Source organism: Balaenoptera physalus (genome assembly GCF_965194825.1).
Source record: "Balaenoptera physalus genome assembly, chromosome: 1".
Lineage (NCBI taxonomy): Eukaryota > Metazoa > Chordata > Mammalia > Artiodactyla > Balaenopteridae > Balaenoptera > Balaenoptera physalus.
In genome coordinates this window covers 163812002-163872369 of record NC_138882.1, presented here as the reverse complement: position 1 = coordinate 163872369, position 60368 = coordinate 163812002, and the positions used below count along the sequence as shown (strand labels likewise).

At 42.7% G+C, this 60368-nt stretch overlaps 2 protein-coding genes across 9 annotated transcripts; one reads left to right on the top strand and one right to left on the bottom strand.

Moving 5' to 3' along the window:
* Positions 1-19214: 19214 nt before the first annotated feature.
* On the top strand, positions 19215-43852 carry CAP1 (cyclase associated actin cytoskeleton regulatory protein 1). Of its 8 annotated transcripts, none has more exons than XM_082443277.1 (13): positions 19215-19363; positions 31236-31357; positions 31986-32086; positions 33762-33839; positions 35596-35739; positions 35841-35926; positions 37674-37779; positions 38956-39133; positions 40865-41049; positions 41231-41354; positions 41510-41592; positions 41910-42053; positions 42674-43852. In XM_082443277.1, exons 2-13 carry the CDS (start codon positions 31246-31248, stop codon positions 42755-42757), a joined length of 1425 nt encoding a protein of 474 aa, XP_082299403.1. In that variant the 5' UTR covers positions 19215-19363; positions 31236-31245; the 3' UTR covers positions 42758-43852. The 8 variants fall into 8 exon arrangements, with proteins under 8 accessions (XP_082299403.1, XP_082299399.1, XP_082299401.1 ...); XM_082443273.1 differs by having other exon boundaries at positions 31983-32086; XM_082443275.1 differs by having other exon boundaries at positions 19228-19381.
* Positions 43853-43919: 67 nt separating this feature from the next.
* Positions 43920-59992, bottom strand: PPT1 (palmitoyl-protein thioesterase 1). Its single transcript, XM_082447752.1, has 9 exons — positions 59832-59992; positions 56193-56302; positions 55841-55968; positions 55446-55516; positions 53425-53527; positions 49609-49699; positions 48673-48771; positions 46694-46765; positions 43920-45399 (listed from the first exon to the last, which is right to left on the bottom strand). The coding sequence occupies exons 1-9, from the start codon at positions 59953-59955 to the stop codon at positions 45277-45279; spliced, it is 921 nt and encodes a 306-aa protein (XP_082303878.1). The 5' UTR covers positions 59956-59992; the 3' UTR covers positions 43920-45276.
* Positions 59993-60368: the final 376 nt, after the last annotated feature.

Here is a 60368-nt window from a genome sequence, read left to right as displayed (position 1 = left end):
AAGCCCGCATGCCTAGAGCCCGTGCTCTGCAACAAGAGAAGCCACTGCAATGAGAAGCCGTTGCACCGCAATGAGGAGTAGTCCCCGCTCGCTGCAACTAGAGGAAAGCCTGCACGCAGCAATGAGGACACAACACAGCCAAAAATAAATAAATAAATTTATTAAAAAAAAAAAAAAGAATTATGTGCAAACCAGTCATAGTGTCTATGTTCTGATCATCAAACAAAAATAATAAAAAATTGGTTATAAAAAAGTATACGGTAGCATAGAAATAGACTGAATTCAGATATACATTTCAGTGTACATGGGAATTTTAGAAATCACAAAATGGTCATCCTTCCTCAGGGAGGAAGGTATAGTTTATTTAATAAATGGCACTGGCACAATTAGCCATCCATCAGAAAAAAAATATAATCGGACTCCCAAACTCACTACATTCAGAAATAAATTCTGGATACATGAAACAAAGGTAAGAGAAAAACATTTTTAAATAATATTTTGGAGTTTAACATATAATTTAAGATTTAGAAAGACCTTTTATTTATTTATTTTTTATTTTATTGAAGTATAGTTGATTTAAAATGTGTTAATTTCTGCTGTACAGCAAAGTGATTCAGTTATACATATATATATACTTTTTCATATTCTTTTCCATTGTGGTTTATCACAGGATATTGCGTATAGTTCCCTGTGCTATACAGTAGGACCTTGTTGCTTATCCATCCTATATGTAATAGTTTGCATCTGCTAATCCCAAACTCCCAATCCTTCCCTCCCTCCACCTCTTTGGCAACCAAGGTCTGTTCTCTATGTCTGTGAGTAGAAAGACCTTTTAAGCAAGAGAAAAATTCAGAAGATCAAGAAAAATTTAGGTTTATTTGAACTCATAAAAATTCTTTTTTTTTTTTTAATGGGAAAAGATAACAAAGCCAAAAGATAGATTGGAAAAATGTTTGCAATGCATGGAATTGAAAAGGGATGAATACCTGCAATATACAATGAGAGTCTATAAATTACTTTTTTTTAAAAAAAGGCAAGTCAACCCTCTGCAGCAATGGGGGTTACATTTCATCCCATTAACCTCCCTCTTCTAAGTCTGCCCTCAGGAAGAGGAGCCTGTGAGAACCACAGAGATGGAGCTGCTTTCCAAAGCTGTGTGGAAGAGTGGATCCCCGAACCGTGCAAGGAATGGACTATGTCAGTAAGGGGTGGACTGTGTGCCTGACCTCTCAGATCTACATTCAGAAAGAGAAGTGCAGTGAGGAGTGTAGGTGGTTGACGGCTTCCAGCTCATATACTGCTGGGATGTGCCACGATGCTCATGCCAAGGCACACTCTCCCTGGATTTGTCCCAGGCCATGACTGAGTCCAGGGGGCCTGGAGCTGGGCCATTTGCGCCTCATGTAGGGCTCCTCTAATGGGAAATCAGCCTGGCCAAGGCTTTCTCAGAGCTGTCTGCACGGCCTCCTGAGGCTCTTCTTACTCATTCCTCCTTTCATGGGTGCCAGTCCTGTGTCACGGTCTGCAGATTCTCCCTGTCTACTCCTGCCTCCTCTCATTTTTATCTTTCACTGGCATTTACCCTGAACTTCTAATTCCATCTTCGGCATCTGCTTGCTAGAGGACTCAGATTTAGTTTGGGGTGATTCACTGTACAACAATAGATAATGAAACAGCTTGGTGTGGGTGCTGCCGTAACAAAAGCCTAAAATACTGGCTTTGGAACTGCCCGGCAGAGAGGCTGGAAGGGCCTTGAGGGAAAAGGCTTTCAAAGAGCTTCAGTAAGAGTGTGAGCTGAAACCTAAAGGGCCTGAAGGGGGTTGTTGGGGGACACAAAGGAAAGAGAAGAAAGGGGGTCCTTTCCCAGAATGTCTGGCAATACTGTCACATGCAGTAATACAGAAAATAAGAAATGTCCCTGTTGAACTCAAGGAGTCAATCAAGGAGATTTCTAGGCAGAATACTGAAGGTGCTACCTGCCTTCTACATGTTGCCTATGATAAAACATGAAAGGAGAGAGATAAACTAAAAAAATAAACTTAGCTATAAAGCAGACCACATATTGTATGATTCCATTAATATGAAATGCCCAGAATAAGCAAATTACAGAAACAGAAAGCAGATTAATGGTTGCTACAGCTGGGCAGTGAGACTGGGGGGATATGGGGAGTGACTGCTAATGGGTACCGGGTTCCTTTGTGGGTGATGAATATGTTCTAAAATTGATTGTGGTGGGACTTCTCTGGTGGCGCAGTGGTTAAAAATCCACCTGCCAATGCAGGGGACACAGGTTCGAGTCCTGGTCCGGGAAGATCCCACATGCTGCAGAGCAACTAAACCCGTGCGCCACAACTACTGAGCCTGCGCTCTAGAGCCCATGAGCCACAACTACTGAGCCCGCGTGCCATAACTACTGAAGCCCACACGCCTAGAGCCCGTGCTCCACAAGAGACGCCACCGCAGTGAGAAGCCCGCACACCGCAACGAAGAGTAGCCCCCACTCACGGCAACTAGAGAAAGCCCGTGCACAACAACGAAGACCCAATGCAGCCAAAAAAATAAAATAAAAAATAAGTAAAATTGATTGTGGTGATGGTTGTACAGCTCTGTGAATATACTAAAAACCACCAAACTGTGTGTTTTAAATGGGTGAATTGTATGCTATGTAAAGCCTCCCTGTATATCCAGGACCAGGACTTACTGGGCTTGAACAAAGATCCAGCAAGCCATGCAGCATGCCCGCCACTCCCCCCAAAAAAGTGTCCCTTGGCAAAAATAAAATCCAAGACACAGTTCGGAAAACATTATCTAAAAATGAAGTTAAGGATTAAGACTTCAAAAAGATCTAAGGAGGGGCCCCATAGAACCTGTCAGAGAGAAGTCTCTCTGAAGAGCTTAAGGATGTTCACTCACAGCAGTCTCTCAGGGAGCCCAGGGTAGAGATGAGCTGATCTCAAAGACAGTTGTGGGTGTGGCTTTTGTTGAATGGAGTGGGTTAAAAATCGATGCATAAAAACCCCACAAATCCTTTAAGGGAATTGTCCTGGCAGAAGCATAATCAGCTCAGACTAACAGGGACATAGTACAGAATGAAAAGAGGCCTTTGCATCCCTTTTATAGGCAAGAAGGAGACTGAGAAGGCTACTCAGTTGCAAACTCAATTTTCTTTTGGAAAAGTAAGGATGATTCAGAGGGTGGAACCAAGAGCCCAGACACTGGAGCCAAAAACCACAGGGAACAAGAACGACTCTCAAGCAATCAGGCAAAGCTCTAATCCAACAAGCATTTCAGAGTTGGCTCTGTTGTGTACCTCCCGCTTTCCCTCCTTTTGAGGTTATCCTTTGCCTTTCCCACTATGGTATGTACGATGTGTGTAGGGGAGAGATAACTTGCCCCTTTAGTTTACAGATCTGCTATATAGGGAAGGGGTGCGAGGGAGAGACCAATTAGGAGATAAATTCAGAAGCTTATAAGATAGCCCAGGCAAGAGATAGTGCTGGTTTTGAGTAGGGAACAGTGGAAAAAATGATAAGTGGTGAGATTCAGAATGTATTTTGAAATTAGAGCCAACAGGCTTTGTTGATATATTGGATTAGGACATGAGAAAAAAAGGAAAGTTGAACATGGCTTCATAATCTCTATCTGGAAGAACAGGGTGAATGAATGTCCCCCTTCAACCTCTTTTGTCTGCCTCTTTTCAGAGCAGAATTTTCCAGAATGACCTACACTGTTGTCTCCATTTTCTCACCTCCCACTTGTCATCCCACTCCTAGCTAGGCTCTGCCTACTACCTCTGTAAAATTGCTATTGACAATATCATCAATGACCACCGTGTTTCTAAATCCAATGGACACTTTCCCGTCCTCTTTTTATTTGATCACTCTATTGCTTTTAGTACAGGTAGCCACTGCTTTTTTGAAACATTTTCTTCTCTTGGCTTTCTTGAACCATGTATTTTTCTGATTTTCTGCTACCCCTCTGGTTGCCCCTTCTGATCCTCCTTTTCTGGCTTCTCTTCTAATTCACTGTTAACGTAGATCAGTAGCTCTGAATGACCTTTTTCTGGTCTCACTTGATACTCCATCAATCCTAGCATTCCTAAACCAACACCTCCTGGCCAGACTTGTCTTCTGAGCTCCAGTTCTATATGTCTGCTTGCATATTCGGGAAATCCCACAGGTACCTCGAACTGAACTTGTCAAAACAGAAGTTATCACTTTCCCCAACAAACTACTCTTCCTCCAGGTCCCCAGTCTCGTAAGGAAATACCATCTACCCAACCACTCAAGCCAGAAAGCTAATAGTCTTGGCTACTCACCCTCTCTTACATGTACCCCCACAGATAATCAATCAAGAGCTCCTGTAATTTCTACCTCTTCTATCACTCACTCTCAAATCTGTACATTTCTTTTCATCTACTGCTGCCACTGTAGTCCAAGCCATTATCCCTTGCCTGGACTTTTGCATCAGCCCCATACCTCTATCCACTGGCCTCCTTGTATCCACTCTGGCCCTCCATGCTATGTTCTTGCTCAAACAAACACAAATAGGACCGTGCACTCCCTCGGTTTAAAGTCTTTCAGTGATCTCCTATATCCTTGGAATTTACTACAAATTGCTTAATATAGTTCATAAGACTTTGCATGATCTGGACCTTGCTGTCTCTTCCACCTCAGTCTCATATCACTGCCCTTTTTTTCTGTGGCCAGTCACACCAATCTGATCTCAGTCTCTTGAACCTGCCAAGGTTTTCTCACCTTTGGGCCTTCACACTTTCCCTCTGCTTAAACAGCTCTTCTCCATTCTCTTTGTCTGGCTCTCACTCATCCTTCAAGTCTCGGATTAAGTGGCACTTCCTCAGGGCAGCCTACCTTAACACCCCAGATTAACTCAGTTCACTCTGTTGTGTGCTTTCTTAACCTTCTGAACTTCTTCTGGGCAGCACTTTGCTTGTGGTTCTTGTAATCATTGTAGAGTATCTGTTTCGTGTCCGTTTTCCCCACCAGAGCGTTAGCTCCATTATGACAGACCATGCTTATTTTACTCACCATTGTAGAAGAGCATATAGTTAGATGCTCACTAAGTATTTCTGGGCTGGCTGACAACTGGGGAGGGCCCAAGTCGCACTGTCCTTTGGGCACAGGCTAGAATTGCCTGAGGCTATAACCCCCTCACCCTTTCCTCCCTTAAGGGCAGTTATAAGGGCCAGGGGAAATGGAAGTACTGCATGACTTCATGCACTGTCTAGTACAATATGAAAGAATATTCATCACAATTTTACTTATTAGAGTGAAAAATCGGAAAAAGCCAATAGCCCCTAAATATCCAACAATGTGGGAATGGCTTCATATATTACACCAGTGGTTTAAAATAATTGTCTAATAGATCTAATCCCTATTTTTCAAATAGAACCTGGAATAGGACACCAATGTAAGATGCACTAAAATAGGGCTATTCTAGTTGAATGTGGGATGGGGCAGATCTTCATCTCTTAAGCCTCCCTAGCTTTCCCTTTCTTTTCCCCTCTCTCACTTTTCATCCTTTCTCCCCCAGGTCTTGAAGACTTTCCAGTTCCTGGCTCTATTCGCTCTTTTAAAGCCAGGACATCATTTCTGTTTAGGTTTCCATGAGACACTCCCAAATGCTTTGTTGTGTTGTTGTTATGCTGGCTCAAGTTGGTTTTCTGTTACTTGTAATTTTTAAAAAACAAAACCAAAAAACCTTAAATAATACTGTTGCAGCTTGAGATTCATTTATGTAATGAAAAGAGAATTGGGTTTGGAGTCAGAAAACTGGCTTCAAATCTAGGTCTTGACTTCAGGCAAATTAATCATTTTCAACTCAGTTTTCTCATCTGCAAACGGGACTATACTTTTGCAAATATTAAAAACAAACAATACTAATATATTAAAAGGATCTGTATCGAGCAGGCTCTCAACAAATGTTAAATAAATAAGATTAAAGTCTTATTAGAAGTCCCTTCTACCCCCTCCAACTGGAAGGAGTGCATACAGTGTGGCCAAAGTTAGCAAGGTTGCCATCTTGTGGAGATTTACTGACACACTGTCCAATGTCACTAAGCACATCTGAAGTAAAATGTTCAAGAACCTAGAGCTACCTAAAAGGATGGCAAACACACCAGAGAGACATTGGAATGAAGCTGATAATAAAAGACACGAGACAAGGGTAATTCACCATTGGAAAGAGCAGGGAATGAAGAACCTAGGACTGAACTTTCAGGAACTGTCATATGCGCAGAGAAGTCAGGGCAAGGGGCAGAAAGGAGTGACTGATAGAGGAGGACAAGTGCACAAGTATAGCCTGGTGTAACACTCAAGCCAGGGTTGACATACCTATCTTCAATGATAGCTAACCTGATCCTATCTTGTTTTTTTTCCAAGATCTCAAAAGGCATTAAGAAAAGCCAGCTGGGGACTTCCCTGGCAGTCCAATAGTTAAGACCCTATGCTTCCACCACAGGGTGCACGGGTTCGATCCCTGGGCGGGGAACTAAGATCCCACATGCTGTGCAACGCGGCCAAAAAATAAATAAATTAATTTTAAAAATTAAAAAAAAAAAAAAAAAGAAAAGCCATTTGGGGCTTCCCTGGTGGCACAGTGGTTAAGAATCCGCCTGCCAATGCAGGGGACACAGGTTTGAGCCCTGGTCTGGGAAGACCCCACATGCCGCGGAGCAACTAAGCCTGTGTGCCACGACTACTGAGTCTGTGCTCTAGAGCCCGCGAGCCACAATTACTGAGCCCGTGTGCCACAACTACTGAAGACCACGCGCCTAGAGTCTGTGCTCCGCAACGAGAGAAGCCACCGCAGTGAGAAGTCTGTGCACCGTAATCAAGAGTAGCCCCCGCTCGCCACAACTAGAGAAAGCCCGCGCGCAGCAAAGAAGACCCAATGCAGACAAAAATAAATAAATAAATTAAATAAAAAAAAAAAAAAAAAAAAAAGAAAAGCCAGCTGACACCATAATCCTTATAATACCATTGCTCCGGGCCATTCAAATGCTACCTTAGTCTCTTAAATCAACGCTTCACCCTCCTTTTACACCTTATTACAAGATACCACTGGTAAGGATTTTAGTAATTATGAGGATACTACATGTCAAGGGTTACCACCACTGCACCAGGAATGGGGTACTCATTAGGGTCTGATCTTGTTCCAGAATCCCATCCTGAGAATCTGCTTTCTAGGGTCACTTCTACCACCAAAACTTTTAGACTTGATTTAAAGCAGAGCCTGAACAAGGGCTTGCAAACAGGTACGTAGTTTATTCTCAGAAGTGATCCCAAAGGACAAGAGTCAGAGATTGACTAGGAAGAATAAAATGGGCAAACCAGGAAAGCCAATCCAAGGAGGAGTGCTCCAGAAGGTCACTGCTTTGGGCACGTAGGGCTCGATTTCCCTGAAGAGGCAGTGTAGAATGTGACTCTCATTTGTCCAACCAAGGGAAGGAAGAGGCAAGTATTTATTCACCAGCTCCTGTTCTTTACTGGTCAAGGGTTTCCTGAATGCTGGTAAACTCCCTTGTACTCTCTCAAGTTGGCACTTTCAGGCTGACATATGAATCAAAATGACTGTGCAAGTTCTCCCTGGCAACTCCTGAGATGAGTTCCATGAGAGAAGCCCAAGGGCAGAAAGCGAGATATTTGGAGAAAGCAGATGAAGATTTGGACTGTCAGGTCACACCTGCACCCACCTGGTTGCCATAGCCATAGCTGGAGTAGAAGGTGCGCCCAGAGGCAAAAAAGTGCCCAATACATGGCCATAAGTAAGAGACAACATCTTGCCAGATTGAAGTTCTAGCCTACATAGGATGCACTATTTGTTCTGAACCAGCAACCAATGTGCGGTAGCGCTTCACTCATAGCCAAAATAGATGGATCCCAGAAGAAAAGGGTATATGTGGAGTGACACTTCTATTATACCTAAATGATTACGTTTAAATGTTTATCTTCATGTCTCTGTGAGTCTGACTATGGCTATTGACAAGTTTTATTACCCAAGGGAAGAATGCCTCTACCAGAGGACATGAAAATAGTTCCACTGGATTGGAAGCGAAGGCTGCCATTTGCCAATTTTGGGCAAATTTGTCATGCCAGTAGGTGAACAGACCAAAAAAAAAAAAAAGAAAAGATTAATTCAGTGGTCTGCTAGAGCCAGCTCATACAGACTTACATGAGTTGACTGTGTATATGTATTAGTTTCCTATTGTTGCTATAACAAATGACCACAGATTTACTGGACTAAAACAAAACAAATTTGAGAGGACAGACAGCAGAAGCAAGAAGAACTACAATTCTGCAGCCTGTGGAATGAAAACCGTATTCACAGAAAGATAGACAAAATGAAAAGGCAGAGGACTATGCACCAGATGAAGGAACAAGTTAAAACCCCAGAAAAACAACTAAATGAAGCAGAGATAGGCAACCTTCCAGAAAAAGAATTCAGAATAATGATAGTGAAGATGATCCAGGACCTCGGAAAAAGAATGGAGGCAAAGATCAAGAAGATGCAAGAAATGTTTAACAAAGACCTAGAAGAATTAAAGAACAAACACCTAGAAGAATTAAAGAACAAACAAACAGAGATTAACAATACAATAACTGAAATGAAAAATACACTAGAAGGAATCAACAGCAGAATAACTGAGGCAGAAGAACGGATAAGTGACCTGGAAGACAGAATGGTGGAATTCACTGCCAAGGAACAGAATAAAGAAAAAAGAATGAAAAGAAATGAAGACAGCCCAAGAGACCTCTGGGACAACATTAAACGCAGCAACATTCACATTATAGGGGTCCCAGAAGGAGAAGTGAGAGAGAAAGGACCTGAGAAAATATTTGAAGAGATTATAGTCGAAAACTTCCTGAACACAGGAAAGGAACTAGCCACCCAAGTCCAGAAAGCGCAGAGAGTCCCAGGCAGGATAAACCCAAGGAGAAACATACTGAGACACATGGTAATCAAGTTGACAGAAATTAAAGACCAAGAAAAATTATTGAAAGCAACCAGGGAAAAAAGACAAATAACATACAAGGGAACTCCCATAAGGTTAACAGCTGATTTCTCAGCAGAAACTCTACAAGCCAGAACGCAGTGGTACAATATATTTAAAGTGATGAAAGGGAAGACCCTACAACCGAGATTACTCTACCCAGCAAGGATCTCATTCAAGCTTTACAGACAAGCAAAAGCTAAGAGAATTCAGCACCACCAAACCAGCTCTAAACAAATGCTAAAGGAACTTCTCTAAGTGGGAAACACAAGAGAAGAAAAGGACCTACACAAACAAACCCATAACAATTAAGAAAATGGTAATAGGAACATACATATCGATAATTACCTTAAACATGAATGGATTAAATGCTCCAACCGAAAGACACAGGCTTGCTGAATGGATACAAAAACAAGACCCATACATATGCTGTCTACAAGAGACCCACTTCAGACCTAGGGACACATACAGACTGAAAGTGAGGGGATGGAAAAAGATATTCCATGCAAATAGAAATCAAAAGAAAGCTGGAGTTGCAATATTCATATCAGATAAAATAGACTTTAAAATAAAGAATGTTACAAGGGACAAGGAAGGACACTAGACAATGATTAAGGGATCAATCCAAGAAGAAGATATAACAATTATAAATATATATGCACCCAGCATAGGAGCACCTCAATACATAAGGCAACTGCTAACAGCTATAAAAGAGGAAATCAACAGTAACACAATAATAGTGGGGGACTTCAACACCTCACTTAAACCGATGGACAGATCATCCAGACAGAAAATTAATAATGAAACACAAGCTTTAAATGACACAATAGACCAGATAGATTTAATTGATATTTATAGGACATTCTATCCAAAAACAGCAGATTACACTTTCTTCTCAAGTGCACACAGAACATTCTCCAGGATAGATCACATCTTGGGTCACAAATCAAGCCTCGATAAATTTAAGAAAATTGAAATCATGTCAAGCATCTTTTCCAATCACAATGCTATGACATTAGAAATCAATTACAGGGGGAAAAAATGTAAAAAACACAAACACATGGAGGCTAAATAACTCAGTAAACTCAAATCAGTAAAATTAGAAATAAAAAAGGAGAAGTCACAACGGACACCGCAGAAATACAAAGCATCCTAAGAGACTACTACAAGCAACTCTATGCCAATAAAATGGACAACCTGGAAGAAATGGATTAATTCTTAGAAAGGTATAATCTTCAAAGACTGAACCAGAAGAGACAGAAAATATGAACAGACCAATCACAAGCACTGAAATTGAAACTGTGATTAAAAATCTTCCAACAAACAAAAGTCCAGGACCAGATGGCTTCACAGGTGAATTCTATCAAACATTTAGAGAAGAGCTAACACCTATCCTTCTCAAACTCTTCCAAAAAATTGCAGAGGAAGGAACACTCCCAAACTCATTCTAGGAGGCCACCATCACCCTGATACCAAAACCAGACAAAGATACTACAAAAAAAGAAAATTACAGACCAACATCACAGATGAATATAGATGCAAAAATCCTCAACAAAATACTAGCAAACAGAATTCAGCAACACATTAAAAGGATCATACACCATGTCAAGTGGGATTTATCCCAGAGATGCAAGGACTCTTCAATATATGCAAATCAATCAATGTGAAACACCATATTAACAAATTGAAGAATAAAAACCATATGATCATCTCAATAAATGCAGAAAAAGCTTTTGACAAAATTCAACACCAATTTATGATAAAACTCTCCAGAAAGTGGGCAGAGAGGGAACCTACCTCAACATAATAAAGGTCATATACAACAAACCCACAGCAAACATCATTCTCAATGGTGAAAACTGAAAGCATTTCCTCTAAGATCAGGAAGAAGACAAGGATGTCCACTCTCGCCAATATTATTCAACATAGTTTTGGAAGTCTTAGCCACAGCAATCAGAGAAGTAAAAGAAATAAAAGAAATCCAAACTGGTAAAGAAGAAGTAAAACTGTCACTGTTTGCAGATGACATGATACTATGTAGAGAGAATCCTAAAGATGCCACCAGGAAACTATTAGAGATAATCAATGAATTTGGTAAAGTTGCAGGATACAAAATTAATGCACACAAATCTCTTGCGTTCCTATACACTAACAATGAAAGATCAGAAAGAGAAATTAAGGAAACAATCCCATTCACCATTGCAACAAAAAGAATAAAATACCTAGGAAGAAACCTACCTAAGGAGGTAAAAGACTTGTACTCAGAAAACTATAAGACACTGATGAAAGAAATCAAAGATGACACAAACAGATGGAGAGATATACCATGTTCTTGGATTGGAAGAATCAATATTGTGAAAATGACTATAGTACCCAAAGCAATCTACAGATTCAATGCAATCCCTATCAAATTACCAGTGGCATTTTTTTTTTACAGAACTAGAACAAAAAATCTTAAAATTTGTATGGGGACACAAAAGACTCCAAATAGCCAAAGCATTCTTGAGGGAAAAAAACGGAGCTGGAGGAATCAGGCTCCCTGACTTCAGACTATACTAGAAAGCTACAGTAATCAAGACAATATGGTACTGGCACAAAAACAGAAATATAGATCAATGGAACAGGATAGAAAGCGCAGAGATAAACCCAACCACCTGTGGTCAACTAATCTATGACAAAGGAGGCAATGATATACAGTGGAGAAAAGACAGTCTCTTCAGTAGTGGTGCTGGGAAAACTGGACAGCTGCATGTAAAAGAATGAAATTAGAACACTTCCTAACACCACACACAAAAATAAACTCAAAATGGATTAGAGACCTAAATGTAAGACCGGACACTATAAAACTCTTAGAGGAAAACATAGGAAGAACACTCTTTGACATAAATCACAGCAAGATCTTTTTTGATCCACCTCCTAGAGTAATGGAAATAAAAACAAAAATAAACAAATGGGACCTAATGAAACTTAAAAGCTTTTGCAAAGCAAAGGAAACTACAAACAAGATGAAAAGACAACCCTCAGAATGGGAAAAAATATTTGCAAAGGAATCAATGCACAAAGGATTAATCTCCAAAATATATAAACAGCTCATGCAGCTCAATATTAAAAAAACAAACAACCCAATAAAAAAATGGGCAGAAGACCTAAACAGACATTTCTCCAAAGAAGAGGTACAGATGGCCAAGAAGCACATGAAAAGCTGTTCAACATCACTAATTATTAGGGAAATGCAAATCAAAACTACAATGGGGGGCTTCCCTGGTGGTGCAGTGGTTAAGAATCTGCCTGCCATTGCAGGGGACACGGGTTCAAGCCCTGGCCCGGGAAGATCCCACATGCCGCGGAGCAACTAAGCCCGTGCACCATAACTACTGAGTCTGTGCTCTACAGCTTACGTGCCACAACTGAGCCCGTGTGCCACAACTACTGAACCCTACGTGCCTAGAGCCCATGTTCCACAACAAGAGAAGTCACTGCAATGAGAAGCCCGCACACCTCAATGAAGAGTAGCCCACGCTCGCCACAACCAGAGAAAGCCTGCACACAGCAATGAAGACCCAACGCAGCCAAAAATAAAAATTAATTAATTAATTAATTAATTAATTAAAATTAACTACAATGAGGTATCACCTCACACCAGTTAGAATGCGCATCATCAGAAAATCTACAAACAACAAATGCTGGAGAGTGTGTGGAGAAAAGGGAAACCTCTTGCACTGTTGGTGGGAATGTAAATTGATACAGCCACTATGGAGAACAGTATGGAGGTTCCTTAAAAAACTAAAAATAGAATTACCATATGACCCAGCAATCCCACTACTGGGCATATACCCAGAGAAAACCATTATTCAAAAAGACACATGCACCCCTATGTTCATTGCAGCACTATTTACAATAGCCAGGTCATGGAAGCAAAGTAAATGCCCATTGACAGATGAATGGATAAAGAAGATGTGGTACATATATACAATGGAATATTACTCAGCCATAAAAAGGAATGAAACTGGGTCATTTGTAGAGATGTGGATAGATCTAGAGACTGTCATACAGAGTGAAGTAAGTCAGAAAGAGAAAAAAAACACATATCATATATTAATGCATATATGTGGAACCTAGAAAAATGGTATAGATGAACTGGTTTGCAGGGCAGAAATAGAGACCTAGATGTAGAGAACAAATGTATGGACACCAAGGGGGGAAAGTGGCGGGTGGTGGTGGTGGTGGGATGAATTGGGAGATTGGGATTGACATATATACACTAATACGTATACAATAGATAACTAATAAGAACTTGCTGTATAAAAAATAAATAAAATAAAATTCAAAAATTCAAAAAAAAAACCCAAAAGAAACAAATTTATTATCTTACATATCTGGAGATCAGAAATCCAAAATGCAGCTTACAGGGCTGAAATCAAGGTGTCAGCCCAGCTGTGTTCCTTCAAGAGGCTCTAAGAGAAAATCTGTTTCTTGCTTTTTCCAGCCCCTAGAGGCCACCTACATTCCTTGGTCATATCACTAGGACTTCTGCTTTCATTGTCACATCTCTTTTTCTGATTGACTCTCCTGTTTCCTTCCTTCTCTTATAAGGGTCCATGTGATTGTATTTGGCCTACCTGGATAATCCAGGATAATCCCCCCATCTGAAGATCCTTAATTTAATCACATCTTCAAAATCCCTTTTGCCATGTAAGGTACCACATTCACAGGTTCCAAAGATTAGGACGTGGACATCTTTGGAGGGCCACTATTCCACATACCACAGTGCATTTTTCTTCAGTAATATAACATTGGTAGCTTAAAGTTGGCCATGGTGGGAGTATTTACAATACAGAAATCGGCAAATGATACAAATCCGGTATTTTACCCATGGAGGGCATATTGTTAAAGTTTACCTGCATACCTCTGATTATGATGGTTGGTTAGGTGAATGAGCCATTATTAAGGCAAAAGAGAATTGTCACTATGCAATAGAGGGAGGGAGGATTATGATAAAATCCAGAGGATACCTAGGGCACCTCCTAGTTCTGCCATGTTTAGTGCAAAAAATTATGGAAATATTATACAGGCAGGACCACCAAGGTTTTCAATCCCTCAAGAAAAAAGGTTTGGGTGACCTACAGAAAATCAGTTGTAGCCCCAACTAAGTTATGTGATTAAGTTCTAGTTAATGAAGTATAAGTGGAAGTGATACATGCCACTTCTGGGTCAGGAACTTCAAGATAGTAGCATGCTTCCTTCATGTCCTCTTTCTTTTCCCATCGCTATGACCCTAATGAACCTAGGTGTTGGTTGAAGACAAAGAGAATATGGAATGGGTAGTGGATATGTGAAGTCACAACTATCAACTAAAGCCTTGTGGTCAGTTACAGAAAGGTTTCGTGTCACGTTAACTCAGCACCGCAATGAGAAGCCTGTGCACTGCAACAAAGAGTAGCCCCCGCTTGCCGCAACTAGAGAAAGCCTGAGCACAGCAATGAAGACCAGACGCAGTCAAAAAAAAAAAAAGTTAGTGATATAAAGGGAATTCCCTGGTCCAGTGGTTAGGACTTGGTGCTTTCACTGCTGAGGGCCCGGGTTCAATCCCTGGTTGGGGAACTAAGATCCCACAAGCCGAGTGGCCAAAAAAAAAAGTTAGAGATATAAAGAAGCAGATATTTTTGGAGATGGGGCAGTAGTGGTGGTGCCTCTGGTGGCACCATCCAGTGTGTTGACCCTTCAGACCTTATTTTGCTTCCTGGTGGCCTTTACCAGGGACACAGACAATAGACTCTCTGTATCGAATAATAATTGTTACTACTCATTGCATATTTACTGTGAGCCAAATGTTTTATAAATTTTCTCTCCTAATTGTCATCTCAACCATTCAAGATGCATTTTTTTAAAATTTATTTATTATTTATTTATTTTATTTATTTTTTGGCTGCATTCGGTCTTCGTTGCTGCGCGTGGACTTTCTCTAGTTGCGGCGAGCGGGGGCTACTCTTCATTGCAGTGCGTAGGCTTCTCATTGTGGTGGCTTCTCTTGCTGCGGAGCACAGGCTCTAGGTGCATGGGCTTCAGTAGTTGTGGCGCACGGGCTTAGTTGCTCTGCAGCATGTGGGATCTTCCCGGACCAGGGCTCGAACCCATGTCCCCTGCATTGGCAGGCAGATTCTTAACCACTGTGCCACCAGGGAAGTCCCTGAAGATGGATTTTAATATCTTTTTCTAAGGCTAACTGACTTGACCAAGATCACACATTAAGTGGAAGAGCTGGGGTTCAGGTTCAGGTCAGAGTGATGCCAAAGCCAGATCTTAACCACTACATTATTATATTGCCAATATCTCTTTTGCCTACTTGTAATTTTTGGACCTGAGACCTTAACTCAGGCTGGAGCCAGGGACTCTATCCTGGGAGGAAAAGAAAGATGGGCTCACATAGATCGTTGTCTGTCATCAGCCCCTCTGGCAGGGGGATACAGGATCTGCCCAAATGCAGAGAGGCTCTGGGCCAGGCAGCACAGATGCAGGCGCTCCTCTGAGCCAGGCTGGGAAACACTCCAGATGAACCACCAGACTTCTGTGTCTGAAACTCTGAGCGATAAGGAAGAATCTTGGGTGGCACCCTCAGAGACAATGCGATTCTGCAGGTTTAGAATGTTGCTGAAATCCAGGCAAAATACATGAAGAGGGGGCATGTGTGAGAATCAATCAACTCTCTGCTGACAATTCTTGTTTGAAAAATGATTAACTGCACTCTTTTCCCCCTTTCTCTCCCCAGGCTGGATTTTGAAGATCTGAGGCTGAAAACCCCAAAATCCAGTCTTCCACCCATCTCTCATTCACCCATCTCCAAGTCTCAGAGCCACCCAGGCCCTTCCCACCCTTTTCACTTAGTCACAACTTTCCATAACTATCCATTGAGACAGATTTTTGTGCTAGAGAGGCAAGGACTCTAACTTCAAGGTACTTAGAGAGAAAGAAGATATTAAAAAATAATTGCACAAATAATTATTTAATTAAGATTGTGATATCTGCCAAGAAGGAAAAGTAATATTCAATGGGAGTGTATCCCTGGGGAACTAGATCTAGTCTGAAGGTTCATATTCAAATCATCCCCTTTCCATCTGTCTTCCTCCTCCTCCCTAGCCCCTTTATAAGAATGCTATCTCCTGCATTGTCCCCTTTGCTGCATCCCCGATACCATAGCTTTGATTCAGACATCACTACATCTTTGCATCTGTTTTCTGACGGGTCTCCCTGCTTCTTTTCTTACTCACTCAAGCCCATGCTCTACACCACAGCTAGAATTGTATTTCTAAAATGCGATCTGACCAGCTCCCTCTCGTTTTCACACGAGGGTTTCACCTCTCCTGCCTGGCACAGCTTGCTCAACCTCTTTTTGTTTTTTCAGCCTTATCTCCTATTCCTCTCCTACAGGAACCTCTCACCTCATCTAGACACAGATTCCCATCTCCACTACTGTTTACTCACGTTTGCCCTGCAATGTTCCACCCATCCATCTCAGTCCAGGAAATGACTGTTCTGAATTCAAGAGGCTCACTGAACATGAGCCTGATGAGAGCCCACCATGGATGAGGCACTGAGTATTGGGCACTGGGCAAGATCAGTGCGGAGGAAAAAAACTGGAAGCCAGTAGTCAGCACATCTACTGATGACCTCCCCAGATGGTGATACTGGTTTCTACAATAGACTGTGGAAGGTCTACGAGGGCAGTGACACGGTCTGACTTGTCTACTGCTATACTCCTAGTTGTGCCTGGTACAAAGTAGCACCGTGCTTAGCACAGAAGAACTCAGTAATTTTTTTTCCGTGTATAAATAAATGAATAAATAAAAGTCATGGACTTCCCTGGTGGCGCAGTGGTTAAGAATCTGCCTGCCAATGCAGGGGACACGGGTTCAAGCCCTGGTCTGGGAAGATCCCACATGCTGCGGAGCAACTAAGCCCATGCGCCACAACTACTTGAGCCTGTGCTCTAGAGTCCATGACCCACAACTACTGAGACCGCGTGCCGCAACTACTGAAGCCCGCGTGCCAAGAACCCGTGCTCCGCAACAAGAGAAGCCACCGCAATGAGAAGCCCACGCATCACAACGAAGAGTAGCACCCACTCGCTGCAACTAGAGAAAGCCCGCGTGCAGCAATGAAGACCCAATGCAGCCAAAAATAAAATAAATAAAATAAATTTATTAAAAAAAAGTCACAGATACTGTTCTTAAACTGCCTCCCATTGGAGTTACAAGTACCTGTGTTCAGACTTCTTAAAAGATTAGAAGTTCCTGAAGGGCAGGCATTGTGAACATTGCTTCTGTTTCTCATTACAACCCCATGAATTATTATCCCCAATTTATGCATGGGGAAACTTTCTTCCTTATTTTCTTCCTTCTCCTTCCTGTTTCCCACTTTCTCTCCCCTTCCTCTAGGAGGCACGTATGGTTTTGGTATTTCCTGTCTCTAATCCGGAAAGAGATTTAGAAGGGCTAAATGTAGAGCTGATTACGATAAGGGCCAGGGAGGCTATTTGCTCTAGGTTACACACACATGAATCACTCAAATATAACCTTTTAATTTTATGTCTGAATAGAGTTGGTGTGCATGTGTGACAGTGTTTTTGTTAAATGTAAATATTTAAAAGGTACTGCAGTTTTTGTTCCATATTTTGTCATGTGGTCATTTACTTGTAAATATTCTGCGAGTCATAAAATTGAGAAGAGGCCCAGGTTCAGAGAAGTCAGGTAACCTGACCCAAGTCTGACCCCTGGTAAGCGCCTAAGCCATGACTGGAACCCAGGATGTCTCCCCACCAGGGGCATCACTGCCTCCAAATTGCAGCAAATGATTCCAGTACGGTCTATCACAGGGGTTAAGTTCTGGGATTTAGTTAGATAGATGTGTCCCCTTCAAAATTCCGACACTTTATGAACTTGGCAAGTAATTCAGCCTCCTCATTTGAAAACTGTAGGCCGTAATGGTACCTACCGCAGAGAGTTCGTTAGAATTAAATGAAAATGCGCTTGAAGCACTCAGCACAGGCCTGGCATGTACTCAGCGCGCAGTAAATGGTAGCTGTTATTATAAGAATTGTATTTGTTGAATGAGTGATTCTGGCATATAACGCTTGCATTCATCTTGAAGCTTGCAGCCGTCACAGCCGTTCAACTGAAGGGGTGGGAACTTGACACTTTTTTCTGTAAATAAAATCTTTGTAGGAGGATAATCACTGGTTGGAAAGTGTGAGCCTTGAGGGAACAAAGCTCTGATCCCCAGGCCCAAGAAGCACCGAAGAGAAGTCTTCCCCGCGCGCCGCGGCCACCGTGCAGAGCCTCCCCCGGTCTGAGTGGCAGCCGGCTGGCCACGCCCAGCCCGGGCAAGGTGCCTCAGAAGCCGGGTTTTAGCCGAGTGGAGCCGGATCCCTTCTAATTCCGCTCATCTTTTTTCTCTTTTTTTACCCCGCTCATCTTATTCTCGGGGACAACACCCTGCGCGCGGAGAGGAAGGACTCCCAAACCGCCAGACGGAGGCTTCCGCGCGGCCCCAGACCTGACCATCTATGGTCACAGAGCGCACCGAACAAACAGGAAGTGGGGCGAGCTTCCACCTTCTCAGCCCGGGGCAGAGCGAGCGGGGCGGCGGCGGGCATGCCCAGAAACGCGGGGTTGGGCCCGAGCGCCCCCGTCGACCCCTCCCCACACCCAGCCTCCGCAGGTCCTCCCGAAACACTGTCCAGAGCAATGGCCTCCCCACGTCACAAACGGGGAAACCGAGGTTTGAACGCCCAGAGGGAGGCGGAGCTTAGCCTTGATCCCCCTCGGAGAGTAGACAGCCGCCCGTGATACCCGCCCTCAGAGAATCCTCCGGCTATGACCCTAATAGGGACTGAAGGATTGAACCCCTTCCTGACTACTGTGAAAAGGAACCGGCCTTTGCCAATGAGGCCAAACTGACAGGAGAATTAACCACTCATCTGTCCTCCTTCTCCGGGGGTGGAGCTTAGCCAGTAACTTCGGCCCTTCATTGGTCCGGGTGATTCCGGCAGCAGCAGTTGATAGAAGGGCGTGGCCTAGCCTTAGGCACGCCCCCCGTCGATCCCGCCTTGGGGGCGGGACTCTTTTCCCAGGCTAGTGGGGATTCTCTCTCCCGGGCGTGGCGAATAGGGGGCGGAGTCAAGAGCGGAGCTGCCAGACTTCCTCCCCGATCCCTCCTCTGGGCCGGCGTTTCGGCCGGCGGTTCATTTCCGGTGGGGGTGCCGCGCCCAGTGAGGGCCCGGAAGTGGGTCGCGCGAAGATTGCTGGGCGGTTCTTGCCGGAAGTGGAGAGCGGCAGGGCTGATCGCAGTCCCGAGGTGAGGCAGATCTCTGAGGTGAGTGTGCGCGGCGGGGTAGGGACTATGGTCCCCTCCGCGGCCCACTGGCCCCTGGCGTTGTTAATGACCCTTCTGGCCTAGGCGCGTGCGGTGAGCCCCCCTGAGGCGGCCGGCTCCGGGGCCCTCAGGCCGACCCGGGATCCTGGGCGCGGTCTCTTAAGGTGGGGCCGCGGTGACCAACTGAGCCAGGCTCTCCTGGGGAGGCCCCTTCCGCTGGACTTCGCGGTTCTGGCCATCAGCCTCAGCGGAGGCCTGATTCCTAAGGTGCTCTAACTGAAAGGAACCTCCGAGACCTTAGAATCTTCTCTATCCCTGGTCTCGCCCCCATTGCTTGGATGGGTAAATTGATCCCCGGAGAGAGGAGGCTGGTCCAAGATCTTACAGCGAGCGAGGGAAACAATCGGAATCTAGATCTCAGTTCCTTAGATTACCAGCCCCAGATCCTTCCCCCGTTCATTTCCCAGGAACCTCTCTCTACCTTGGGGTGGTCTTCCAGTAGGTATCGTCTCGCGGGCAGTTGCAGGTTAAAGGCTACACGCTGCTTGGAACTTTTTAAAAATGCAGCCTGTTTGGAACGCCTGGGCAGTTTTTTTAAAAAGAGAGGATCGGGTTTTTGTGTTTGCAATCAGAGAGCCTCCCCTTTCTCCTAGTCTATAGCTCTGATCCTGAAAAGCCAAGTTAACTTTGTTGAAGGTGTTGCATACTTCTGGACGTGAAACCAGTTGGCTCAGTTTTGGTCTGGTCCCACTGTCAAGCATCGGTAGCCATAGGCGCTTTGTTTAACTTGTTTGAGCCTGATTTTTCTCATCTTTTAAGTGGAGATCTCTGCTCACATCACAAGATTAAATTCAGTGTAACAAATTGTGTTTATTCTTTGTTAGGCACTCTGCCACATCCAGGGAAGGCAGAAACAAAACAAGGTAGCCCCTGCCCTCACGGAGCTGACAGTGTTTGCAGGGAATTTAACAAATAATTATAAATGTGATTAGTGTTAGGAAAGAAGAGCAGGGTGCTTTGGCAGTATGTAACGAGGGGCTCAGGAAAATCCCTTCTGCAGAAGCAGGATTTAAGATGAGTTTCGAAGCATGAAGAGCTCAATGAAGAGAGCATGAGAAACTTAAGGCAGAAGTTAGTATCAGAACTGTCAGTTGAAGCTCTTTGTAGGGATCCCTGTTCAAGTGAAAACCGGGGCAGCCCAGCACATTAATCATTCACCAGCCATTTATTGAGCCCTTGATACGTGTGAGGCACATGTTCAATGAGGCACCTAGCCCTGGTGACTAAGGATACAGTAGCTCTCATGGAGTGGAGGAGGAGGCAGACAAGTAAATCGGGGGTGGCTTACAGTGTCATAGTGTGTGAGCACGGGGCTCTGAGAGGAGGAATACCTGAGCCAGCTTTCCAGGCTTTGGGGAGAAAGTGGGAGGCTAAGTCCTGCAGGATTTGTTTAGCCGTATGGTGAATCTGGAAAAGGGATTTCCAGCCAAAGGGTCCAGTGCTAGGACATGGAATCTGGACATGTGAAAGACCATGACTGAAATTCCAGTAATGCTCAGAGAAGTGGAGGAAGTGGGTGGGGTGGGGGTGGATCACATATGAAGGCCCTTGTAAACCATGCTAAGGAATTTGGAGCTTACCCTGAAAGCCGTGGGGAGGCTTTGCAGGCTCTTATTTAGGAAAATGATGTGGTCAGATTGATGTTTTAGTTCGGCCTGGCACAGGGGAAGGAACATAATGGGGAAGTAGACCAGTGTTTGGAAGCTTGAACATGGCTTGAACCATGAAGACAATGAGAATGAGAAGGAGAGGAGGGATCAAATTTGAGCAATATTAAAAAGATGGAATCCATAGAGTTGAAGGCTGATTGTTTATGGAAATGAAAATGTAGCAGTAGCCTAGGGTGATTGTCTGGTTTTCTGGTTTAGGGAAGTGGGTAGCATCATTCACCGTTATAGGTACTGTGAGAGGAGGGTTAAGTTGGAGAGGTGACATGGAAAGAAAATGAATTTTGGACATATTTAGTTTGAGGTATTTGCAGCACATCTAAGCAAAGATGTCTAATAAGGTATCTCAACTAGAAGAAAGAGCAAGAGAAAGATGTGGAGGCAGGAGAGGGTTTATATTGTTCAGGGAAGTACTGGAGCCTAGGGTTTGTAGGAGAAGATAAGACCAGAAAAAAAAGGTAGGTGCTGCCAGGTTGTGAAGGGCTTTTGATGCCTTGTATGAATGCGTTTGCATTTATTCTATGGTTGGTATTTTGCTAATTGTTTGACTTGCTGCTGTCCAGTATAAAGAAATTTCTGTTGGAATTTCCCCCCTTTTTCTTCCCCAGAAATACTTCATCAATCAGATGGACATAATTTATGTTTCAGAGGAGTTTAAATAAAATGGTAACTGTGAAAGTACTTTCTCAAGTATAACCTGTCATGCAAACCAAAAGTGGTGGTATTGTTAAGATTCAGTGAGTGTATTTTTGCTTTGAGGAGGTTAGCTGTTTAGTTTGTAAAATGTTTTGTTTCCAACCTGAAGGATGAACTTTTTTTTCACCCCTTTTCTTGCTTATATATACCTTTGTTTAGTTGCAGTTATTTTTTTAACTAGGGACTGAGCCTTTAAAAAGTGACTTCCTCCTTTCAGTTTTCTGTGAAGTATGGTGAGTCAAAGATTCATTTTACTTAAACAAGCAAATGCAGTGTCATTGAAAGTTGAACCCTCTGGTTTGAAATTTAATCCTGAGATTTGAAATCTGAGTATCCTCAAGCTGTATCTTAGCCAGTCCTAGTGATTATTCCTTTGACTTGTCCTCATCAGTTTCTTTCTTTACTTTCTACTAAACTGGCTTTCGTATCTATACTTCAGCTTCTCTACCATAACCAGACTACTCTTTTAAAAAGAACCATTTTCATCTTGTGAACCCTTCACTGGCTTCATTTTCCCAAAGCATCAAGTCTGAACTCTATTGTCCAATTTACAGAGTTCTCCACAGTCAGACCCTCATCTTAGTTTTTACTGGGTGGTACAGAGTGACATTCTAATTTAGAAAGTCCTGAACTATTACATCAGCATTTTATTTGTACCTCTTGCACTTAACCTTTTGCTCATTATTACATTAGAACAGGGTTTCTCAACCTCAGCATAATTGACATTTTGGGCCAGGTGATTCTTCATTTCGTGGGGTTGTCCTGTGCATTGTAGGATTTCAGCAGTATCCCTGGCCTCTACCCATTAGATGCCAGGGGCACTCCCTCAACTGTGACAACCAAAAATGTCTTCAGACATTGCCAAATGTCTCCTGGAGGACAAAATTGCCCCTGATTGAGAACAGTGCATGAGAAAATATCATAGCTCTGATTGTGTGGTGTCTTATCTCTCCAACTCAGTTCTCTGAGGGCAGGCTCCATGGCCGTGGTTAGCACAGTGTATGGCACATGATAAACGCTGGGTACCTTGCAAGGAATAAATCATGGGTTTCACTGAGGCATCAAGAATTATTGTTCATTCCAGGAATTTCTGGGTGGGCCTTGAAGAACTTGCCTTTTTGTGTTTTTTTTCCCTCAGAGGATATGATCTTAATAGAGAAAGGCCATTGTTTAGGCCCTCACTAGAAATGAGGTTGGTGTTAGTTGACAGCGCAAGTCAGCAGATTTATATTTCCCCTATACTGGGGCTATATAAATTCCTGTTTTCTTTGCCTGCATTTAGACAGCTTGGTTTAGTGGACAGGGATTATCATTTATTTTACATTGGATGTAGTTTATGATGTTGCTACTCAAGATTTATTTTGACTGATAAAGTTATTGTACAGTTGACCCTTGAACAACATGGATTTGAACTGCGCAGGTCCACTTGTACAGGCAGATATGGAGGGCTGGCTGTAAAGTTATTGGAGGATTTCCCACTGCACTGAGGGCCAGTGCCCATACCCCCATGTTGTTCAAGGGTCGACTGTAGTTTCATCATCCTTAAATTAATGCAGCTCAAGCATTCACCATGAAACTATTTGTTCTTGATATACCATCATGTAAACCTAATAAAAACCATCAACTCTAAAAATACTCCTCAGCTACAGTGCAGCTTTGTTTGCCTTGTATTACCAGACCTGTTGTATCAAATTTTTCTATTCTACTGGAAAGTAGTTATAGTTGAAATGTTTAATGGAAGAAGTGAGCTTGCTTTTTTGTTTATTTATTTATTTTTTTCCCTCCAGAGGTCATTAAAATTCCTACACTTAAGTTAATTATAGATTTACAGTCGCAGATCTTTTCGTATCTCTAGCTGTAGCTGAATCATGGCTAGGGACAAATGGCATCCTTGAATCTATCTTTATGCATGAGAATGGGAAATGCTGTTCTGTTTACAGCAACTACCAGTTGAAATCAACCAATGCAGTTTTTCCTTATACAATATAAAAGATTCCTGCTGAATGCTTTTATGGTGTTAGTCTTCGTAATATTCCTTGAATGTGAGAGAGAGGGGAACCCTTGACCACACAAGGTTATCTGTTTGCCCCAGAGCATTGAAACAGCTAGTTCTCAAGTCTGACTTCAGCTTGTACACTATTACTAACTTTACTCACTCCTGGAATTTTAGATAGAGGAACATGTTTAATGGTCAGGAGACAAGTGCTGATATTGGGTAGAATTCTTTCCCTCCGCAGGAGACAGGCCTTTCTTTCTGTTTTAATCTAAACCTCAGGTGGCAGTGACTCAGGCACTAAATGTCATTGGTTTCATCAGAGAAACCAAATGCTTGGGGAAGAACAGTGGCTCCTGATTTGGGTTAGATTTAGATGGCATCTTACTGGGGCAAAGTGGTGTCTGTTCTTTGGTTTCTGGGTTAAATCAGCCAACTTGTAAGTATCCTATTAGCATGTGTAGATTTTGCTCTGTAACATGTTAGAGCCTAGTGATGAGAATTTCTATATTGTTAGGAGTAGAACTAACTAATGCCTTATAGTTTAGTGGTAGCTTAGGAGAGCTATCCAAGTGGAGCTGTTTTGTTTTGTTGTCTTCTATTATAAAGAAATTATATTACTATGTTAAAAAAATTTTGGAAAACGGGGAAATTGTCTAAAACTCCATCACTCGAATGTGACAAATACTGTAAATTTTGTGTTCTTTTTCAGGTCTTTTTCCACAGTGCATTTAGCTCTTCCCCTGTAATTAGAAGTCTAAGCTAACACGGCATTGAACATCGTCGTGCCTATCAGTTTTCCCATGTTAGTATTATTTTCTTAGGATAACATCTAGGGAACAGAATTACAAAGCAAAGGCCAACAGAAGCATTTTGAAGCAGATCAGTTGGGCTACCATAGCATACAGGATGACTTGTATAGTTGCTTTCTTTTCAATTTTACTTAAGGGTATGACTTAGAGGAACAACTACCTGACAAAGTAGAAAACATTTTAAGCATAGCAACTTCTTATGAGTAGAAGTTCATTCCACTGCCTTAATTGCCTGGTGAGAAGAGGCAAGAACTGCAGGAGTAACCTGGTTCCATTTGCTTCTGAGTGACAGGCAGAAGGAACTGGGTTGCTTGAATTGTTAGAATGATGAGAATATGAAGCAGCTTTGGCAGGAATCACTGACCATTTCTGATTTTGCTTGGTTTCAGACTACAGAAGAAATTGCTGGAGAATCAAGCTCCTGGTTTCTTTTCACTCTTCATGATATCCCTCCAAAAGCCTATGCAGTCTCATGACTTTATGACGTTTCCTTGCTGATGACTTTGTAAACATTGATCTCTAGCCTTGATCCTTCCCCCAAGCTCATTTCTAACTATTTACTGGACATTCCCACTTGGAAGCTTCATCTTCTGTTCAAACTGTGTATCCAAAACTGACCTCATCTTCTTGCCTTAGCTAGAACGTGCCAGAAACCTGTTTTTTCCTATAGTGTCATCATTCTCTTACTCCCCTGGATTTGCAACTCTGGAGTCATCTTTGACTCCCTTCTTTGAATGCTACTGTAATTCAGTAGTCAGTACCACAGAGTTAATACTTGTTCTGTGTTTAATGCTCAGTTGTTTTGTGTGACCTCCAAGGGCAGAACCAAGATCAGTGGGTGGAAGTTGCAGGGAGACTGGTTTTGCCTCCATATAAGGAAGAACTTTTAAATACTTTGAGCTGTGTGAATGGAATGGGCTGCCTCCAGAAGTCTTGGGTTCTCCACACTGAAGGTGTTTGAATAGAGGCTATCTGACTAATTGCTGAGAATGTTGAAAGGTCTGTTCTGTCATCAGATGGTGCTTTCTAGACTCCCTCCTGATCCTGAGAGCCAGTGATTCAGTGGAAGGTAGCTTTGTCACTCCTGCTAGACTCCCTCAGGGTAGAAAAACTATTTTACTGTTAATTCAGGTGCTGGTCACTTAGCGGCCTAAAAGTGATTATTTTTTTCCTTTGCAATACCAAAAATATTTTTTACAGTACCACTTTTTTATTTTGCAGCTAGTTGAACAGCTTTCAACCTAACCTAGACCTTAATATCTTCCTTTTTTTTCCCCAAAACCCATTCTATCAGACAGTACTTGTAAAAATTTTGCTTTCATCACATTATTCCTTCTCTCAAAACCCTTGAATGGCTTCACATTTATCACAACATCAAATTCAAATATTGCCCAGGTTTCAGTGTCCTCCATAACCTAGCCCAGCTTGCTTATTTCCCATGAGACTATGTGGGCTAACCTTCTCACACTTTCTGTACATAGCCTTCTTGGTCTCTCTTTGCTTTTGATTGCTCTGGAATGTCTTCCCTTTTTTCTTTTACTTTTTCTGTCAAAATGCCCCACTTCCCTCCTGAAACCTCCTGAGACTACCTTTAGTCCTCATTGATTTCTTCTCCCAGCATGTAGTCATCTATACTATATAATTCAGGACCATACAACATTCTGCAAAGAAAAAGCTCCACTGTATTAGCTGATAACTTTAACTTTTCCCAATCCAAATGAAATTAGTTAATCTCTAACAGAACTTTAAAAAATACAGTCTTCAGTATTTAGTCGATTGGCATTTCATTTGCGTTGCCCTTCCTAATAAGAATGAAAGCTTCTAGAGGGCAGAGACCGTGAGTCTTCTGTTTCTTCAGTAGCTGTCACAATGCTAAGCACTTTCATGTTATGAGTGTCTTCTGTGTGCCAGGTTGTTCTAGGTGCTGCAGATTTGGGGGGTGGGGGCAGCTGGGGGAGCAGGGGTGGGGAGAATGGATAAATTGCCATGTTTCTGGAGCTTGTATTCTAGTACATGGTATGCAGCGATAACATTTTACATTTGAACTGCATTTTAAGGCTCCCAAAGTAACTACTCATCTGTAAAACCAACTCCTTTGATCCTTACATCTCTGTGTGCTAGGTGAGGGTCCATTAAATGACTATCCTAAACTTACACAGTTAATACGTGGCAGAATTGGGACTCAAACCTTGGTCTCCTGAATCCAAGTTTTATTTAGACTTGGGTAATTAGGACTGCCTCTCCTTCTGAAGCTTTTATGATGAATGCTTAAATAGTTGGGAATCTGTACCTTCATTTACGGAGGCTTACATATAGTTCTTGGCTACTGTCAGTCAGAAATGGCAGGGAGCAAGATTAGGCAAAGCTATAGTTTTCTGCTCTGGCAATTCTGTATTGTTGGGAAAAACCTTATTTTAAATATTTGCTTTCCAAACGTGTCATCTGTACTGAATGTGAAAAAATATTGGCCTCCGTAGAGGAAATTGAGAGCAGAGGAATTGAAAGCTGCTAATAATGTGCCTAAAGACACCATAAAGAGACCTTAAACCCACAGTGCTGTGCTCAGCAAACAGCTGGGGCTGGATGCTGTGAAGAACCTGTTAGTCACTTAATTGCTTAAAAGAGCCTCAGAAAATTTGTGCTCAAGGCTAGGTTCTCTCCCCACCGGTTGTTTGATATCTAGCAAGCTTTTTAACTTCTGTCAGTTTCTTCATTCTAAAGATGGGGATCAGTATCTTTATAACATATGTCACAGAATTATTTTAAGTCTCAAAAGAAGCAGCAGTTTGATGATATAAAGCACCTACAACTCTAAAGGAGTTCTGTTTTTAATTAATATTATATCGTCTAATAAACAAGGTTATCTACCTTATGGCACTTGGTTTGAAGATCTCTATATCAATTTAATTTGTGCCCAAGAAGGCAGCGTTTATTTGAAAGATGGGAATGTTTGTTAGAGCCTACAAACAGGCAAAAAAAAAATGTTTTTTTAAAGAAAGGGAAACGCCCCCCGCACTTCTCCCCAGATTTGACACAGAGAGGAGATAGCCAGACTTGCGTTGAGGGGAGAGGGGGTAAAGGCACTTATGTATTTATTTTTCCCAAGGACCTTTATTAACCTATTGTATTTATAGTGCCTACCATGTTTATAGTACTGGAATTACAAAGGCAAGACATGGTCTCTTCTGTAGGGTGACTAATTGCCTGTTGACTATTAAATGATTTTAAACCAGTGTGTTAAATGTGTGGTAGAGATAAGTACACAATGATATGTGGGAGCACATATTGGAACTGCTTCTTGGGGAGGTGATACCTTGGCTGAGACTGAATGGACAGTAGGAATCCTGGAGAGGGGGCAGATTGAGAAGGGAAAACATACCAAACTGGAAAAGCTTCCTAGAGGAGGTGACACCTTAACTGAATCTGAAAAAGGCAGTAGGAGTTATGAGAAAAGGAACAGATTGGGAAGGGAAAGCAACCAAGCAGAGTGGATAGCACTGTAAAGGCTCAAAAGTGAGAGAAAGCATAACTCTTTCTGGAAAATGCAAGTAGTTCTGGGTTGCTGTAGAATGTTGAGGAAAGGTGTGGCAGGAGATAAAACTGGCAGAGTGGTAGGAAATAAAGCAGGGCCAGATTATGGAAACCCTTGCTTGGACTTTACTCTGAATCACTGTGGTAATAAGGAGAATGGATAAAGAGGGTTTGTAACTGGAATTAGAGGAGACTAGTGAAGAGGTTATTGCAGTAATCTAGGCAAAGTCATGATGACCGAATTTTTATCAATCAGGATGAAGACAAGGGGCATCTATTTATGATATGCAAGATAGAGCCTATGGATTTTGATGACTGATGAGATTAGTAAGAAGATCATTTAGTTAATGTTTATGGAATCCTAACCATTTTTCAGGACTGAGCGAGCCAGTCACTTCCACATGTATTTCCTCATTTATTCTCACTACAGCCCTTTGGATTTTATATTGTTGTTGTTCCTGTTTTACAAATAAGGAAGCTGAGGTTGAGAAAGTTTGGTAACACTCAGACACAGAGCCAGTGTTCAAACTCCCAGTCTCTCTGACTTCTCTAAAGAACAACGCTCTTAACCACTATACTGTACTGCTTAACAGTTTCCAGGTTAGTATCTTGATTGCTGGTAGTGCTGGATTACTGAGACAGTGAGTCTGTGGGAGCAGTGCTAGGGAAAATGATGAGTTCTGTTTTGGACATTTCAGATGTCCTTTGGGACATCCAGGTAGAGATGTCTAGGTGGAAGCTGGATCTAAAATTCTGAATCCCAGAAGGATGGCCTGAGCTGAATATACTGCTCTGGGAGTTGTTAGTCTATAGGTGGTTGTGGTGGTATCACTCAGCAAGTGGACTGGATAGTAACGCGATAATGGTAGTTGACGGCTTTGGAGTGGACATGACCACCTAAAGAACGAATATGCGTACATAAAGAATAAGACAAGGTGTGTCTTTCGGTCCTTCAATTCTAGACATTCTTTCCCATAACATCTCAAATTTCACTCCACCCCCATCAAAAACAAAAAACTAGGAACTGTTCTCCTATATTTGATTAGTGGTGGAATGAGATTAGCTATGATAGCTGTTTTGTCTTTTCTCATTCTGCTTAAGTTAAACAGCAGAACCATAGCTTGTTTAGCATTGAAAGCTTACAAGTACAAGTAAAAGATGGAAAAGAAGGAAGCAAAATCCATGAAGCTGTATTATTAAACTTTTCAGATTGGTAAGTATTCACGAACCCTGGCAGCCTTTAGAGATGCTTGTACTGTGTTACCATGTTCACATTGGCCGCAGCTTATAGCATCCATTATGTCCGAAGGAACATGTTTTATAACAGAATGGGTGGTATTTATTAATGCAAGGTAGCTTGGGAGTTTATTGCAGTCACTGCCTTTTCCCCTGGGATTTACAGAGTGTGGTGGATTATATGTGTCTGTCCCTGGATAGTACCCAGAATGAACAGGGCAGCAGTTTGGATAGCTGGGTGATTGTGCCATAACATAAGGGAGAGTATATTGGATGCTTCTAGTCTGCTCCATAGTCTGTTCCATTTTGAGTAGAGTACAGATTTGGAGGCTTCTGCTACCTCTTCAGGCCGGCGAATGGAAAGGTTTATTTGGTTCGCATTCTTATTTTTTTCCTTGATTCTTTTTTAAACAACATTCTCTGGCAAATCACTGGGCTCTGAGAGATCAGAGCCTGTACACGGAAAAGAACGGACAGGGATGATATTGTCTTCCTTAGTTTATCTTCTGAGTTGCTTCTCTCTTCCACAGGGAAGACAATGTGTGTTAAATGAGATATTCTGCCATGTAGCTGTCTTTGAGGGAATTATAATTGCTATGGTCATTTTAGGTGGCTTCAAGGGAGTTGAGTTCATTCGGCTTCAGTTGCCTGAATAAATTAACGCTTTGAAATGGAATCTCTCCAAGTCAAGTCTTTGATTGTGATTACACTGACTGATTTTTATGAGATCACCTATAGTCTAAAGCACTTTATGTCGATGCATATTGATAACATTAACACTCATTTATGTATATTTGTGGGTAACTTTCAGAACCCTTGTCTCTCTGGAGTTCTGGGATACTATACTTCAGGTTCATTAACTTCTAAAATATTTATTGAACACCTTCTACCTGCCAGGTAGTGGTCTAGATGACAGAGGGTAAACTTGTTTAGGAAACAAACCAGAGAAGGTCCCTTCTCTTTTGGAGCTTACTTTCTTTAGGATATTAGACATTGAATGAGGCTAGTTCAGATAAGTTGGTACTTGTGAAAGATCTGTAACAAGCTCTCTGGGTGTGTCTGTTCTCCTTCCCTGCTGCATATCCAGATCCTACCCACCCTCATGTGAAGCCCAGCTCAATTGGAAGCTTTGCCATAATAGCCTTATCTGATCCTTCCAGCTGATATATTCTTCCCCTCTCTGAAATCCTGTGTTATTCTCTCTACAACTTATGTCACCTTAATTTTTTTTTTTCTATTTGTTTTACAGTTGTTAGTGCACATGTAAAGTCTCCTCTATTAGACTGTAAGTTATTGGGGGCAGGATAAATACCCTATTCATCTTGGTTTTGGGCATTCCATATGTAGGCAGCGGAATGTTGTAGGAAAAAACACAGAACTTAGAGCCAGAAGGCTTGAATTTGAGGACTGGCTTCCCTACCAGCTAACTGTGAGACTATAGGCAAGTCATTTAACTTCACTGAAATTGTTTCCTATCTCTGAGAGGATAGTAGTTATCTTTCCATTCCTAAATAGTTGTTGAGAGGCTTAAACTGAGATAATATATGAGACTGTACTTTGTAAATTCTAAATTCTTACACAAATATTTATTTGGTGATATCATAGTAAATATTCAGTAAGTATTTGAATGAGTAAGCATTTGCTTTCAGTTAACACTGTTTCCTGGGTAGTTCTTTTGCTTAATGAAGTCTCTATGATTTTGCAAATATGCTAGACTATCTTCCATCTTATTTTACTGTAAAATAATTCTGTTCCTCAGAATTGGCATCCTCTTCACTCCCAGGGCATTCTTTTCTTCTTTTCTCCCTAGGTTCTATGTAATATTAAAACAACAAATGATATTTGATCTGTTTCAGCAGGTGCTACATTATGGCTGACATGCAAAATCTGGTAGAAAGGTTGGAGAGAGCGGTGGGCCGCCTGGAGGCAGTCTCCCAGGCCTCTGGCACGCACTGTGGGTATGCAGACGGTGCTGCAAAAGGTAAGCAGCATACAAGCCAGCAGAATACCTTGAGTGGCGAATACTTGGTGTCCTGGCCGGAAATTCTTCTGTCACAGTATATTCCTTCCTTTGGAGCTAACTCCCTAAAACGTTTAATCTAGAAAGTTCATTGCCTATAATTCGTATTGCTGTGAACAGATAAGGGAGGAAATGACTTGTGCAGGGAGGCCTGTGGTTAAGTTATTTTAACACGAGAACTTCCTGCTTGTGTGATATTTCCTGTTCTTTCTTTAGCAAAATGACTCTAGTATAAGTCAAATGACAAGTGATATTAAATTTCCTCTCTCCAGACGATTGGCAAATTGGCCATTTTGCACATGCCCAATTGAATCAGATTGTTAGAGCTAAAAGGAACCTTGAGAGGGATCATTTTGTTTATTTTCATTCTATTGATAAAGAAAATTAAGCTCAGCAAGAAAAGGGGACTTAGCCAGGGTCGCACAAGAAGTTAATGGTGGTTCTGGAGCTAGAACACAGGCTCCTGACTCATGCTCCAGCCTTCTGTTTACTGTGTTACCTTGCCTCTCTGCTTTCATATGGAAGTGCCTTTAACAAATCCTCTTTCTGATGTGTGACCAATTCTTCGTGGTGTGTCTGTCTTCAGCAGGAACGACTCCGTATGTGCAAGCATTTGACTCACTCTTGGCCGGTCCTGTGGCAGAGTACCTCAAGATCAGTAAAGAGATTGGGGGAGATGTGCAGAAGCATGTAAGGAGGTTTGGCCCTTTTTTCCCTCTTTTAAGGACTGGTGGCTTTCTTCAGATCCTACTCATCCTTGGTTGAAGAGCCCCTTGAGAGGCTCCTGGCTCCTTCTCTTCTACCTGCACTGAGGAACTCAGTCCACGCACTGGAACATTTCCTCAGGTTTTTCCAGGCTCCCTGCTTTTATCACATATTCCGCATGGGCTTCTTTTATACAGATAGTTTGCTTGGTGCATAAAACGTGGCTTGGTTCATCTTTGTAGTGAGAACATGCTACCAGGCTGATCCCAGTGTGTTATATAACCAAGCCTGGGGTGGCTTATTCAAAGGAGTCATCATCATGACTTAGCATTTATAAAACTAAGCATGGTACTTATGCTAAAGCTATGCTAATGTGAGTTATTTTCACACTTAGCCCACAGTAAGAATGTGAAGTAGGCAATGACAGGTGCCTCTCCACCAACCTCCCTTCATGTGCTGCTACCCACGTTGTCACCCCCGCCCCTACTCTGTCTCTCTCTCTGAGACCCAGAATCCTCCTGCTAGTCTTCTAAGTGATCCTTTGTCAGCAAGAACCATGTTTAGGATCTTCCTGACCCGTCAGCAAAACTGGTTGCTTGATCTTTGGAAGAGCTATTTGGAGCCTCTTATATACCATCTGTTGGCAATGGTGTTAACTCTAGAGAGTGGGACTGGGACTTAGGTAGGAGTGTGAGGCTTGCATTTTTACTTTATACAGTAGGTCACATTTGAAAAGGTTTTAAAACGTATCACTTTTATATATATATTTTTTACTTTTATATTTTAAAAATACAAATCCAGAAAAAATATATGATTTCAATTTGAATTTTTGTATTTGTAGTGCTTATAGCCTCATGTTTCTTAAACTCTTGGTCATGACCTTCAGTAAGAAATACATATTTGTGGGACTTCCCTGGTGGTCCAGTGGTTAAGACTCTGCACTTCCACTGCAGGGGGCATGAGTTCGATCCCTGGTTGGGGAACTAAGATCCCGCATGCCGCACGGCGCAGCCAAAAAAAGAAAGAAAGAAAGAAAGAAATGCATATTTGTAACTAAGATATAAGTTTCACATTATGCTACTTGTGTTGCACTTTTTTTTTTTGGAAATAATTTCCAGTTGATGTATTGCACTTATTGTTCTATTCTCCTTCACTTAATAAAGTGCTGGTTATGGGGTCACAAAGTTGATTTAATTATCTGTGATAGGTCATGGTCCAGCATTTGAAAAATAGCTTTAACACAGAGGAGTAAATACCTTGAGAATTTGAGGCATAAATTTAGGCTTTTGCTTTAACTCTTACCTCTAGTTCTTGAGAACAGATTTGGGAGGGCGGGGGAGGTGATGAGAGGTAAGAGGGATTTTCAGTGCACTTCATATCACACTGCATGTTCAGTTGCTGACTTGACTTCATCGAAAGCTAGCCCCAGTTATCTTCATTTCCAACTCTGGATTATATCCCTGATTAGTTCCAGCAGGAACAATGATATATTAGTCTGCCATCAGTCCCAAGAATCAGGAGTACTTGAAGAAATCAGCGTGAAGTGCCTGGGTTGCTACCAGAGTACATGGAAGTGGAGGTTTCAGGTTATTCTTACCAGGACCTCTCAGTTGTAAAGTGTCATTGATAGCTGATTCTTCTCCTTTCCTCTCCTTTTCAGGCGGAGATGGTCCACACGGGTCTGAAGTTGGAACGAGCGCTCTTGGTTACAGCCTCTCAATGCCAGAAGCCAGCAGGCGTAAGTTCATTACTAGTTGGTTTGATGCACAGGACAGGTTGAGAGCTTTCTGCTAAGCTATCACAACATGCTAAGATAGACCTACTAGGCTCATGTATGTTCACACCAAGTCCCAGAGGGAGAGTCAGATTTTAAGCGCCACTATGGGAATGTGCCATTGAGTATATATTTATTGGGCTCTAATGGCTTTTTTTCTGTCATTTTACTTAAGACTGTAGTTATCCCTGGGACTTTGCTGCTTCTCTCAATAGACATTCTTAGCCCAAATTCATCATATTGTCCCTTATGCCCTTTGGGACCTAGAGAGTGGTTCTCTTGCTCCACTATGAGTGGGCTTAGTAAGGCTGCTGGGGAGATCCTAAAACTCCTAAAGTACTGCTTCTCCAAAGTACTGCTTCTCCCCTCACTCTTCAGTGGTTAGGCATCTCTCTTTAACTTTATTCCTACCTCAAGATTTTATGCTGCCACAAGTATGAAAATAAATTAGAGAAAATTTAGATTTTTCTCAGAGCCAAACATTTTAGTTTTGTTTCATTTCTTCTTTTTGCATTTGGCTTTCCTAGGCAGAAGGCTAATAAATAAGTCTTCCTACTAATGCTGTATTAAAACCTGTGAACCCTTGGCATGCCTAAATAATGTAAAAATAGCGTAAGATAATGTTAAATATGTTAGACTCTAATTTTTAATCTATCTCGAATAGTTAAAGCATTTTGTCTAAACCTTTTTTCCAAGCCCACACTTTCCACAACAAATCAGGCAGCTGAGACATTATTATCTTTCCCTTGCTTTAGATCGAGGATTGGCAGACTGTAGTCTGCAGGCCAAATCTGGCCTGCCACCTATTTTAAATGAAGTTTCTTTTGGAACACAGCCATGTCCATTTTTTTAAGTATTGTCTGTTGCTGCTTTGTGCACTACAATGGGAGAGTTGAAAAATAGCAACAGAGACCGTATGGCCTGCAAAGCCTGAAATATTTACAGTCTGGCTCTTTACAGAAAGTTTGCCGACTCCTGCTTTAGACTGTTCTCATGCTAAGATCTGAGAAATGAGATGTTCAGGAAACCAAGCTTCGGATGAAGGATGAAAACACAGAAACACAAGATTCATCCATTTTGCTGAGCTGTCTGCTCAAGTGCCAAGCCCTCTAATTGCATTTGATTCAACAGATCTCTTCTCAGCAGCTGCTATATGGCTAGCAATGTGTTGAGGGCTATACGGATTATAAAAGAGGGCTAAGACAAAGCCCTTGTCTTTGAAGAATCAATGACAAAGAAAAGCATGTTTACATGGGTCCATTAATAAATTGTGCTGGTGTGTGATAAGGTGCCAGAATTGGTTATGCTGATGATAGATGCTGTAGGAGGCCGGTGTGGTTGGTGGAGTGCTGTCCCTCATGACGCAGAGGAGCACATGGATAGATGGAAAAAGAGGGGCCCAGAAATGAACTAGTGTCTCCTGTTAGTGGCGCAGAAAAGAGGCAAGTGGCAGAAATGGTAGAATTTTGTGGTACAGCTGGAGTATGGGTCCTGATCATGAAGAACCACAAAATCCAGACTGGGGAGTTAGAACTGTCTAAGGAGAGTGAGATGATGAGCAGTATTGTAGCCATGTGAATCTTTGCACGATAAATACAGAGTTTATTTGCATGCTTGTTGTAGTTCGTGAAGAATTCTTGCCTTGAGGATCAGAGTTGAGCAACATAAAGGCTTTTATAAAAATACACTAACCTCAGTCTTTTCTTGCATCTTTTTCTAGAATAAGCTTTCCGATTTGTTGGCACCCATCTCCGAGCAGATCCAAGAAGTGATAACCTTTCGGGAGAAGAACCGAGGCAGCAAGTTGTTCAATCACCTGTCAGGTGTCAGCGAAAGTATCCAGGCCCTGGGCTGGGTGGCTATGGTGAGCGGCACAGCTTCCATGGGAGGGAAGGGACAGATTGAAAGAGGCAAGGAGATATGGCTGGAGAGGCCCCAAGTCACTGACAGCTTCTCTTTTTCTAGTCTCCCAAGCCTGGTCCCTATGTGAAGGAAATGAATGATGCTGCCATGTTTTATACAAACCGAGTCCTCAAGGAGTACAAAGATGTGTAAGTCCAGCCTGTGCTCAAGGGGTAAAGGACAAACCCAGCTGCTTACTTGCTGGAGTAGTGCTTTGGGTTAAGTTAAGACTGCCTTTGGCTGCTGTGTTGGTTCTCTTATCTCAGGGCTGGTTTTTGGAAAGTTTGATAGATATTGGCTCATAGAAGCTGTATTTGCAAGCAAGCAGGAAGTGTTTCTGTTTCCTCTTCTGCTTTTTCTCCAGGGTTTGTAGAGGACTTTTGAGTCTTCTCATCCTTACCCTTCCAGGTTTAGGAGGTAAAATGGACTAATGCCCTTTTATTTGCCTATGTGGTCAAGATTTTGTTCCTTTGTTGAAAACTTCTAACTGGCCCAGTTACAAAAGATTCAGTAAGATTTACTAGAAAATGACCCTGACTATTCACGTGGTCAGGTAGAGTGAGATGAAGGCTGCCTGACCACTGCAGGTATTGCATAAGGGGAGTCATTGTACGTCCAACCACACATGTCCACCAGTGCCTACTTCTCCATTGCTGGTCTTGAGCTGGAGTGACTGCAGGCAGCTATTACTTAGCTGCATAACTCTCCAAACCCTTCCTTTCTTCCGTCCATCATCAGTTAACCAACATCTGTGAAGGATTAAGCCTTCATGTGGGTGAAAAATGTCCCAGAACACCAGGCCACTCCTTGATCCTTCCAGTAACCTGGGGTTAAACATCACAGTGTTTTCATTATACTCCACCATATACTCTGCAATTTACAGTTGAGGAAATTAGGCTTTATGCTAAACAATCATAAACTCTTCCAGCTAATAATGTATAAGAAGAGAGGAGGACTTACCTGGTGGCGCAGTGGTTAAGAATCCACCTGCCAATGTAGGGGACACAGGTTTGATCCCTGGTCGGGGAAGATCCCACATGCCGCGGAGCAGCTAAGCCCGTGCGCCACAACTACTGAGCCTGCGCTCTAGAGCCCACGAGCCTCAACTACTGAGCCCGCGTGCCACAACTACTGAAGCCCACGCGCCTAGAGCTGGTGCTCTGCAACAAGAGAAGCCACCGCAATGAGAAGCCCACACACCGCAACGAAGAGTAGCCTCCCACTTGCCGCTACTAGAGATAGCCCACGCGCAGCAGCGAAGACCCAAACGCAGCCAAAAAAATTAAAACAAAATTTTTTTTTTTTTTAAATTAAAAAAAGAAAAAAAAAAAAAAAAAAAAAGAGAGAGAGAGAGGATACTTGAACTATAGTGCAGTGCTGTTTCTATAATTTAATACTGATTATTTCCTCCTAACAAGAAGTTTTTATTTTTAATTTCTTAGGAGGAGGGCATATTTTTGACATAAGGCATTACGCTATAAGGCAGTTGAGTTTCTTGGAGTCCTAGAGATCCACAGCGATGCTTAAGAGACCTCTCTACCATGGCTTCATGCACGGAATGTTTGCTTTTATCAGTTTTGTATATTAGGCTCTGCCTAAGGTCTACATTGAAATAGTGGTTTTGCTACTTTTAAAAAAAGTTTGAGGAATACTGCTGTAAGAGATAGAAAGATATAATCTGGAGTCCCTATCCGTATGGACTTTGGTCTAATTAGGGTAAGAGAATAGGTTCAAAAAAAGAAGGAAAGCTCAGTTACGATAGAAAAGCTGCCGTTGAGCAGAGCCTAAGAAATGCCACAGGCAAGAGGATGTGAGTTCACAGATAGGAGGGGATCTGGGATCACTATTGTAGTGTACCCTGCCTGTCTGTGATGAGTTCTTCTTTAATTCTCCCAGGGATAAGAAGCATGTGGACTGGGTCAGAGCTTACTTGAGTATATGGACAGAGCTGCAGGCTTACATTAAGGAGTTCCATAACACTGGACTGGCCTGGAGCAAAACGGTGAGTGCTCCTCCCCTCCCTTCATCCCTCCAGGACTGGATCTACAGGTTTCTTAGACTTTAGCACTACCAAGGTCTAAGAAGGAATGTTAGTCTTCTCAGTGGAGGGTAGAAAGAAAAAGGAGAGAATGAAAGGGGAAAAAAAAGAAAAGAAAGCAAGGGTCAGAGAAGGAATAGTCAGTTCTATTCAGCGTCAGTAAACATGGGTCAGGGACAGTGATTGGGCTGGAGGAGAGATAGATGAATGAGTTACACTGTGCCAACCCTCAAGAAGCGTAAAAATACAAGTACGAAACCCCACTACAAATCACCAAGCTAAGTGCTGTAATAAAGGTACACACTACAGAGTATGAAGACGAGAAGAATGATTCTCACAGGGAGAGACTGTGCTTTGAAGAGGTATACTCTGAGACTTTTCAGGTATAGGACAGAAGTGGGGGAAATGGGAATACTAGTAAACAGCAAAACTTAAAGTAAATGCAGAGTAAATGTAGAGATTGGTCATCTGGCTTCAATAAGGAGAGAGAGTCACCTATTTAGGAGGAAAGGCTGGAAAGGAAGGTAGTTGAGACTTTTAGACTTTATAATAGGTGATAAGTAACTATCAGAGGTATTTGAGCAAGAGGGTGATAATGATCCTATTTGTCCTTAAAAGAGTCTTAGTATATAGGTTAGGGGTAAGGGCTTATGCTCAGACTATGGAGGTGCTCATGGTGCTAGGGGCTGGTACAAAAAAGAATGAGATATAACCAAGGTAATAAACTGATTTAATGAGATTGAGGGGGTTGGAAGACTCAAAGAAGATGGAACGGTCAAGCTTGGATGATAATATCTCTCACTGAAATAGAGACATGGGTGTGATGGTGAAATCAGTCTTGGACTTTGTGAGTCTGAGGTACCAGTGACACACGAAGTAAGTATTTAGAACTATAGGTTCAGAGCTGGAATTAGGTAGAGGCCAATGGAAAAATGTGAAGGTTGAAAAATGGAGTTGAGTTGGATCCTTGGGAAAGGGTGAGAAGGAATAAAGCCAAGTTGGATGTGGGTAGGGAGCATTAATCATTGCATCAGGGGCCACAGTGGGTACCCCATGTATCTTGGACACATGCAGGGCCCTATTGGGGATGGTACAGAGGGGAAGAGAGGCTGATTGTGTTACCTGCACTTACTGTTCCAGGGGCCTGTGGCAAAAGAACTGAGTGGATTGCCATCGGGACCCTCTGCTGGATCGGGTCCTCCTCCCCCCCCACCAGGCCCACCTCCCCCCCCAGTCCCCACCAGTTCAGGCTCAGATGAGTCTGCTTCACGCTCTGCACTGTTTGCACAGATTAATCAGGGGGAGAGCATCACACATGGTAAGTGAATGCTTTGGCAACAAGAGTTGGTAAATAAGTTGTTTTGGCAAGAACTTACCAACTAGAGACCTGACAGTCTGTAAACCAGAACCGTGATTTGTATATGGGAGATTCATTTGGGGTGTCACAGTCCTTCAGGTCGCCTAAAGGGATAGCAGAGCTGGCTCAAATGGAAATTGAAAATGGATCATTATAGTTGGGGGAATCTCTCTCCCCACAGGAAAGTGATTTAATATTAAGGGGCATATACAGAGTAGCTACCCTGTTGTGCCAAGACATGGTGCCGGCAGTTTTCCCCAGAGCTTTTTCCAGGTTACCATGCGGTCTCTTTAGGAGGTCATCGTGGAGGGGGTGGTTCACGTCCTCAGAGGGTGTATATTAGTCATATGGAAAATTTGCATAAGAATGACCTGATGTTGGTATAGAGAAAGTAGACACCCTTATACACAGTAGGTGGAGGTCTAAATTATACAGCACTCTCCTAGGAATCTACCTATAAAAACACTGAAAGAACAAGATTTATACATTGTTATTCATAGTAGCTAAAAATGGTGTAACAACCTGTATATCCCACTGTAAGAGAAGTGGTTAACTGTGGTGTGTTCCTCTTGACACAATACTATGCAGCCATTAAATCTTTTTCTGCAGTGAACCATGCAGTGTTTAGGAGTGGTGGAGCTAAAACGCCAGTATTGGTTATATAGATTGGGCCGTGTCCATAAGCAAGGCATGTGTCAGCCTGTGAGGGTGATTATGGAATGTTTTTCCTTAAAAAGAAAGATATTTTTATTTATTTATTAAATTTGTTTATTTACTTATTTTTGGCTGTGTTGAGTCTTCGTTGCTGCACTCAGGCTTTCTCTAGTTGGGGCGAGCGGGGGCTACTCTTCGTTGCGGTGCACAGGCTTCTCATTGCGGTGGCTTCTGTTGTTGCGGAGCACGGGCTCTAGACACGTGGGCTTCAGTAGTTGTGGCATGTGGGCTCAGTAGTTGTGGCTCACGGGCTCTAGAGCGCAGGCTCAGTAGCTGTGACGCACGGGCTTTGTTGCTCCGCGGCATGTGGGATCTTTCTGGACCAGGGCTCGAAACCATGTCCCCTGCATTGGCAGGCGGATTCTTAACCACTGAGCCACCAGAGAAGCCCCCAAAAAAGATATTGTTAGAAACTATAGGTTAACTTGAGAAAATTTTTATTTTGTTAATTTGGTTAAACCAAATTTCTTAGCAGTGTGCATGCTTATATCTAAATAAAAAACAACTATGAATAGAAAAATTATTGGAAGGGGAGTTTCAAATGCTAACACTGATTGGGGATCGTAGGTTAGCTGTGGGTGAGGTTTTTTTTTCCTTTTACCAAATTTTCTTTATTATCACATACTACTTTTTCTTCCTCTGTTGCTTTAAAAACTACATACGTATTTTGTGAGTATATACTGATACTTAGTATGTGTCTTTCTAGATCTTTGTACATACCCATCCCCCCATACACACACATTCCACTTTTTTTTTTTTTTTTTTAGTGGAACTTTATAATTTAGTCTTGGGGTAGAAGAAAAATTATAAAAGTGCTTCTCCAAAGCTGTGTGTGAGAGAACATCTCAAAGGCTCTGGTTTTGGGCTTTGAATTTTTTCGTAAGGGTCAGTTTAACTTCTGATAGCAGAAGTTGGTTATTGCCTCAGCCCAAAGCCCTGGTATGAAGGACAGGAACAAGGCAGCTGTTGTTCTTACAGCCCTGAAACATGTATCTGATGACTTGAAGACTCACAAGAACCCTGCCTTGAAGACTCAGAGTGCTCCAGTACGAAGTGGCCCCAAACCATTCTCTGCATCTAAACCAGGAGTCAGTCCTTGCCCCAAACCAGTCACAAAGAAGGAGCCAGCTCTACTTGAACTGGAGGGCAAGAAGTGGAGAGTGGTGAGTTAAAAATGCCAGGACTGGGGGAACAAGGAGTGGGGACAAAGCGGTTAAACGGAGCACAGCCAAATGAGTACAGGGTTCTGGCTTAGATTACAAGAATGAAAGTTTGGCATAGCCTGTGTTTTGGGGTGGCATGTGCTTAATGATGAGATTCCTGAAAGGGGTATCTCTTTAACAGGAAAATCAGGAGAATGTTTCCAACCTGGTGATAGATGACACAGAGCTGAAACAGGTGGCTTACATATTCAAGTGTGTCAACTCAACATTGCAAATCAAGGGCAAAATTAACTCCATTACAGTAGGTGAGTTCTTGTTGACCTAGGCAGGCTCTGTCCTAGAGCTTGAGAGGGCTGGAACCATACCTACCCTATTTCTAGAGATTCTTAAATTCTTAATTCTTAAATCGAGTACTTTCCTTTGAAGTTACACTGTTGACCCGCTCCCTTTCTTCTCCTAGATAACTGTAAGAAACTCGGTCTGGTGTTCGATGACGTGGTGGGCATTGTGGAGATAATCAATAGTAGGGATGTCAAAGTTCAGGTAACTTGATATCTTGGCTCCTTCCTTTAGTCCCTGAGGAATTAATTGAAAGAGACACAGCCGACCCACAGATGTTGCTTTGGTGGGAATCTGACTCTACAGAGTCTGTAAGCTGAGCTGCTTTGGATGTGGCAGGAAAAGAAGTTGGCCCTTATCACGAGCTCTTTCCAGTACCCATTCTCACCCGCCCCTAGTATCCAGTATCCGTTGTACACCTGTGAGTTTTTCATGTAATCCCGTGAAACAGTGAAAGCTTTTCCCACAGCTAACTTGTTCTCCTGGCTGCTGGGACTCAGTGCTCTTGGTTTCCCCTGCAGGTAATGGGTAAAGTGCCAACCATTTCCATCAACAAAACAGATGGCTGCCACGTTTACCTGAGCAAGAATTCACTGGATTGTGAGATAGTCAGTGCCAAGTCTTCTGAGATGAATGTCCTCATTCCTACAGAGGGCGATGACTTCGTAAGTTCCTTGATCTCTTTAGTAGTATGATCTGAAATCAGAAGGGACTGAAGACTTGTGTTGGAGGAGAAGTCTTCCAACGCAGCTGATGGACACTCCGCACCAAGTGGGTGCAGCCCAGCAGTGCACACCTCAGGCACACAGACGCATGAGGTAGTCTCACGAAGCAGACCCCCGAAGGCGGGTGGTTTCTGCCTTTCTTAGGCAGAGCAGATGCTCAGGGTTGTCAAAAAGGAATGGGATTGAATCACAGCACCCTGTTGAGCTGGTGCCATGAAGCCATACACATTCCCATCTACGCCTCAGAGGTTTAACAGTCTGCAAGGTCACTGATCAGTGAACAGTAAGAGACAGACTCAAACCTACATCTGTCTAGCTTTGGAGCCTTTGTCCTCGTTCCTGCACTGCGCTGCTCCTTCACTGTCAGCGGTGGGGGAGGTGGTCTGGAAGATGTGGCGCTGCCAGTTCCACAGCCTTGCTCTCTCAGGTGGATTCAGTTTCTCTCTCATTACATCCTACTTGCTCTCAGTTTAGTGCAAGCGAGCATTGAAAGTTAAGACTTAATTAACCCCAGTGTATTGCCTAGCTTGGGTTTAAACCTGTTGTTTCTTTATTTGCAGAATGAGTTCCCAGTCCCTGAGCAGTTCAAGACCGTATGGAATGGGCGGAAGTTGGTCACCACAGTGACAGAAATTGCTGGATAAGCGAAGTGCCACTGGGTTCTTTGCCCTCTCCCTCACACCGTGGGATAAATCTGTATCAAGATGGTTCTTTTTTTAGATTTCCTCTACCTTTCTGCTCTTAAACTGCTTCTCTGCTTTGAGAAGCACAGCTACCTGCCTTCACTGAAATATACCTCAGGCTGAGATTTGGGGTGGGATAGCAGGTCTTTGATCTTCTGCAGGAAGGTGCAGCTCTTCCGTATCAGCTCAACCATACAGCCAGTCCATTCTTAAGGAACTGCACATCAGGACAGGTGTGTTTTAGCTTTCAGCCTTTGGGGTCATTTGACCAACAAATAGTCTTTGGGGAAGGATAAAGTAGTCCCCAGGAATTAACAGATCACAATGTTCACACAAGTTAATCTTTTTCTAACAATGAGCGTGAAGGTAGCAGAAGCTGGTGTGATCCTAGTTGGTTCTTCTAACTTAAACTAATTTTCACTGTTGACAAGTGAGGCAAGGGTTTGCACAGGACCAAAGGCTGAAGCTTGGCCATCTAGCATTCCAAGCAAAATGATTTCCTGTAAGCATTCCTTTTCTTCTGCATTCCATCCTGCATCTGCCCGAACCTGAGATAGTAGGTTGTCCTGTGTTAGCTGCTGTGGTGGTGCCCTGCACCCAGGCCAGCTAAAGGAGTCTTGGACCCTTCCTCTCTCTGGGGCCCCTGCCCAGCACCTTCCTACAGAGATGACTTAAAAAGAAAAAAAAGGAAAACCACACCATTCCCAGGAATCTGGCTTCTCTTTCTCCTCCCATGCTGGGTGCCCACCATCCATCTTCATTGCTTCCTGTGCCCTGTCATGCTCAACAGCTTTGGCTTCTGTCTGGGCACCTGAACAGAGGACTAAAATCTCCACTGCAGGCTGGTTTTAGGTCTTGTGTAAAAATCTTGCACAGCATTGCTAATGTAAATTTCAGTTTTTCCTCTAGGACAAACACTTTACCAAAATATGCAACTTTTTTTGGTGGGAAGAGAGATTGTCCTGTGATTTCTACCCATTTCCTGAGGCCTGCGGAAATGAACCTTTATGTACTTAAAGTTATACAGAAAATAGAATAAAATTAATACCAAACTTGCTTAGTATTTATGTATATTTGCTGTACAGAGATGTAAGAACTTTGAAAAGAAAAATGACACCAAGGATAAGAAACTACTCTTTATTTTAAACAACTTCATAAAATTATTTTCACACGTCCCCACTTCTTGCCTTTCATCCTCTTAGTTGAAAAGTCTTGAGAGAGGTGAAAGAAGAATCACAGAGGGTAAACTTTGCAGCACTAACAAAGTGCTTCCCTCAAGTATAGCTACCCATTTCCGCAAACTGGCATTCTGCAGAACAATCTTCCAAAAAGTGTTGCTTGGTTTTCATGGGATAAGGAATTGGGGGTTAAGACGTCCATGCTCAAATAGCGTGGGAAACGGTAGATTACGGTTAGTTTTCTTTACTGTAACAGGAATTCTCAGAGTCCTTAATATTCTAAGGTGGGTTGATCTTCAAGAGGAGAAAAGGGATATGGAATACTCCCTAAGCTTTTTGAGCACTCTTTTTTTCACAGAACACATCAGAAGCAGTTTGAAGTGTGCGGTAATCTCAAATTTTTGAGATGGAAGTTAGAAAGCCTGATCTCTTCGCAGTTTTCCTCCCAAATCTTTGCTAATGCCAGCAATAGAGTGACTCTAGAATCCACACCACTAGTCATATTTAGAAAGCACAGGTTCATCAAGGATGGAATGGAAAGAACCAACTACCTCCTCCTGTTTTTCTTTAAACCTCCCCCGCCCCATCTAAGTTAAGCAATATGTACACTTCCTCCCTTAAGCAATCCAATTGGGTGCTATTTCCCTCCTTTTGTGACAGAGCAACAAATTCATCACTATCTGAGGAGACAAAAAAAAGTGCTACCAAGGCAAGATGGTGGGCTGCCCGAATTTGTCTAATAATAGCTAAGACACCACAGAAAGCAACACAAAGAGAGGAGGACAGCCTCAAGAAATTACGTGGACACATCATCCAAGCAATACTTCTCCAAGCACTGGTCAAATCTCCACCAGCACAACTGAGAAAGCATTTATGTGAACACCTTAGGCCTGGGTACTGGCCTCTTGGTTTGAGATGTGGCTAGATTTTCCTGAGAAAGGTATCTGCCTTAGACTCTATCTATCTCATTGTTTTAGTTTGTTTAGTCTCTTCCGGGCCTGGGCACAGTTCTGCCACTGACCTGCAGCAAACTCCTGATTCCTAAAACAGTCTGACCACATCAAAGGGTTGTAAAACAATCTCCATGGTTATTAGCTAATTAAACTTGCATTCAACACCATATGCTGAGAGGATGAGGCAAAGGATAAGATTCCTATCTTGGATCTTTCCAAGCAGGGCATGTTAGACGGTGACAAGAGAAGGATTAGTTTCTAGCTGGATCTGAGCTCAGGCTTGGGCATGGAGGGAACTGGTTTGGAAATGTGAGGGGTTCCCTGAGCTCTGGTGCAAACTACAAGGGTTTCACTCAAGGAAGGGTATGAGGTGGGCATAAAACCATGCTTCAGACAGTTGAAGATGGTCCCCTTCGAGAGCCAGGAACACCAGCTGTCCTGCGTTGTCCATTGCCTTTAGCCCCAGGCGGTCCTGCAGAGAGAAAGGCCATAATTAATCAAGAGGCTTAATGAAAAGCTTCATAATGAAATTGTAAAGAAAGTTAACTTGAGATATATTCTCAAAATGCAGTCTTTTCTCTTTTGAGTATTAAAATTTAGGTGTATTGTTGAAAATGCCAAAAAGGATACTTCCCTCCAGTTTTTTTCCTAAGCATTAAAAATGTATGTGCAATTGAGGTTATTCTATACAGTTTTATATTCTGCTTTCTGAAAAGTTCCCCAAAGCTTCTGGAGGACCACCTATGAGTGGGCAAGCCATGGACAAAACTGCCTCAAAATGTCAAGTTAAGTGGGACTGAGCCAAAGACAGGAGAACATTAGCTAGATAACTTACAACAGATCCAACCCTTAGATAACAAAACTCAGACACTTTCATATCCTGCAGCTGAACATGTCATGACCCACAGCTGGGGTGCTGAAGAACAAGTATGGTTGGGAAAATGAGCAGTTATGATGGTGCCAGAATGTTGCTTCTGCTGTAGCTACCATCAGTTTGAGTTTCATGACAAGTTCTTAGTTGTAATATCCAAAACTCTTAACAGATCCTAGCTTCCCTGTCCTTTTACCTCACCCAAGATGGGGAACCAGATGCAGGAGAAAAGCCAAGAGATGACAATTGGCCTCTGAAATTACCTGGAGGAATTCGAATAGAAAGAAGGCGAGTGGTTCAGATGTAACACTTCTGCATTTTGGGGAGAGTATCTCCCAAGATAAAAGCCTTAGAGTACGGAATCTCTCAGAACTGGAGGTGGTGAAATGCTGCCACCTCTGCTTGAGAAACAGGACCTACTACTGAACAAAATTCACAGCTCTGTTCCTCTCAGTCTCCTGCAGGAGATCCCCGTGTCAGTGCCTGATTTAAAAACAGGACTTGCGCATCTATTGTTTTAAAGTAACAGCCCTCTATGTTTCTGTCACGCGTGGGGGCTTCTTGGATTTGTAGTGGACTACGCCTCAGCAAAGGAAGCCGGTTCTAAACCTTGTTATCAGAAGGAAGGAGTCAGAGATGATGTGTCCCTTGTACATGCCTGAAAACATATGCCGTACAGGTCCTTCAACCTTCAGGATGTAGGCTTCGGTAAACCAATGCCTGATAAGCTAGTGCAACAATCAACAGCCTAACAAGCCTCGCCCACATCAGACACGAGTCAGACGCCTCGAGCACCTGCTGTGCTGGGGTGTACAAGACAAGGTCTGTCACCAAAGCACCTAGCAGCTTCCGGAAGCAGGAGCTGTAAAGGACTGCGCCTCTCTTCCCCAGTTACCTGTGTGTACAAGGTGCTCTCCTGTAAGGGAATGGTTTCCTTGGCTTGGCCGCTTCTGTAAAATCCAAACCACTGCAGGAGAGAAGGAAGAAATGAGGTCAGATCAGACACATGGCGCGTACTGCCAAACTGGTTTAAGACTGGCCAGTAGCTAAGACTACCAACAAACTGAACACCCTAACACTGCAGCAAGGAGGGAAAACAGCATGTCTCGAGTCAGCTCTTCTTAAGGGTGGGTCCTGAGGTATGAGTTAATCATTCCAAAGAGCTTTCCAACTCCCCAGAATTGCTGCTTCCTACAATTATTGAGCACCTACTCTGGGAAAATCCTTGTGCTGAAGTCTAAACATTCAAAGATGAATATGTATACAGTCCCTGTTTTCAAGAAGCTCTAGTCCAATGCACAGAAACAACTAATTGCTCAGCATGGGGGTCAGCAAACTTCCATAAAGACCAGATACAAAATATTTTAGGTTTTAAGGGCCACGTGGTTGCAGCTACTAAATGCTGCCATTGTAATGCAAAAGCTGCCACAGGCAATGTTTCTGAAATGAATATGGCTGCATTCTAATGAAACTTTATTTATAGACATTGACATTTGAATTCATGTAATTTTCACATCATCAAATACTCTTTTGACTTTTTTCTACCATTTACAAATATAAAAACCATTTTTAGTTTGTGGGCCATACAAATGCATGCGGCAGGCTGGATTTGGCCTACAGGTGTAGTTTGCTAGTCTCTGGTGCTCTGACACAATGTGATGAATGCTGATAGAACAGAGGCTGATGATTCTTTAAAAGAGGGAGCAAAGGCAATTCCCTGGCGGTGCAGTGGTTAGGACTCTGCGCTTCCACTGCAGGGGGTGTGGGTTCAATCCCTAGTCTGAGAACTAAGATCACGCGTGCTGTGCGGCGCGACCAAAAACAAAGCAGGTGGGTGGTAGCAAATTCTGCTTGGAAGAGGGGTGGCATCCTGGATGGAGGACGTGACACTTGAGATTGGCCTTGACAGCTGAATAGGAACTTGTCAGGCGGAGAAGCCCACAGAAGGGTGTTTTAGAGACTGAAAAGCATGAACAAAGGAACAAACACACAAAAGAAAAAGCACATGCCAGGCCCGGGGCGTTTCAAGTAGTACAGTATGGCTTGATCAGAGAGGATATGAAGTGGTCATGAAGTTAAGATTAGGTTGGAAAGACAGGTCGAAGCCAGGTCAAGGCAGACCTTGAATGTGAACCTCAGGAATTTATAGACTTTGGACTCGTAGTTCCGAACCTTTTTTGGATCACGGATCTCTGAAAACCTGATAAAAATTATAGACCCTTCCTCAGAGGATGCAACTACAGTTGACCCTTGAACAACATGGGTTTGAACTGCTCCGGTCCACTTCTAAGTGGATTTTTTTCCAATACTGTGGATGCTGAGGGCCGACTATAAGTTATATGTAGATTTTTGACTGTGAGAAGGGTCAGCGTCCCTAACCCTCCCGTTTTTCAAGGGTCAACTAAGTTTGCACACAATTTTGGGCGGTTGGGGGGCTACAACCCTCAGTGTCCCGTTTATAGACCTCAGAACCCCTGCTCTACACAAAGGTGGGTGAAAGGGACTGACAGTTTTTCCCAGCAGGCAGTTCATTTCATTTGTTTGTTTCTTGTCTTTTTTTAGTTCAGCTGCACTCGGTCTTTGTTGCGGCGCACGGGCTCTTCATTGCGGGCTTCTCTCTAGTTGCGGTGTGCAGGTTTCTCTAGTTGTGGCATGTGGGCTCCAGGGCGCATGGGCTCAGTAGTTGCGGTATGCGGGTTTAGTTGCCCCGCGGCATGTGGGATCTTAGTTCCCCGACCAGGGATCAAACCCGCGTCCCTTGCATTGCAAGGCGGATTCTTAACCACTGGACCACCAGGGAAGTCATGCAGCTGTGTTTTAATGCCATTTACTCTGATGGTCTCCTGGCATGTTGTGGCCTAAGCAGCATCTCACCTCAGAATCCACGGGGTCCACAATCGAATCATTGAGGAATTTCACCATCACAAACTTCTTCAAGGCCATCAGGTTTTTCTTGTAGGACTCATTGACACCCTGGAGAAAAGGCGAACAGTAAGCACCTCAGGGACACCACCATCAGGTTATAGCTGGGGAATTAAAACCTTTCAGTGCTCTGGTCTCCCTGACCCTGGACCACCATGTTTCTTCTCCATGGTATGGGCTGCTTTTCTAGCTTCCTTCCCAGAATATACCAGGTACAGCCTTTTCTTACCATCGTATCTGACTGACAATGCTCCCACCAACCATGGCATACTGGTGCCACCATGAATCCGTCACTGCACTCCAAAGGCCTCCATCACATAGGTTAAAGGCTTCTAGCCAGAGAAAACCAAGGCAAAATAAGAAACTACAAACTCTGAGTGGTTCTGCTATACTATTCTATTCCCACCGCCCCCCTTCAAATTCTGTTTTTGTTTGCTTTAAACCTCCAGATAAGCCCAATATAAATTGAGCCATCTAGTTTACCAGAACTTCGCAAAGCATGCTCAACTTTGGGACACACTCAGTCCCCTCTGCAGTCTCTCTTCTAATTACTCTTCTGAGAAAATATGACCCAAAAGGATCCACTAAAAAGGCTTCCCTCAGTAAGGCAGCAGCTGAAGTTCCATGTAAGCCAGCCAGCACCTACTGAGCTCACCCTGCTGCTTCAACACTAGGAAAGAGGAAGAACCTACAGGAAGAAAGCCACATGAATTTCAGCCTCCCTAAAAGGAACGGAATCTCATAAGCACCGCCTCCCAAAAAACAGAACTTCTTGTTTCCTGGATTCTGCCTAGGATATTATGAATAAACGGTCACTGCTAATCTGTTTATAATGCCCCAAACAGGAAAATGAATGCACATCTATGGTAGCCTGGGTTGGGTGCTTACTCTCTCCTGATTAATATCTGCCAAGAAGATGCTGTGGTTGCGGTATATGTCCTCCTTTATGGGGTCGTGCCAGTATTCTGCTTGCACCAGGCTGTGGGAGAAAAAGAAAGAAAGGTGACCAAGCTGCACTTCGGTCAGCACTCCCGGGGCATGCCCCTGTGCACAGGCCACCAAGAGACTTCAAAGGGACAAAGGACCAGAGTCTTCTGTTCCCTCTGCCTGATCCCTTTTTCCTTAGCATCTCCTATGCTCCCTCTCATCATTGAGATCCCAGCTTAAATATCTTTTCTTCAAACACCGTTCTGTTCAAAGTAGGCACCTCCTCCATTACTGTCCATGGCTGCACCCTGTTTCTTTCTGCCACGGGCTTAGCACTGTTATCTAGTGCATCTGTTTACTTGGAGACCCCCTTTCCCCAAGTAAACAGAGTATGTTACCCTAAATGTCTTATTTACAAGAGCATGTTACCCTAATTGTCTTATTCTCCACTGTATCTGCAAGACTTACAGTGGGGCCTGGCAAACAGTAATAGTTCAGTACTTGATTAAATTATGAACAAAATATTTTAAGTGCAACTAAAACTTAGAGACAACACAACCACCGCAATACTTATAAATAAAGGAAAGAGAAAGCTAAAGTTGAATAAATATTTTCAACACAGCACCACTAGTGGTACCAGCCCAACGCTGCCTACTCACTATGAGCTGAGCACTGCACTGATAGCTTCACACTCCATTGGTCTAATCCTCACAGCAACCCTGCAGGAAGGCACCATTAGCCTCATGCTGGAGGTGAGGAGAAGCAGGCTCAAGGACATCCAAGGCCACACAGCTGGACAGTGTAGCACTGAGCCTCTCCAACAACCCCCTAGAGAGAGAATATGGAAGGCCATGTCTTTTCTTTTTACGTGTCTGAAGATGTCTTTATTTTCCCTTCACATTTGATTGCTACTTCCAGGTTCAATAGAGAATTCTACGTTGGAAATCATTTTTTCTCAGAAGACAAAGGTACTGCACCGCTGCCTTCTAGCTAGTAGTTTTGCTGTCAGGGAGTCAGCGGGCGGCCTCACTGGGGTCTGCTCTTTACCCACAGTGTTCTGACACTTCACGGGAATATACCTGGATGTGGGTCTTTTTTCACCCCTGACTACTTGGTGAGCCCTTTCGATCTGGAAACTCAGGTCCCATAGTTCTGAGAAGTGTTCTCATATTACTTCTCTGATAATTCCAATCCACTCTTTCCTCTGTTCTCTTTTTGAAACTCCAATCAGGCAGGTATTGAACTTCTTCAATGGCTTCTCTAATTTACCTGTTCCCCCCTTTTTTCTACCTCATTGAGATTTTGTTCTAATTTCCAAGAAATTTCCTCAACTTTATATTCCCATACCGCTAACACATTTTTGTTTTGGTTATCTTATTTTTAACTTCCAGGATCTCTTTCTCTCTGATGATTGGTTTTATTTGCATTCTCTTCTAGCGTCATGGATGATCTCTTATCGCTGAAGATAATAATACAGGCTTTTTTTTTTTTTTTTAAGGTTTTCTTCAGCTCCTTGAATTGCCATCTGTTTCTTCCAAGTTCCTTTTTACTTTTTGTTTGTTTTTGTCTTTCATTTTGGAAGCTTTCCCCAGATGTCTGACTGGGGGTCCTTGGCTCACTGTTCATATTTAAAGAAGCTGACTGAAAGCTCTTCATGCAAGAACAGAGCTTATCTACTGGTGGCTTGACTACGTGGTAGTCAGGAGGAGTCCTTACTTGTTGAAGGATTCCAAAACATGAACCTGTAGGTCTTTTGTCTGGGACCAATCAGTTTTTTCAGAGAGGGATCTGTCAAACTTCTGCCTAGCAGGTAATAAGCCTGGCTGCTATCATTCTAGGAGCAGAATGGGATGGGGTGGGTTTTCAATATGGTGTCTTGCCACTGTCAGGTGCTTGTTATCTCGAAATCTGGTACTACTTTTTTTTTTTTTTTAATTAATTTTTTTTTTTTTTTTTTGGCCACGTGACACGGCATGCGGGGTCTTAGTTCTCCGACCAGGGATCAAACCCATGCCCCCTGCAGTGGAAGCATGGAGTCCTAACCACTGGACCGCCAGGGAATTCCCCTGGTACTTCTTTAGTCAAACTGCTCCAGAAAATAAATTTGGCTTCTCTTGTCAGGGTTGGGGAGGAGCAGTCACTTGGACATGCATTTCAGGGAACTAAGGAGTTTGATCATTGTTTATATAGATTTTCAACAAAAAGTCCCATGCACTTACTCTACCTTCCAAGGCATCTTAGGCATCTAATTCCTGAGTCTTTCTGGGAAAGTGAAGCTGGTTCCTTCTTGTCAGTGTATCCCCTCCACAGACATAAAGGTTTCAGAATTTTCTGCTCTGCTAAAACAGTTATCACTCATTAATTTGCTTTCTGTCTTTCAAAAAAAAATGTTGACGTCTTTTATTATCTCTTCTCTCCTCTCCTGTTCTCTTTGCCCTTGTGGGTTTATCACTTTTTATTCTTTTGCTACCAGTTTATTAAAGGTTAAGAAGGAAGTGAAGATAAACACATCCATGTACCACTTTTAATCAGTACTTAGGTGTCACTGTCCCCCCACCCCCCAGCTGACTGCTCCTCTACAATCAATAATAATTCCAATTGTGTTTGGTTCACCAAAGAAGGAAACACAAAGAAAGAAAAGGGTGGATTCTTTCTGAGGCATCTGGGCAATAGTTAGAAAAATAAAGAGTAAAGAATAAAGGGCAATGTAGTTTAAACAGATCATACATACCCATGAAAACAGAGAATATTTGGACATAAATAACCAAGCTGTGACTAGTCAAACCAGGGAAGGGGTGTTTGAGTGGGTAGGAGGTGGAGATATAAAGTCTCTTAGTTTCCTTCACTGACCATCAGGTGGCACTGTTGACCCAGGACAGCTTTGTGGCTACACATGTAGCCAGCCAATGGGTAGGAAAGGAAAAGAAAGCTAGCTGCAGGTCTCTTCTACAGGCCAGTCATTCACAAGGCTGTACCTTGGACAGGCCTTCAAGGAAGTGTTGTATTGAAGAGCTGCTATCAAACAAGAATCATACACTTGGAAGACCCACAGGATAGATACCAAAACCATACTAGTTGATCCCAAATCTCAGTTATCACCCGAAATACTCCAGACTTACTGAATTCAAATTTCTAGGGATGGAGCCCTGGAATTCATTTTTAATGAATTTCCCAGGGGGTCTGATGTATAATTTAAGTTTGGAAACAACTGAAGGAGAACACACTCTGAAAGTGATTTTGTATATTGTTAAATACCCAAACACAGGTAGCTAAGGACACTGACGTAGGAGGCTAACCCCTCACTGCTGACAACAGAAGGAATCTGTCCTCCAAACATTAACATCAATTCCTTGGGCTTACTACTTTCTAAAGGCTTTTTTGTTTTTGTTTTACAGATGAAAATGTATTGTTGTGGGGACTTCCCTAGTGGTCCAGCAGTTAAGACTCTGCACTTCCACTGCTGGGGACCAGGGTTCAATCCCTAGTTGGGGAACTAAGATCCCACATGCCTCGTGGCATGGCCAAAAAGTAAAAAAAAATATATATCGTTGTAATTACATTCTTCTTTCATAGAAAAATGTCTTCCCTTCCTTTAAATTAATATTAGAGCAGTTTTAGGTTTACAATAAAATGAAGCAGGTAGTATAGACATATTTACAATAAATATCTCATTTGAAAATCACTAGCAACTACTCCTAGAATCACGGTTAGCATGAAAGTCAGCATGATATTTTCATTAGTGACAGTTCTGTATCCTTTTCAGCTAACCATACATACCGTTCTTGTATAGCTTTGTTGTAAGCTCCAGCATTCAGTGTTTTTCTGATCAAGTCACAGATGTGAGAGCTCTCTCCTGGGCACCGAGGGAGTCCAAAAACACCTATAGTAGTAGAAGACAAACATCCATGCCTTCAGTAGTCATGTACTGAATACCTACTATGTGAAGGGCATTGCAAGAAACAAAAACCAGAACTAGACCCTGATCTTGTTCATTTATTCCTCAAGAAAAAAATGTTTTGAGAATTAATACTATAACCAGCTTCCTCCTGGTGTTCCCACACTCTTTTCTGCCTCAGGACCTTTGCATCTGTTTCTCTCTGTAGTACGTACTTCTCTTACTGCTTCAATGGCTGGCCTCATTCTCATCTCTTCGGTCTTGGTTTAGAGAAGTCATATTTGAGTGCCCTAACTCAAGCAGTGCCCAACCCCAGTTCCTTCCCCTCCCCCAATTATACTTGCATCCTCATCATCCTCATTAATAACATTTTGGGGGTTCCCAGACATACCAGTTCTAAGCATATATTGGCAATAATTAATTTAATCTTCACAACCACCCTGTAGAGTAGAAATCATTTGCACCATATTACAGATAGGAAACTTTTTTTTCTTTTTTAAGGAAACTTTCAAACAGAGAGGTTAGATACCTTGTCCAAGGTTAGACAGTAAGTGATGGAGCCAAGATATGAACACAGGCACTTTGGCTCCAGAGCCCACACCTTTCACCACTACAACCACCATTCTTCCTATCATCCTATTTTTTTTGTCTTTATCATAGTTACCACTATCTGTATTTATTTGTTTACCTATTTCATGTCTATTCTCCCCCCCCCCACTAGAATGGAAGTTTCATGAAGGCAGAAACCTTGTCTGTCTTGTTTCTAGGTTTTTAATAAATATTTGTAGAATCAATGAATGAATGATAAAGCTGTTCCCACCAACTTGCATTTAAATAATACGTGTACTTTAAAAAAGTATTTTCCTACCTATTATTTCATTTCATCCTCTGAAAAATTCCCACAAGATGGGCAGGGTCTTATTTTAGTTTTCCTCATCTGTGAAATGGACCTACGATACCAAATTACTTGCCCATCAGTAACCGTTAATTGGGTGAAGCCAGTTTCCTGATTATAAGGAGAATCCGTCTGTCCCTACACCCTACCAGCTAACAGCTATATCCATCAGAACAGAGATAACGTTCTATCCCAAAGACACATCTTCCCCCAAAAGTAAATAATTCTGTCTAAATAGCAAACCTGTTGTTTTTTGAAAGATTTAATCTCTACTGTTAATTATAAAATTAACAAAAAGCCTAGACACTATTCTTTGCCTAAGTCTAAATTCAGTAGGACATCACCCATGTCAGAAAACAGGAAAGGTTGTTGGGGGACTTCCCTGGTGGTGTGGTGGTTAAGAATCCGCCTGCCAGTGCAGGGGACATGGGTTCGAGCCCTGGTCCGGGAGGATCCCACATGCTGTGGAGCAACTAAGCCCGTGTGCCACAACTACTGAGCCTGCGCTCTAGAGCCTGTGAGCCACAACTACTGAGACCGCGTGCCGCAACTACTGAAGTCCACGTGCCTAGAGCCCGTGCTCCGCAACAAGAGAAGCCACTGCAATGAGAAGCCCGCGCACTGCACCAAAGAGTAGCCCCACTCGCCTCAACCAGAGAAAGCCCGCACACAGCAACAAAGACCCAATGCAGCCCAAAACAAACAAATAAATAAATAAATAATTTTTTTAAAGAAGAAAAAAGGAAAGGTTGTTGGACTTTCCTAACTCCTAAACCACCACCTGCTACGTGGCTGCAACCATCTCACCTCCATGAAATCATGTCAATTAAATTAGAGAGAAGTAGGTGGTAACCTGATTCACCTGTGTTCCAGGCCTCTGGAATCCTATTTCGTCATCTCTCCTGGCTAATTTGTTATAAATCAGAAAAACAGGATTTTTGCAAAGATGGCTGACTTCTTGTACAAATAGAGCTGCTAGAATTTTTTAGGCAAAGGGGACAAAGTTACCTTGATGTTGTCCCCCAACTGATATGAGATTGATCATAGGAGGTGATGGGCATCTCTGAACCACTGCCCTCCTGGAGAAAAAAAAGGATTATCAGTTCCAACTGTCAGATGGAAATGTATCATCAACAATTAACTTCCCAGATTAAGCTACTTAATCCTCTGTGGCTCCCCAAAGTCACAAAGTTTCAGAACTTTCCTCTGATACCGCCAAACAAATCTTTACTCCTTCACAGAAAATAAACTAAGCTGCATAGAACTTCTTCCATGGGGATATTTTAGAAGAGTTTCCCTTCCAATATAGGTGAAGATTCCAAAAGAACTGAATGGGTAGATCTATCTGAATCAAAGGAAAAAAAATCAGTTCCATGTAAGTGATATAACAAAAAGGGACTTACAGAAATTGGCCTCCCTGGGAGAATCCCATAGCATTGTAGCCTTGCTGCAATTTAGGATCCTTAGCAAGAATCTGACACACCGTTGTTACTTGGGAGTTGACATTCAAAAAGAAGCTGTTCTCCACATCCTAAAAGAAGAGCCATGAGAAGTGAAAGGATGGGGCTGAAAACTATCACTGGCACCTTCTCTAAGAGCAAACTTGTTTAGGTTGGTACCCTCACAGAAGCCACTCAAGAACTAAAGTATCATGTATGATCTGCTGCTAAAAATACAAGGTTAAGCATCTTAATAGTATATTCTATGAAATCAGTCAGCAAACCTTCAAAGGAACAGAGCCGTGAGGGGCCTCACCTCTACCAGGGTCTTCCCAATCTCTAAAGACAAGACGTAAATTCCAGGTATTTTCTTCTCGACCATTTTTTTAATAGCGCCCATGCTTAAGGGATTACAACAGCTGTCTCCTAGGCAACAAAGGCAATCGTGGAAACTCATGAGTAAAAAAAACATTATTTTTTTTTAAAAACTTCTATGCTTTAAAAGCATTAATGAAAATGTGAAAATGCAACATACAGAATGGGAGAAAATATTTGCAAAATATATACTTGATAAGGGTTTAATATTTGGAATATACAAAGAACTCTACAACTCCACAACAAGAAGACAATCTAATTGAAATGGGAAAAGGACATGAACAGACATCTCTCCAAAGAAGACATACAAATGGCCAACAAGCACATGAAAATATGTTCAACATCAGTGGTCATTAAGGAAATGCAAATCAAAATCACAATGAGATACCACTGCACAACTACTAGGATGGCTTTAATTTTTTAAAAAATTAATTCATTTAAAAATGGAAAATAACAAGTGTTGGAAAAGATAGGGAGAAATAGGAACCCTTTACATTGCTGGTGGAAATGTAACATGGTGCAGCCACCATGAAAACAATTTGATGGTTCCTCAAAAATTTAAACATACAATGACCATATGACACATCAATTTCACTTCTGGATACATACCCAAGAGAAGTGAAAACGTATGTCCCTACAGAGGTTTGTAGAACAATATTTAAAGCAGCATTATCTGTAATAGCTAAAAGGTGGAAAACACCCAAATGTCCATCAATGGATGACTGGATAAACAATTGTGGTACACATATACAATAAAATATTATTCCACCATAAAAAGGAACAAAGTATTGACACATGCTACAATGTGGATGAACCTCGAAAACATTATTATAAGTGAAATAAGCCAGAGACAAAAGGTAACATATTGTATAATTCCTTTTATATGATACATCCAGAATAGGCAAATCCATTGAAACAGAAAGCAGACTGAACATTTCCTGGGGATGATGGGAAGTGGGGGCTGAAGAGTGATTCCTTAATGGGTACAGGTATTTTCTGGGGTGATGAAAAAGTTTTGAAACTAGAGAGAAGTGGTGATTGCACAACATGAATACACTAAATGTCACTGAATTGTATACTTTAACATGATTAATTGTATGTTATATGAATTTCACCTCAGCAACAACAAAAAGAGAGAACAACATTTTTTGCTCAGCTCATGTTTATCAGGTAATAACAAACTTCAAAAGCCCACACAATATAATGGGGACACCAAATTCACAACTGAAAATAAGCAGGGGTGCAGATTCCCTTATCATCTAGAACATTTGGGGTTAATAGACTCAAAAGCACTTTGGAATCTGATTTCTCTTCAGGGCCAGGACTACAGTAAGACAAGTAAAGTGACTAGGACACAAAATTTAAGGAGGTGCTAACTCTTGCCTTCATGTAAGTGCTGGCCTTGAACTTACATTTTGCTTTTTTTTTTTTCCTGTTTCAAGGAACCAGAACTAAGAATAGGAAGCAAAGTGGCCGCTGAGTGGGAGAACTGGGCTGAGATCATTTTCCATTTTGAACTTAATCATCCCATTTTCAACCTGAGAATAAGCTTAAGAATTTGTTTTTAAAGAAGGAAAAGGCCTCAAGCATCTTTGATTTCTTGCACTGAACTATAATCGTGGGTTACTTAACTGCCTCCCATACAGAGTGACTGTGTTCTGGGAGGGCACGGAGCTCCCCTGTTCTCCTTTAACTCCACTGTAGTAGCCCCAGGCCCTGGCACAGAGCCTTGAAAGAACTGTCTCTATTTATTGACTCTAATTCCTCTCTGAACGTTTTTCTTTAAGCCATTTCAAAAAGGCTCTCACTCTCACCACTCCCCTAAAAGTGCTTTTGTCAAGGTCATAAGTGATCCTCCTATTCCTAAATCCAATAACCAATTCTCAGCCCTCATCTTATTTGACCTGTCATCAACATCTCACAGTTTTTTACTCCCTTCCTCTTGAAACATTTTCATGTGGCTTCCAGGACTCTGCCCTCTCATGACTCTACTGCCTCCCTAGTCATTCCATCACTGTCTCCTTTGCTAATTCCTCCCCATCTCCTCAACCTCCAAATGCTGGGACCGCCTCAGGTCTCGGTCTTTAGACCTCTTCCCTCCTCTGTGTACACTCACTCCCTAGGTGATCTCTCCCAGTTCCATGGCTTTCAATACCAGCCATATGCCAAAGGCTCCCAACTTTAATCTCCAGCCTGTATCTGTCTTGGACTCCACACTCCAAATGCCTCTACATCTCCTGGATGTGTAACAAACATCTCAAGAGTCCCAAAAGCAGACTCTTGGTTTTCATCCCAAATTTGCTCACCCTACAGGCTTCCCCATTTTGGTAAAATGACAATGTCATCCTTCTCACTGTCCAGGCCAAAACCCGTGGAATCATCCTTGACTCCTTTCTCATCCCACATCTAACCTGTTAGCAAATCCCATTGGTTCCATCTTCAAACTATATCCAAACTTTGACCACTTCTCAACATCTCCTCTATTACTAAACTGTTTCAAGCCACCATCACCTCTTGTTTAGATTACTGCAAAAGCTTCCTAACTTTTCTCCTTGCAAAGGTCCACGACCCCCTACAATCTATTCTCCATATAGCAACTAGAGTGCTTTTAAAGTGCAAATCAGATCATGTCACTCATCTGCTCAAAACCCACGAGAACTTCCCATCTCATTTTAGCCAAAGTTCCTACAGTAGCCTTAGTAGGACCAACAACATCAGCAGGCCACCCCCATCCCCCTCCCATCCCTGAACTAAACACCTATTTCCTTCTTGCTCACTAAACACCTATTTTCTTCCAGCTTCCAGTTCCTTGAACATACCAGCATACCTGACATACTTCTGCCTCATGGCCTTTGCATTTGCTGTTCCTTCCACCAGATATTCACATAGCATCTTCCCTCATCAACTTCAGGTCTTTGCTCAGGTGTCATTTTCTCAGTGAATCCTTTCCTGACCTTGCTCTATAAAACTGCAAGCCCCCACTTGCAGTCTCTATCCCCCTCTCTGCTTTATTTTTCTCCATTGCACGTATCACCATTTGACATATTATATTACATCATATTATTATATTATATTATAGTCTGTCTCTCCCACTGGAAAGTTCTAAAAGAGCAAAGAATTTAGTCTATTTCGTTCACTGCTGTATCCTCAGCATCCAGTAGGTATTCAATAACTATGTGTCAAATGTATAAATGAACTACTGGTGCCTAACAAATCTCTTCAATGTGTGAATGAACAAAAGGATGGATGCCCCGGTCATGCAGCCACAGCCCAGCCTTCCCCGAGCAAGTGTCTGATGCTGCACCCTGACGCCACTGCCATGGGGATTAAACCAGGACACCACGTAAAACCCTACCGCAGTGCACAGCCCTCTGTGAGCGCTCACCAAAAGACAGCTCCTTCCGCATCTCCCTTTCCAATGCAGAGTAACCCCCAAATCCTAAACCGTGGGGACAGCCGGGTGCTGTGTGACCACGGTCCTCGCCCTCCACACTTGCACTTTGCAGACGCGAACACAGGTTGGGAGAGGGAAAGAGTCGCCAAAACCTTTTGACTCTCTTCTCCTCCTTCCTTCACTTACCCATCCCATGCCAGATCACCAGAGGCAGCGGGGCCGGCGGGTCAAGATGCCCCAGTGCCAGGGAAGCGCAGGACGCCGGCAGGAAAGCGAGAGCCAAGAGCCACAAGGAGCTGGACGACGCCATCTTGACTCAATCACATGACCGCCCTCCCCTCTCCCGGGCCTGGCGCGGGAGGGGCTGGGCCGCATCCTCCACAGCTCCGCATGGGCAGCTGCGCGGACGGGTGTCTGTCCTGGAGTGTTACCCTAGCGAACAGACCGCCAGCAGGAATCAAATGCAAGCCAACATTTATTCAGCGCTTCCTACGCATCAAACACTATTCTAAGCGCTTTACATCTGGTATCTGAGTTAATCCTCGTAACAACGCCGAATACACTTCTCCCCATTTTATGGGTCAGGACACTGAGGCACTGAGCATTTGGGTTAGGAACCAAGTTCACAGAGAGTAAATTGGTGGATCCAAAGTCTTTGCTCTTAACCTCTGCACTGCACTGCCTTTGGAAGAAAAGTACTTTGTGGAAGGAAGAAAAGAAGGA

Bases quoted from the DNA above. Each gene is read 5' to 3' on its own strand.
- CAP1 (XM_082443273.1), top strand. From the start codon at position 31,246: ATGGCTGACATGCAAAATCTGGTAGAAAGGTTGGAGAGAGCGGTGGGC. The intron at 32,087-33,761 runs GTAAGGAGGTTT...TCTCCTTTTCAG, and splicing joins GGGGAGATGTGCAGAAGCAT to GCGGAGATGGTCCACACGGG. The intron at 41,050-41,230 runs GTGAGTTAAAAA...TCTCTTTAACAG, and splicing joins AGGGCAAGAAGTGGAGAGTG to GAAAATCAGGAGAATGTTTC.
- PPT1 (XM_082447752.1), bottom strand. From the start codon at position 59,955: ATGGCGTCGTCCAGCTCCTTGTGGCTCTTGGCTCTCGCTTTCCTGCCG. The intron at 48,772-49,608 runs GTAAGCACCCAA...CCTTTTCTCCAG, and splicing joins CAGATATTAATCAGGAGAGA to GGTGTCAATGAGTCCTACAA. The intron at 46,766-48,672 runs GTGAGATGCTGC...TCTCTCCTGCAG, and splicing joins TGGACCCCGTGGATTCTGAG to TGGTTTGGATTTTACAGAAG.